The sequence below is a fragment of the Cervus canadensis genome, chromosome 11, assembly GCF_019320065.1.
Source record: "Cervus canadensis isolate Bull #8, Minnesota chromosome 11, ASM1932006v1, whole genome shotgun sequence".
NCBI classification, from domain to species: domain Eukaryota; kingdom Metazoa; phylum Chordata; class Mammalia; order Artiodactyla; family Cervidae; genus Cervus; species Cervus canadensis.
In genome coordinates this window covers 75,686,243-75,758,331 of record NC_057396.1, presented here as the reverse complement: position 1 = coordinate 75,758,331, position 72,089 = coordinate 75,686,243, and the positions used below count along the sequence as shown (strand labels likewise).

General features: G+C 44.4%; 3 protein-coding genes and 1 pseudogene across 3 annotated transcripts in view; 2 read left to right on the top strand and 2 right to left on the bottom strand.

Annotated features, from left to right (window-relative positions):
• The window catches only part of LOC122449379 (olfactory receptor 10Q1-like), a 22,724-nt gene extending 14,892 nt beyond the window's left edge, over positions 1-7,832 (top strand). The window contains exon 2 of the mRNA XM_043480888.1: positions 7,202-7,832. Within this exon, the coding sequence (XP_043336823.1) occupies positions 7,202-7,832 (631 nt within the window). The remainder of the gene's footprint in view (positions 1-7,201) is intronic.
• Positions 7,833-17,000: 9,168 nt separating this feature from the next.
• On the top strand, positions 17,001-19,978 carry LOC122449378 (olfactory receptor 1S1-like). The gene is made up of 2 exons (XM_043480886.1): positions 17,001-17,035; positions 19,010-19,978. Exon 2 carries the CDS (start codon positions 19,022-19,024, stop codon positions 19,976-19,978), a length of 957 nt encoding a protein of 318 aa, XP_043336821.1. The 5' UTR covers positions 17,001-17,035; positions 19,010-19,021.
• Positions 19,979-30,848: 10,870 nt separating this feature from the next.
• On the bottom strand, positions 30,849-33,958 carry LOC122450451 (olfactory receptor 9Q2-like). Its single transcript, XM_043482812.1, has 2 exons — positions 33,820-33,958; positions 30,849-31,947 (listed from the first exon to the last, which is right to left on the bottom strand). The coding sequence occupies exon 2, from the start codon at positions 31,935-31,937 to the stop codon at positions 30,948-30,950; it is 990 nt and encodes a 329-aa protein (XP_043338747.1). The 5' UTR covers positions 31,938-31,947; positions 33,820-33,958; the 3' UTR covers positions 30,849-30,947.
• A 7,783-nt stretch (positions 33,959-41,741) lies between these two features.
• Positions 41,742-42,840, bottom strand: LOC122449377 (annotated as a pseudogene).
• Positions 42,841-72,089: the final 29,249 nt, after the last annotated feature.

Sequence of the window (72,089 nt, the reverse complement as noted above, 5' to 3'; positions counted from 1 at the left end):
TTAGGTGGCCAAAGTATTGGAGTTTCAGCTTCAACATCAGTCCTTCCAATGAACACCCAGGACTGATCTCCTTTAGGATGGACTGGTTGGATCTCCTTGCAGTCCAAGGGACTCTCAAGAGTCTTCTCCAACACCACAGTTCAAAAGCATCAATTCTTCAGCACTCAGCTTTCTTTATAGTCCAACTCTCACATCCATACATGACTACTGGAAAAACCATAGCCTTGACTAGACAGACCTTTGTTGACAAAGTAATGTCTCTACTTTTTGATATGCTATCTAGGTTGGTCATAACTTTCCTTCCAGAGAGCAAGCGTCTTTTAATTTCATGGCTGCAATCACCATCTGCAGTGGTTTTGGAGCCCAAGAAAATAAAGTCTGTCACTGTTTCCAGTGTTTCCCCACCTATTTTGTCATGAAGTGATGGAACCAGATGCCATGATCTTAGTTTTCTGAATGTTGAGCTTTAGGCCAACTTTTTCACTCTCTTCTTTCACTTTCATCAAGAGGCTCTTTAGTTCTTCACTTTCTGCCATAAGGATGGTGTCATTTGCATATCTGAGGTTATTGATATTTCTCCTGGCAATCTTGATTCCAGCTTGTGCTTCTTCCAGCCCAGCATTTCTCACGATGTACTCTGCATATAAGTTAAATAAGCAGGGTGACAATATACAGCCTTGACGTACTCCTTTCCCAGTTTAGAACCAGTCTGTTGTTCCATGTCCAGTTCTAACTGTTGTTTCCTGTCCTGCATACAGGTTTCTCAGGAAGTAGATCAGGTGGTCTGGTATTCCCATCTCTTTCAGAATTTTCCACAGTTTATTGTAATCCACACAGTGAAAGGCTTTGGCATAGTCAATAAAGCAGAAATAGATGTTTTTCTGGAACTCTCTCATTTTTTCAATGATTCAATGGATGTTGGCAATTTGATCTCTGGTTCCTCTACCTTGACCACTTCCAATTTGCCTTGATTCATGGACCTAACATTCCAGGGTCCTATGCAATATCGCTCTTTATAGCATCAAATTTTACTTCCATCACCACTCACATCCACAACTGGGTGTTGTTTTTGCTTTGGCTCCATCCTTTCATTCTTTCTGGATGTATTTCTCCACTGATCTCCAGGAGCATATTGGACACCTACCAACCTGGGGAGTTTATCTTTCAGTGTCCTATCTTTTTGCCTTTTCACACAGTTCATGGGGTTCTCAAGGCAAGAATACTGAAACGGTTTGCCATTCCCTTCTCCAGTGGACCACATTTTGTCAGACCTCTCCACCATGACCCATCTGTCTTGGGTGGCCCCACAGGGCATGGCTTATAGTTTCACTGAGTTAGACAAGGCTGTGGTCTGTGTGATCAGTTTGGTTAGTTTTCTGTGATTGTGGTTTCCATTCTGTCTGCCCTCTGATGGAGAAGAATAAGAGGCTGATGGGAGCTTCCTGATAGGAGAGACTGACCGGGCAGTCAGTCAGTCTGCCTGACTGACTGGGGCAAACTGGGTCTTGCTCTGATGGGACGGGCCATGCTCAATAAATCTTTAATCCAATTTTCTGTTGATGGGCAGGGCTGTGTTACCTCCCTGTTATTTGACCTGAGGCCAAACTACTGTGGAGGTAATGAAGATAATGCTGACCTCCTTCAAAAGGTCCCATGCATTGTGAAGTAATTAGCCTCCAACTAATAAAAAAATTAAAAAATTAAAAAAAAAAAAGGTCCCATGCATACACTGCTACACTCAGGGCCCCCAACCCTGGAGCAGGCCACCGCCGACCCACGCCTCTGCCAGATACTCCTGGACACTCCCGGGCAAGTCTGGGTCAGTCTCTTGTGGGGTCACGGCTCCTTTCTCCTGGGTCCTGGTGCACGAGGTTTTGTTTGTGCCCTCCAAGAGTCCATTTCTGGCAGTCTGTAAGTTCTGGCAGCTCTGTGGTGGGGTTAATGGTGACCTCCTCCACGAGGGCTCATGGCACACCCAGGTCTGCTGCACCCAGAGCCCCTGCCCCGCGGCAGGCCACTGCTGACCCGGACCTCTGCAGGAGACACTCAAACACAGTTCTGGCTCAATCTCTGTGGGGTCTCTGGGTCCTGGTGCACAGAAGATTTGTTTGAACTCTCTGAGTGTCTCTGGCCGGTATGGGGTTTGGTTCTAAATGTGATGTCACCCCTCCTACCATCCTGCTGGAGCTTCTCCTTTGCCCTTGGATGTGGGGTATCTTTTTTTGGCGGGATCCAACAGTCTCCTGTCAATGATTGTTCAGCAGGGAGCTGTAATTTTGGAGTTCTGGCAGGAGAAGATGAGCGCACGCCCTTCTACTCCACCATCTTGGAGTAATATTACATTTTAATTGTATTTAAATTGAATGGCATGCAAGTGTCAACTTAAAAAATATTCACAACAAAGTTGAGAGTTATGTTTTATTTGGTGGGAATTTTTAGGACTTCAAGACAGTATCTCAAGTAACCCTGAAAACTGCTCCAAGGAGGTGAGGGGACAAGCCAGGCTATACAGAAGTTTTACAACAAAGGGCAGGTAGTCTGAACGTCAAAGTTAAAGTTTATTATTAATTAAAGAAAACCAGGTAACTCATGCTAAGGAATTTAGCTCCTGTCTATGTATGGGAAAACGCAAGAGTCTGGGTTCACTGAAATCATCCCTTTAACATGCACCTCAGCTATCTGGGGCCAGTTTCCTGTGTTTTCACATCCTGAGCTTCCTTTCCTTGGGGCTCACCTTAGGGAGTGACTGTAGGTCTGCTGGCAGCTAGAAGGCAGGTATTCTCCTTTCTGTGTCCCTCAGGGCTCACCAGCTCACACTGGAAACGCTGATGACTGTGACATCCTTATTTACTGATAAGACAGGAAATATTCCATTTCTCACAAGCATACCTCATTTTATTGCCCTTCACTTTATTGTGCTTCACAGATATTTCTTTTTTTTTTTTCATTTATTTGTATTAGTTGGAGGCTAATCACTTTACAATACCACAGTGGGTCTTGTCATACATTGACATGAATCAGCCATGGATTTACATGTATTCCCCATCCTGATCCCCCCTCCCACCTCCCTCTCTACCTGATCCCTCTGGGTCTTCCCAGTGCACCAGGCCTGAGCACTTGTCTCATGCATCCAACCTGGGCTGGTGATCTGTTTCACTATAGATAATATACATGTTTTGATGCTGTTCTCTCGAGACATCCCACCCTCGCCTTCTCCCACAGAGTCCAAAAGTCTGTTCTGTACATCTGTGTCTCTTTTTCTGTTTTGCATATAGGGTTATCATTACCATCTTTCTAAATTCCATATATATGTGTTAGTATGCTGTAATGTTCTTTATCTTTCTGGCTTGCTTCACAGATATTTCATTGTTTGATGAGTTGTAGGCTTGCCCTGCATCGAGCCAGTCTACTGATGTCATTTTCCAATGGATTTGCTCACTTGTTGTTTCTGTGTCACATTTTGGTAATTTCTTGCAATATTTCAAACATTTTCATTATTGCTCTATTTTTTATGGTGATCTGTTTTCTGTGATCTTTGTATTACTCTTGCAAAAAAATTATGAGTGGCAGAAGCTCAAATGATGGTTAACACTTTTAAGCAATAAACCACTTTTTAATTAAGGTGTTTATATTTTTATAGTCAATGGGGCCCCTAAGAGTTGGACACGACAGAGTGACCAAGACTTTCACATTTTTAGACATAATGCTATTATTGCACATTTAATAGACTATAGTATGGTGTAAACATAACTTTTAAATGCACTGGGAAACCAAAAAAAATTGTGACTTGGTTTATCATGATAATTGCTTTATTTCTATGGTCTGGAATTGAACTCACAGTATCTCCAAGGTATGCCCATGTTTCCTAAGCCCAGGTAAATTTGAGAAAGTCTTTCTGTTGCTTTTGAACATAAAGCTTTAAAGCCTGGGTATAGCATTCTTTCACAAAAATTTGTTTTTCTTTAAACTCTGTAGACATTGCTCTATTGTCTCTTGGGGTTTTGCATCAAAAATAAAAGTGTAGCCCACTCTAATATAAAAGTGCTTAGTTGACAGGTATTTTCCCCTTCCCTCATAAAACTGATTCACCTGATGGTTTTAATGCCTATTTGAATTCTGCTATTGCATCTTTAGTTTTCTTATTTTCTTTTCTTACCTCAGGCAACTCCACTTCATTATTACCTGATTTCCTTACATGTTCCTTTCATCTGAATTTGTCCAAGTCTTAAAAGTTTAGGTTCATGGTTGAAAAAAATTTTTTTAATATTCAAATGAGAGGAAATACACAAAGAGTATATATCAGAAAGGGTTGTAATAAAAGACGTTTGCCTAGTTTCATATGGAGTCAAAATTGGATAAAAAGTGAAAAACTCATGAATAAATTATAGTATAGCCATAAAAAAAAAATGGGATACTACAGCACAGTGGAAAGGACAAAGTCTTGCTATACAAAACAGCAAGACTAACTCTGCAGACATAATGTTGAAGCCAGGTACAATAAAGCACACACTTTATTATTACATATATAAATTGAAGCACAGTTTAACTAATCTTCAGTGATAAGGCCAAAAGAATAGTTATCTTTGTGAAGCATAAAGACTGAGAGAAGACATAAAGAATGTTTGTAGGTTACTAGAATTTTTCCATTTCTTAATTTTGATAGAGTTTATGCTGGCACATTTACTGTGTAAAAAACAGATCAAACTGTACATTTAGAATTTGTGAAGTTCTTTCTGTGTATGCTATATTTCAAAAAGAATGTTTACCAAAAATGTAAACAATACATCCATTTACCTAACTTTGAAAATATCTACAATTTATTAATAGAGTCAGTCCTCCCTAACCACATGTTCTGCACCCATCAGTTCAGTTCAGTTCAGTCGCTCAGTCGTGTCTGACTCTTTGCGACCCCATGGACTGCAGCAAGCCAGGCTTCCCTGTTCATCACCAACTCACTCCCAGAGCCTACTCAAACTCATGTCCATTGAGTCGGTGATGCCATCCAAACATCTGATCCTCTGTCATCCCCTTCTCCTCCTGCTTTCAATCTTTCCCAGCATCAGGGACTTTTCAAATGAATCAGTTCTTCGCATCAGGTGGCCAAAGTTGGAGTTTCAGCTTCAGCATCAGTCCTTCCAATGAATATTCAGGACTGATTTCCTTTAGGATGGACTGGTTGGATCTCCTTGCAGTCCAAGGGACTCTCAAGTCTTCTCCAACACCACAGTTCAAAAGCATCAATTCTTTGGCACTCAGCTTTCTTTATAGTCCAACTCTCACATCCATACATGACTACTGGAAAAACCATAGCTTTGACTAGACGGACCTTTATTGGCAAAGTAATGTCTTTTTTATATGCTGTCTAGGTTGGTCATAACTTTTCTTCCAGAGAGTAAGCGTTTTTTTTAATTTCATGGCTGCAGTCACCATCTGCAGTGATTTTGGAGCCCCCCAAAATAAAGTCTGTCACTGTTTGTACTATTTCCCCATCTATTTGCCATGAAGTGATGGGATCAGATGCCATGATCTTAGTTTTCTGAATGTTGAGCTTTAAGCCAACTTTTTCACTGTCCTTTTATACTTTCATCAAGAGGCTCTTTAGTTCTTCTTCACTTTCTGCCATAAGGATGGTGTCATCTGTATATCTGAGGTTACTGATATTTCTCCCCGCAATCTTGATTCCAGCTTGTGCTTCATCCCGCCCAGCATTTCTCATGATGTACTCTGCATATAAGTTAAATAAGCAGGGTGACAGTATACAGCCTCCACCATACTCCTTTCCTGACTTGTAATCAGTTTGTTGTCTCATGTTCAGTTCTAACTGTTGTTTCTTGACCTGCAAACAGGTTTCTCAGGAGGCAGGTCAGGTGGTCTGGTAGTCCCATCTCTTTAAGAATTTTCCACAGTTTGTTGCGATCCACGCAGTTGATGGCTTTGGCGTACTCAATGAAGCAGAAGTCGATGTTTTTGTGGAACTCTCTTGCTTTTACAATGATCCAATGAATGTTGGATCTGCACCCATGGGTTTGACCAATCAGCAATAGAGAATTTTTTTTTTTAATTTCCAGAAAATTCCCCAAAGCAAAACTTGAATTTTCAGGGCACCAGCAACTATTTACAAAGCATTTGCATTATATTAGGTATTATAAGTAATCTAGAGAGGATATAACGGAGAAGGCAATAGTACCCCACTCCAGTATCCTTCCCTGGAAAATCCCATGGACGGAGGAGCCTGGTAGGCTGCAGTCCATGGGGTGGTGAAGAGTCGGACATGACTGAGCGACTTTACTTTCACTTTTCACTTTTATGCATTGGAGAAGGAAATGGCAACCCACTCCAGTGTTCTTGCCTGGAGAATCCCAGGGATGGGGTCGCACAGAGTGGGACATGACTGAAGTAACTTAGCAGTAGCAGTAGCAGAGAAGATATAAAGTATATGGGAGGATGTGTGTAGGTTATAGGCAAACACTATCCTATTTTATGAAAGGAACTTAAGCCTTCATGGACTTTGGTATCAATCTCCCACAGATAACAAAGTACAACTGTATATAACTCTTTAGCTAAATACAAGCAAAGAATTAGCCCTTGTCAATTGGATTTTAAATACCAGAGTTTAAAAGAAAAAAAAAAAAAGACATCTCTCATCAGAAACTTCTGCAGATTAGAATCTAGCCCATTCATGAAGATTTCCAAGGGAGAATGTACCATGCCCTCTATTGTGAATTCATTTCCAAACATTGAGATTGGAAACTGGATACTAAATAGGCAATTCCAAATCAAAAGCAACGTTTTAAGTCCGTGATTCTACTCACACAATTAAGTAATTCAGGAAAGGAAGTCTGAGCGCCTTCTGGTCTTCTTCCGCAGGAGACATGTTTGCTAGGAGCCCTGTCCTCAACCAGTCCGGCCCCACGGAGTTTGTGTTCCGGGTCTTCACCAGCGCCCCAGAACTCCAGGCCCTCCTCTTCGCCCTCTTCCTCGTCCTCTACTTGATGATCCTCTGCGGCAACGCGGCCATCATCTGGGTGGTGTGCACACACAGCCCCCTCCACACGCCCATGTACTTCTTCCTGTGCAACCTGTCTTTCTTGGAAATCTGCTACACCACCGTGGTGGTACCCTTGCTGCTTTCCAACATTTTGGGGGCCCAGAAGCCCATCCCACTGGCTGGTTGTGGGGCCCAAATGTTCTTCTTCGTCACCCTGGGCAGCACTGACTGCTTCCTCTTGGCGGTCATGGCCTATGACCGCTACGTGGCCATCCGCCACCCGCTGCGTTACACGCTCATCGTGACCCGGAAGCTCTGCGTGCGGATGGTGGGCTGTGCCGCGGGCCTGGCCCTCCTCCTGTCCCTGCCGCTTACCACCCTCATCTTCACCCTGCCCTTCTGCGGGCACCGCCGCGAAATCAACCACTTCCTGTGTGACGTGCCCCCGGTCCTGCGGCTGGCCTGCGCGGACACCCGCGTGCCCCAGGCCGCGCTCTACGCCGTGGGCAGCCTCGTGCTGACCGTGCCCTTCCTCCTCATCTCCGCCTCCTACGTGCTCATCGGCTCGGCCCTCCTGCGCATCCGCTCCGCGGCGGGCCGCCGCCGGGCCGTCTCCACCTGCTCCTCCCACCTGGCCGTGGTCCTGCTGCAGTACGGCTGCTGCAGCCTGGTCTACCTGCGCCCCCGGTCCAGCACCTCGGAGGATGAGGACCGCCAAATCGCCCTGATCTACACCTTCGTCACCCCCTTGCTCAACCCCCTGATTTACACTCTGCGCAACAAGGATGTCAAAGGCGCTCTGAAGAATGCCTTCATCAGTAAAGCAGCCTCAGACACCACTTGAAGGCTTAGGGGGCTGGGGTGGGTGTCACCATCGTGACAAAGATAGCACTTTATGCTTTCCCACCCTGTGCCATTGGTTTGACTTTTTTGCCCTATTTGCCCCAGGTGCACAACCTGTACTCCTAATAGCAGAGTCCAAGACGAAAGACTCACTCTTCCCCCTGATAATGAGGCATGCTGGGACCTGGGGCTCTTGCTTGCAGTGCTGAGTGCTTGCTCCTGGCTCGCAGAAGTGGCAGTGGGGGGGTTTGGTCCGATAATGAGACAGCACTTGCAGCATTACCCTCCAATTAAAAATAAATTTTAAAAAATAAATTGGTATAACCTTTTGTAACAGAAAATTCGGTCCCTGCCCACAATGCTGAGTAAGAGTAATGAGGACAACCTGGATATGTTCCAGTGTCTCCTACTTTATGGTCTATGGAAACTTGAATAGAATTTGTATCCTACTGTGTGTGAACATCGTATAAATCTTTATTATGTTGAATTGGTTCATAGTGCTTTTCATGTCTACTATATCCTTCAACTGAAATGGCAACCCACTCCAGTATACTTGCCTGGAGAATTCCTTGGACAGACAGGCCTGGCAGGCTGCAGTCCATGGGGTCGCAAAAAGTCAGACACAACTGAGCAACTAAACATCAACAATACCCTTCTACTTTTCTGTGTATCCATTCTATTAATTTTTGAGTGTTTGATATTGAAACTCTAACTAAAAATCTTAATTTATCTTCTTAAAAAGATAATTGTAATATATAGTGGAACTAAATGTAACTTTGTTCTGTGTTTTCCAAGTCTCTTATAAATGTGTTATCAATACCTTCACAATTTAAAAAATAACAACAAAAAAAAAAGAATAATGAGGATAAGGTTGTGAGGACAAAGGAAAGAGAAATTCATTAATTTGCCGGCAAACAAGGAGGGTTGCAGACCAGTATCTTGAAAACTACCCTCCTGCTCTCTGAAAGAGGGTAGGTCAATTTAAGGAGAACTATGAGGGTGGGGGTGGCAGGACTATGTGACCAAGGCTTCGCTGAGCATTCCCGTGATTCATGGCCATTGTGGTTGTCTGCCTTCAGTCAAGACACTCCGAAAGTTTTTCTGCCCACCACTTGGCCCTAAGCACCTGTGACTCAAGATTAGAACAACTAGCAAAACAGGAAAGAATTTATCAGCATAGTCAGCAGAAAAATCAGCGTATGCACATTATTTGATTTAATGCATGAGTTAAAAGAGAAGGCTAGTTATTAAATTTTTAACTCTCTAGTCAGATACACCTTCTGAATGCCGTGTGACTAGGTACACCAAAGGCCTAGAAAACTTTCTATTCTTTGATTCAATAATTCTTATTCTAAAAGTGTAACCTCAAATAACTGAGTCAAACAAAAATGAAAATACAAGGCAGTTTCTTATCTTATTTAAAAAAGCTATTAAAATATAATTTCAAATACTGGATACAAAAATAGAGTGTACTTTGAATTATATTTAATATTTTATAATAAAGGCACTTATAAGTGATAAAAAAACAAGGCACAAATCTTTATTTATAATTGGAACCCAATTTTGTAAAAATGCATATGCATAATGATGAATAGAAATACACCAAAAAGTTAACAGTTGTTATATGTGATTTATAGAATTATGGATAATGTTTTTCTTCTATATCCATTTAGGCGTTTTTCATTATTTTTAATATAAGATTCTGTTACTCTTATAACTGGGAAAATAGTCATTTATAAGAGGAATCTGAGGCTCCTATAAATTTATTTGACAAGTAAACTTTCCATAATCGCACTGATGATGTTTTCATGTTTTTCCTAAATTCTTAATGTTTTTCCTAGATTAACACTTTTTGTTTTGGTTACTTCCTCGATTCAAAACTAGATTTAATGCTTTAAAATGTTTTAGATAATTTCAATGGTGATAAGGAGAACTAAACACGTGTTACTTATTCCAGGAACAGCTATAGATTTAACAATATTAAAAATGCCTTTGCTTTCAACTAAACATTGAAGAAGAGAAAGAAAGTTCTCTGGTGGGCAGGTTGCTTATGAACAAACCCAGGTCAAGTCACATCAGAACATAATGAATCAATTAAATGTATATACTGAGCTTGGCATTGCTAACTTGGAACTCCAAAGGAAGGGACTTCCCTGGTGGCTCAGTGGTAAAGAATCTGCCTGTCAATGCAGGAGACACAAGAGACTCGGGTTCAATCCCCGAGCCAGGAAGATGCCCTGGAGGAAGAAATGGCAACCCACTCCAGTATTCTTGCCTGAAAAATCCCATGGACAGAGGAGCCTGGTGGGCTACAGTCCATATAGGGTTGTGAAAGAGTCAGACATGACTGAGCACTGTGCAAAAGGAAGAGTGTTGAAATGTTACCCCGTTGGGAAGAAGGCTCTGAGGTGCTAATCGGTCCTTTCCATTGAATGACGGAGTTCCCCCAGTTACCTTCCTGAATATATTTTAGCTGAATGTAATGAGCTCCTCCTTCTTATTAACAAATTATTCCCTTAAAATTAGACTCTTTGCATGAAGATACTAGATTCTGGAATTAGAACATTGAGTGGAATATCAGTGCATCATGAGTCATATCATGGGACTGACATGTCAATCAATGATGTTTTCCTTGAGAAAATGATGGTTCCCCCTCCCCCACACATCCCGCCCCATCCCCCAGCCCCTGTTAACAAGGCAGACTCATGGTATCGTAAGTGGAAGTCAGAACTTGTGAGATTATTTTAGGTTTCTGGACAGGGGTGGTAAGTCCCAGATAGATGCAACCGGCCTGGAGCATCAGGGCGGGACTAAAGTTCGGTTTTGTTTTCTCCGAAGTTAGATGATTCAGCAAGGGCCTTTGAGACTGTTGTTTTCTTTCCTAGGCCCAAAGACTCCTTCAGTTATCAGGGAAATGCAAATCAAAGCCTTCAATGAGCTAGCACCTTACAGCTGTCAGAATGGCTCTCATCAAAAAGTCTGCAGAAATTCTACAGAGAAGAAACTAGAGGTTGCCAGCAGGGAGAGGAGAGAGGAAGGGCAGGACAGGGAAAGAGGAGCAAGAGCTACAAAATATGCACCTTTTATGTATAAAATAAATCAGATGCGAGGATACATTGTACCGCACAGAGAAAATAGCCAAAATGCTATAATAACTTTAAATGAAATACAGTCTACAACAATAATTGAATCACTATGGTGTATGCCTAAAACAAATATAATGCTGCAGATAAACTACACAATAATTTAAAAAATAAATAAAATATAATTTAATTTAAAAATAAATAAAGCGTAATGATCAATGTAGAGAGGTTACTGGTTCAGAGGGATCCACTCAGGTCAGGAAGAAAGTGGGGACCAACCGGGAAGTGTGACGTGCAGAGTCAGAGGTTACGCCTGCATTTCTGACACCAGAACCTTAAGCACTGGGAGAAACACAGTCACGGTCTGATCGGTCCGTCTTGATGGGAGCTGTCCCCGCGTGTGTGTTCATGGCCCCCTTTGCTGTTAACACTGAGTCATTCTTCCAAGTAAAGGAAGCAGTCATTAGTTTATATGTGTAAGATACTTTATACAAATCCTGTGAGAGATGTTCCAGGAAATAATAAATTATAGAAACAAACAAGTCCTTAACCTGGAGGTTTTGACACGACTCTGCCTAATGCCTCTAATCGTACTGGGAGACCCGAATGCTCACTTATCCCACTACCGCCCAGTCGTGTCCCTGGGGCGTTTTCCAGTGTCTGGCTGTTCTCTGCAGTCGACAATGGTGGTGGTTTAGTTGCTCAGTCGTGTCTAACTCTTACTACCCAAGGGACTGTAGCCTGCCAGGCTTCTCTGTCCATGAGTCTTTCCAGGCAAGAAAACTGGAGGGGGTTGCAATCTCCTTCTCCAGGGAATCTTCTTGACCTGGGGATCGAGCCCAGGTCTCCCGCATAGTGGGCGGTCCTGGGCATCGCGGGTGGATTCCTTACTGACTCAGCCACCAGGTCACCCCTATAGTCTACAGTACTTAGTATACACTAAAATACCTAACATTTGTAATTAGTAAGCCAATTTTAGATACCTGAACTAATGAGTAAACAGTACTAAGAATGCTGAAAATATTTTAAGAATGACTTATAATCTTATACTTTTCCTAAAAATTCCCAGGAATTTCAATTTCCCATTCCCGTGTGTTGAAGACCAAGGAAACCATACAGGGAGTGTTTGCCCAAGCACGTCTGTGTTATCCAGTTACAACTGCTGCAAGGGGAGGGGGAGACGGCTGGAGAAGGAAGTCACTGAACGCAAGAGATTATCAGACAGCAATACACCTTGGCAGTTTGGTTTATGGGTGTTGGGTGGGTTAGAAATAACCTGGAGTACACCCTCAAGAATCAACACAGGAGGTATTTTTATAACAATTATCTCTTTCTCTCAGCAGTGACTTTGAAAACCACATAAAATCACAGATTCTGCCAAAGAATGTTCAAACTACCGTATAATTACACTCGTTTCACATGCTACTAGGGTTATGTTCAATATCCTTCAAGTTAGGCTTCAGCAGTGTGTGAACTGAGTCATTCCAGATGTACTAGCTGGGTTTAGAGAAGGCAGAGGAACCAGAGATCAAATTGCCAACATCTGTTGGATCATAGAGAAACCAAGGGAATTCCAGGAAAAAAAAACATCTACTTCTGCTTCATTGACTATGCCAAAGCCTTTGACTGTGGATCACAACAAACTGTGGAAAATACTTAAGGAGATGGGAATACCAGACCAACTTACCGGTCTCCTGAGAAACGTGTATGTGGATCAAGAAGCAACAGTTAGAATCTTACATGTAACAATGGACTGGTTCAAAACTGGGAAAGAAGTTAAACAAGGCTGTATATTGTCACCCTGCTTATTTAACTTATAGGCAGAGTGCTGTGTGCTTAGTCATTCAGTCGTGTCCAGCTCTTTGTGACCCCATGGACTGTAGCCCTCCAGGCTCCTCTGTCCATGAGGATTCTCCAGGCAGGAATACTGGAGGGGGTTGCCATGCCCTCCTCCAGGGGACCTTCCCGACCCAGGGATGGAAGTCAGGTCTCCCGCATCGCAGGCAGATTCTTTCCTGTCTGAGCCACAGGGGAGCCCTATGTGCAGAGAACATCATGCAAAACCCTGGCCTGAATGAAGCGCAAGCTGGAACCAAGATTGCCAGGAGAAACATCAACAAACTCAGATATACAAATAAACCACCCTTATGGCAGAAAGTGAAGAGGAACTAAAGAGCCTCTTGATGAGGGTGAAAGAACAGAGTGGAAAAGCTGGCTTGAAACTCAACATTCAAAAAACTAAAATCATGGCATCCAGTCCCATCACTTCATGGCAAATAAAAGGGGGAAAAGTGGAAGCAATGACAGATTTTATTTTCTTGGGCTCCAAAGTCCAAAGTCCAAATTCCAGATGGTGACTGCAGCCATGAAATTAAAACACACCTCCTCCTTGGGAGGAAAACTATGACAAACCTAGACAGTGTATTAAAAAGCAGGGACATCACTTTGCCAGAAAATGCCCATATAGTCAAAGCTGTGGTCTTTCCAGTAGTCATGTACAGATGTGAGAGTTGGACCATAAAGAATGCTGAGCACTGAAGAATTGATGTTTTTGAACTGTGGTGTTGGAGAAGACTCTCGAGAGTCCTTGGACCGCAAGGAGATCAAACCAGTCAATCCTAAAAGAAATTAACCTTGGGTATCCATTGGAACGACTGATGCTGAAGCTCCAATACTTTGGCCACCTAATGTGAAGGGCCAACTCATTGAAAAGACCCTGATTCTTGGAAAGACTGAAGGCAGGAGGAGAAGCGGGCAGCAGAGGATGAGATGGTTGGATAACATCACTCAGTGGACGTGAATTTGAGCCAACGCCAGCGGGTAGTGAAGGACAAGGGAACCTGGCGTGCTGCAGTCCGTGGGGTCACAGAGAGTCGGACACAACTTAGTGACTAGACAACAGCAACGGGAAATAGTACGTGTTTTAAGTGTGATGGTGATCATTGCTTGGCCTTCTCTCTGTCCACTGGCTCCAACTTGTGAATTGCCCTAGTTTCCTTTTTTTGGTTTTAATCCAGTCCTCATGAGAAGGAAAGGTATGGCCCTCACAGCGTTGAGCAAAGGAGGCTATTCAGCAGAGATGGGTACAATCTTCAGAGACACAGACCACACACTTGGCGGATCTTTATGAAGCAACTTTAGAAACACCATGTTATGCCAGCACACAGTTCCATCATTTAGGATTTAGAGACGGCGGAGGGCAAGGAAGACTATTAATCAGAGTCTCAGCATCAGCTACAGACTTGAGGACTGTGATGACATTCTTGTCTTGGTTTTTCCCTGAGGTGACTCTGTCCACCACCTTGAAGCGGGGGAGGTCTCAACCATGGTGATACTGCCCCCAAGTGGTCAAAAGTTAGTACTTCAGGAGTGATAAAGAGAAACCTTTTAACTGTGCCTCTCCAAAGCTCAAAGCTGACTCATTGGAAAAGCCCCTGATGCTGGGAAAGACTGAAGGTGGGAGGAGAAGGGGACGACAGAGGATGAGATGGCTGGATGGCATCACCCACTCGATGGACATGAGTTTGAGTAAACTCCGGGAGCTGGTGATGGACAGGGAGGCCTGGGGTCCTACGGTCCATGGGGTCGCAGAGAGTCGGACACGACTGAGTGACTGAACGACAAAAAGCTCAGGGCAGTCTGACAAAAAGCTTATTTCATAGTATTTGATTACATGGGAGCAGAGAGAATTGAGAATAAAACATCTATCAGTTCAGTTCAGTTCAGTCGCTCAGTCGTGTCCGACTCCTTGCGACCCCATGGACCGCAGCACCCCAGGCCTCCCTGTCCATCACCAACTCCCGGAGTTTACTCAAACTCATGTCCATGCAGCCGGTGATGCCATCCAGCCAGCTCATCCTCTGCCGTCCCCTTAAAGGCTCCTTACAGGGACCCCTGGGCGATGACGAATAACAGGACGAGGATCACTGCTCTCGACAGACTGGACTTACACTTCCCCTATCAGTATTTTCATCGTTTTACAAAAAACGTTCCATAGAATCCAGAGCTATCGCGTCTAGAGACATATATTGAGAGGGCACGAACAGATGTGAGCAGCACAAGAGGTGGATCGTATTGGACACAAGCCTTATGTCACCCTCTTCTTTCTGACGACACAGTTCTCCTTCCAAACGCTGCTGCCTCTTTCCAAGCTCACCAGCTGACCAGCGCCCACATTGAACCTGGGCCACACGTGACCACGCCAATTCCCCTCAGCTTCTGGACTCAGATCAACAGTCGTACTGAGGAATATAGTTCCTGACTTTCTCTGTGGCCACCGAGGGGCCAGACGATGCAGCTTGCAAGTTCAAGACAGTGAGGTCTGCATGGGGCAAGCCTTGGCCGACGGGAAGCAAGAGACGAAAAGAAACAGGATATGCAGGTGTCCCTCTCTGCTCTCCCTGGACTGATCCTAGCTGAGGTTTCTCCTCACAGAGGAGTCTAACATAATAAAATATATCTGATGAGGAATTTTCTCCAGCTCTTGCCCCTCGTCGTGAACACTCACCCTTGCAGTAATTCATTTCACTGCATTATACCGCATCTAGCCCAGGCTCCGTTCCTTCTCTTGTCCTCTTCTTTACATCGTGGGATTTCATCTTCCAAATAAAATTTCAAGACTTATATTCTTCCTTCAGGCTCTAGAAACAAGAAGACCCATGCTAAGATAGAAGTTATCATCGTCCCTTCAGGCTGCTGTAACAAAATGCCATAAATCGGGTGCCTTATAAACAACAGAAATGCATTGCTTACAGTCCTGGAGGCTAGAAGTCCATGACCAAGGCTCTGGCAATTCAGTGTCTGGCGAGAGCCTGCCTCCTGGTTCATGGACTGCCATTTCTTCATTGCATTGTCATGAAGTAGACGGGGCAAGGGAGCTCCTTCAGACCTCATTTATAAGGATGCTAATCCCATTCCTGAGGGCTCTGTCCCATGACCTAATCAGCTTCTAAGACCCTATCTCCTAATGCCATCACCTGGAGTCATGCTTCAAACTGTGAATTTTAAGAGGACACGGACTTTGAGACCATAACAGTACTGGAGAAGGAACTCAAAAATATGCCTCACGGACAAGTTGTAGAAAAAAGGATTCTGGTTCCACACACATTTCTTTCCTAGTCATAACCAGACAGATGATAGATAGGTAGATAAAATAACTTGCCTTTGCTTTTTTCTCCATCACCCAGTTATTTTGAATATTAGTCATGAATTCAATCAGTCTATAGGTTAAGTCATTTCCTGTTAAGGGGGAGTGAGTGTTCCTGCTTAGGGTGAGAAATCACTGAATTATATTATGAAGCAGATGCAGTCATTAGAAGTAGGAGTCTATGAATTTTGGTTGTGTCTCTGGTTATATACCCTCCCTTTCTCCTGTCTATCTCAGGGTCTGTATTTCCAGCCTTCCCAGTGTATCTGTGAACAACTGAATATCACTGCAGTCTGTTTCTTCCAATCCTAAAAACCCAGAGTTTATTTCTTTAGTTTGCACCTGAGAGCCCCGAGTGCTGAATCCCTTTGTCCCCAGATTCCCTTCCAACACCGACCTTCACTCAAGTGGGAAGGAAACTGTAGTCTACCCCCTTCCGCGAGAGATGGTGTCTCTTTGAAGTCATAATCCCTAGTGCAGGAATTACCCTCAGTTCTCAAGGTATTTACTGTTTCCCCTCGATTAGGCACTAGAGAGGAAACAGAGAAGGAAATCTCAAAATGCTTGCCAGTTCACTGGGAACATAAGACACGCAGCAAACAGTTCAGTTGCTACAAAGAGCAATAAGCACCTAAGTCACAAACAGGAAATCACAGGTGGGAAGAGGCGCCTGAAGACAAAGAAGAAAACAGAGCGGCCGGTCTATCCCCTGCACCTCACCGAGCCTGGGATGCAAAAACAGCCCTCTGTCCAGAGGAAAACCCTCAGGGACACTGTCCCCAAGGACCTAGGAGGAGCTCCCTGTCCCGTGTGAGCCCGGCGCCGTGACTGCATCAGCGCTGCGCTTGGGGAAAGAGCCTGGTTCTGGGAAGAACACGGGACCTGCTGTCTGTCTCCCCCGCAGCCCTGCCCCCAACAAGCTAAGCTGCTGGTCTAGAGCCCAGTGGCGTCCTGAGGTCCGAGCCTCTTCCAGAGGTGAGCCCGGTTAGACTGCAGCATTGCTGCTCTCAGCTAGCTAGGCAGGGGCCCCAGGGACTCGGGGCGGGTTTTGCAGGACTTCGGGTGGCAGGACAGGTAGGGCAGGAAGGGGAGGTTAGAGATCGTCGCTCAAAATACACACTTGCTCATGCTAGTCAAGTGCAAACCAGCCCAGGGCTTCACCCTCCCGGGCCCCTCGAAGGCGGCTCCGTGTCTGGCCCTGAGGTTGGGTAGAGATGCCTGCTGCTCCTCTGTCTCTCTTTAGTTTGGCCTCGGCTCCTCTCTCCTACATCGAAGGCTCGGTCTCTCTCTCCCTCCATCCCCTCCCTCTCTCATCTCTAAGTCACGCTTCTCAGGGCCAGAGAGGCCTCGAGACCCTCTGCAGTCCCTGCCCCCTTTCAGTCTTCCCGGGCCCTGGGGTGGAGGCTTCTTTCTTTCTTTCTTTGTTTTCCAGCCTCTTCATGGAAAGAAAAGCTCGTGGAGACTTTGCTGTCTCTCTAATCTTTTAAGGACAAGAATTTCGGGAATGAGTGGAGAAGAGCGAGAAGTGAGAAGGAGAAATCAGGAAAGACAGGGGCAGCGCGGCTTGGCTCTGCAGGCAGTATTCTTCCCAGTAAGCCGTAAAGAAAGCCACGTTGGGTCCAACCTCCCTTCCCTGACCTGGGGTGGGATCTCGGGAGGTCTCAATGTCTTTCTGCTTGCTTCTAGTTTTTAAAAATAAGTTTTACCTTGGTACTAAAGGCCTACTTCACCAGGGATCCAAAAGCCCAGCCCAATTAGAAACTTCAGTCTCTGGGAACTTCACTGGGAACTTCGCAGTCCTTCGCAGCCTGCATCCTCCCTTCTGAGACGAGTCAGCTCTGCGGCGTGGGGTGTGGCGCCGGGAGCCGTAAGGAGAAGACAGGCAGCGGAAAGGGGGCGTCTTCTCTCTGCTGCCGTGGAGTACTCGGGGGTGGCGAGTTGTGGGTGGCAGGCCGGCTCCATCGTGAGAACACTTGGGATTCTTCAGAGGCCTTTCAGGGACTGCTCCACGAAGCATTTCCTTGACAAGGACAATGAGTTTTCTCCCTGATCTCTCTATGATTGCCGTTTCCTAAGACAGCCCCTCCCTGACCCCTTATTCTATAACCTCCTCTACTCCAAAAGGCTCCTTCCTGGTTGGAGTCCCAACAAGGAGGCTTGAGCTCAATGATTTCCTGCAGCCACCACTTGGCCTGTGGGCAAGTCACGCTGTGTCCCGTGTGAGGATAGATGCAGGATGGTCCTGCCATATAAGCAGTGAGCAGATCCACTGTGCTTCCCATCTTCCGACAGAGAGGAAAACACAAGTCTTTAGGTTCTTACGTGTCCCCTGAACATCTCCATCCACCTAACATCTAAGCACGAATGAAGTAAAATTCTGGTCTCCCCTTCGTGTACACATTCTCCAAGAACAGTTCTTTTGGGGGAGAGTCCCCCTAACTTGAATGGGAAGGAGCACCCGCATGACAGTATATTCCCATAAGGGTTCCTAACACTTAGCTGTTTCTACTTTTCCAAACTCGTCACTTTAATGACTCTTCAAAAGGATGCAGGTGAATGGTGGGAAAGGTCTTAGGACCATTAGTTCATTTTTAAGTAATTCCTTCAGGGCTAATCTAGCATCTTCAGAAAACAGAGCATACATCACTTATTGTCTCCAATTCAGGGCATCTAACCACATTTGGAGCCAACTGTAAAAATCACACTCAGAACCATGTTAGAGTTTAAAACATATTCATCGAGAAGTATCTATCATGTCCCCAACTTTTCTTTCCAAGTCATTTTCTGAATCTCTGCACTGCTGATGGAGTTCCTTATTAAATAACCTTTCTCCACCCTTCATTCCCCTTCAGCCTAGAGGGAGCGCCCACCTCCCTGCCACGACCCCAGTTGAATGGCCCCACACTGGGTTTTCGTGTGGGGGTGAAGACTTTGTGGTCCTTTCTCCAGATCAGCAGAAATATGCATGAAGGAAAGCAAACGAGCTTCTCCGAATTTCTCCTCCTGGGACTCTCCAGCCAACCTGGGCAGCAGGAGCTCCTCTTTGCACTTTTCCTGGCTATGTACCTGGTCACCGTGGTGGGGAACGCGCTCATCGTTACGGCCATCGGCTTGGACCCTTACCTTCACACCCCCATGTACCTCTTCCTCGCCAACCTATCCTTGGCTGACATTTCCTCCATTTCCACCTCAGTCCCCAAAATGCTGATGGATATTCAGACCAAGAGTCCATCCATCTCCTATGAGAGCTGCATCACACAGATGTATTTCTCCATTGTCTTTGTTGTCACTGACAACTTCCTCTTGGGGGTCATGGCCTGCGACCGCTTTGTGGCCATCTGCCACCCTCTGAACTACACGACCATCATGGGACCCAGGCTCTGCCTTTGGCTGACCGCCACCCCCTGGGCCCTCAGTAATGCCGTCGCCCTAACACACGCCCTTCTGCTCCTCCGGTCGGTCTTCTGTGACGGCCACGCTCTCCCGCACTTCTTCTGTGACTTGGCCCCGCTGCTCAGGCTGTCCTGCTCAGACACGGCGGTCAACGAGCTCATGCTCTTTGTCGTGGGCTCATCGGTCATCACCCTGCCCTTCGCCCTCATCCTCGTCTCCTACGCCTGCATCACCAGGGCTGTCCTGAGACTCTCACGCCCCGAGGGGCGCTGGAAAGCCTTCTCCACCTGTGGCTCTCACCTGACAGTCGTGTTCCTCTTCTACGGGACCATCGTAGGGGTCTACTTCTTCCCCTCGTCCCCTGACCGTGACAACAGAGACAAGATCGGGGCGCTGCTGTTCACCGTGGTGACCCCCATGATGAACCCCTTCATCTACAGCCTGAGGAACAAGGACATGAAAGGGGCCCTGAGGAGACTCCTCTGTGGGATAAAGGGTTCTCCCTGTGATGCCCTGAGCATCTGAATTCCTTTTGTCCCCATTGCAAAATGGATGATTCTGCTCAGAGTCCATAGCATAGACAGGATGGTTTAACTTTTGATGAGCTTTCAGAAATCTATCTCCTATTCCAAACTCTGAGGGTTTGGGGCTTTTCCACACAGCACTGACTTTTCTAAACAAGACCCTTAATCCCCATGGTAACTCACAAGAGTTCTACACATCTTGATTATAGTCTGTGTTACTACTAACTTTGGTGCAAACTATTTATAAATTAAAAAACTGATTTGTAATTTTTTAATAACAAGCACATGGAGTACCTACAATCTAGTTGTTGCATCTTTGAGGACTGTTATCATTAATTCCTTTATTCAATCTAGCTTTCTCAGTGCCAGCTTTCCTCATAGTTTGTTTCACCAAATTTGCTATTCACACAAGATGTTTAATAGTTATAAAAATGAAGAGGCCCATGTTCAAATAATTTGGGGCATCTTTGAGGTAAATGGAGCAAAATTTCTTAACTAGATGATTTCTCAGAGCCTTTAGTACAGTATAAATCTCCAGGAGCTTAGGTATGCAGCATTTCTCCAAACTAAACTCATTCTGTCATAAAGAACACGGTTCATCACAGAGATAGATGGGACTGGTGTTGTGCAAACCACATTTTGGGGAGTGCATGCCGATAGAAAACCAGAGAGCGTGTGTACAGAAGACCTAATTCTAGTCTTGACTCTGGCCACAAGCAGATGTGAGACTTTAGGCGTGTCAGCTCACCTTCTTGACCCTAGTTTCTCATCTGCAAACTGAGGCCACTGATCACAGTTGCTTCCAACTGAGGGTGCCTACAGGGATTTTCCAAAATTCACACCATCAGATGCTGCAATGCCTTCTCTACTTGATCGCCTGCAGTGGTCTTGGATTCAGATTGCCGATCAACCTCACAAGATGCACCAAGAGTTAAGCTTTAAGCAACCATCAAGACAGCATGCAGGACAGCCATGCAACACAAAGTGACAGCCAGGTGGAGATCTCATGAGGCACAGACCTGCCTTCTACATACCTCACTCACTCCACGCTTGGAACGATGATCATGAGAGAGAAGGCAGTGGGTATGGACCATCGTGAGAAAGAGCTGGAAGTCGAGGAAACTTCATTTATTTGTTTATCGCATAAAGGGCTCAGGGGTGTGCAACTAGGCCCCATTTTCTAGCATACAGCTGCATCTCATCAAATAAGGTTACTCATCGATTACAGACCCCCCCCCCATGACCAATTTAAACAGATGCAAGTGCCCTTGTCACCTCAAAGCCATTTCAGCAGGACTTTCGAGTGTCTTGGATCCAATACACACTTTTACAATTCTTGAGTTAGTTGCAAGAGGGATTTGATGGCGCGTCAAAGCTCAGACTTCTCCAAGGCTGAGAAGAGGCTGCAAATCATCTTTGACGGCTTTCCCTCTGAACCCTTGCCTGGATCTATTAGCCCAGACTCCCGTGAAGGAACCTCAGTTCCCTTGTGTTCCGAAAATGCCTAAGTTGCACTCCAGCTCCAGGATTTTATGAATGTAGATGCCTACTGCCTAACAGACATGTCCTTCAGACATCCACCTTAAAAACACCCTGTGGCCAAGGAGGAGAGTTAACAAAACATTAACAGCGGCCGTGGCAGGCTATGTTTTCCAAGAATGGACGCGACAACATTTCCGTCCCACGTGCTCTTGAAGGACTGGCCACTTCCTCATCAAGAGGTGGAGTCTGAGGCCCTCCCCTGAACCCGCAGGACTGTGGGGGTCGCTTTGACCAATAGAGGATCCCAGAGGGGTGCTGTGTGATCCCCGAGGCTCTTAGAAAACCCAGTACATGTTCCTGAAGCACTCCCTCAAGAATGCACTCTGGGGCCTGAATTAGCTTGGAGGAAGTCCCTCTATTCTGAGGTCACCCTGCTGGAGAGACCAGAGAGTCAGAGAGAGAGATGCGCAGGGTGGACCAGGTGTTCCAACCAACAAGGCTTTGAGCCTTCCTGCCAGGCACCCGCCATGTGAGGGAGTGAAACTCCTGCTGATCCCAGCCTCAGCTCTGATGGCAGGTACCTGAGTGAAAACTGCCTGGCTGCACTGTCAACTCTGAGAACTCTGAGTGATAACAATAAAACGACTATTATTAAGTCCCTTACTTTTGGGGTTTGTTCTACAGCAGCATGTAACCAAAATGCTGGTTTTATTTCATGGGATAGAGTGATTAATATCACATCCTATATCGTTCTGGGGTTTCCCCAGTGGCATTGGTGGTAAAGAACTCGCCTGCCCTTTCAGGAGATGTAAGAGACGTGGGCTCAATCTCTGGATCAGGAAGTTCCCCTGGAATAGGAAATGGAAACCTATTCCAGTATTATTGCCTGGAAAATTCCCTGGACAGAGAGCCTGGCAGGATACAGTGTGTGGGGTCACAAAGAGTTGGACGTGACTGGGTACACACATACCACACCCCCGCCACACACGCACACACACACACACACACATACACACACACACACACATTATTTCATTTTAACATTTTACTGTAGCCACCATTTTAGGAACAAAAAGTGCTTTTTTTATATTAAGGAAGATAAGCTGTCTTGCCTATTAAGTCATCATGGATACCATGGTACCAGAATCTTCTCAGCTACATAAACATCAATAAGGCAGAGCTATAACTTTGTCTCTTTATTCTGGTTTCATCGAGCCCATGTTTGATGGAATAAGTACCATGATGGTCAGACCTCCGTCATTTGGTTTGAACTGCCTCATCCCCATGGGCCTGTCCTGGACCTATATTACCTCTGTCTTATAGGTCCTACAGAAGGTGCATTCATTCTAAGATATTGCTCCATCTGCCGTGAGTAATGGAGAAGCTGAGTTGGCTAGAAATAGGCTTGAATGCAGGTTGGAAGCTTGCCTGAAAAATTAAATGAAGATTAAGTTTGGGACACAAAAGATAGTTGATTAAGGAAATAAGGAATCACAAACTTTTATGAAAACCTTCACAGGTTTTCACAGAAGAAAGGCATAAATCTGTGCCTAAATTCTTGTATTTCCCTGAATCACTCCTCTATTCGTCATTTTCAACAAACATCTATTATAAACCTTCTGTTCACCAGGCTCTGAGTCTGGCCCTGGGACAAAAGAATGAATAATTCAGTCTATACCCTTAATACACTCACAAACTAAAGAGAGAAACTGACAAAAAATTTAAATGATTTTTAAGATTTGATAAACAGAGACAATATTTAGGCAACAATTCATGTCGTTAGATTTAGAAAGCATATAGATTTTGTTCAAAGCACAGACAAACTGAATTTTATGCCATAATTGTTCTTTTGTGTTAGTCTTACTTGAGAAAAGCTGACTTGTGGTTCTATGAATAAATTAATAAAAACCTCTGCTATTTAACTGTAGGTAACATAAATGCCTCAGAAATGTGTAGGAAAAAATTCATATATCGAGTAAGAATAATTTGTAGAACCTACTGTATAAAGTGTCAGTAAATGTCCATATATTTATTCACTTGACAAATAATTTTAGTATTTAGTGAGAGTCAAAATAAGGCAGCACCATTGCTTTCCCAGCTCTTACTTATAATGCATGAGACGGACAATGAACATATAAATAAATGTTGGCCACACTATGAGGGAACTAGAAGGCCTGTGATAAGAAGTGAAGTGGGATCAGGGGACAGACAGTGTCACAAGCTGGAATAGCTGTTTTAGGGAGGGAAGTTCAGGGGTGGAGGAAGGCTTGTCTTAGGTGTTTGAGCTGAGACCTGAATAAACTTAAGGAGTAAGCCATGAGTCGTCTTGAGGAATAACATTCCAAGAAAAAGGAAGAGCAGATCCTTTAATAAATAAAAAAAGATCCTAATATGAGAACATGTCTGACGTCCTGAAGGAACAGTAAGTGCATTGGACTAGGGGGAAAGGGAGGGTACATAGATACAGTCCTGGAGGTAGTTAGGTACCCAAGCTGGTTGGATCTAGGAGATCATAGCAAAGAATTTGCATTTTATTTAAATACTTCAAGTACTTAAATCCATAAGATGGGATGAAATTACCCAAGGAGTGACCTCAGAGGGAGAGGAAGACCTGCGACTAAGTCCTGGATGACTCTGATAGTCAGAAGTAAGGAGCCAGCAAAGGAGGCTGAGCAGCAGCGGCCCAGGAGGCAGGGAAACAGAGCAGAGTCAGGACGATGGAGGAAGGAGGTGAAAGCTCTTCCGGAGAAGGGGGTCACCTGTCTCAGACCCGCAGGGGCCACCGTCACTCCCGAAACCACACGTCCCCGTCTGCGCTCCCCAGTCCACGCTGCTCTCATCCTTAGCCATCTCCCCACCAGATCTACATCCTCAGGGCTGAATTCAGATTGGGAATGCCTCCTTCAGAACACATTCCTCAGAAGATGGCCACGCTGCTCTCATCCTTAGCCATCTCCCCACCAGATCTACATCCTCAGGGCTGAATTCAGATTGGGAATGCCTCCTTCAGAACACATTCCTCAGAAGATGGAAACATCTCAGATTTCTCATTTGCCTCTGTCTTCCTTCCACGGCTTATGCCTCTCTCTGTACTCTCTTTTTAACAGAGGAATTTAGATGACTCAGAATGACGAATCCCATTTAAAACTGGCCTATGACTTTAGGCAATACCCTTGGTGACCTTTTTAATGAGCTAAGAATACTCGGGAACATCTTCTACTTTCTTTGGTAATCAAAGGATTTCTCACTGTGATCAAGTACAGTTTCTCTTAGAAACACAAGAATTGTTTAACATTTCAAAAGCAATCAATGTAGCTCACCATATTAAAAAACAAAAAATAAAACTGTGTGATCATGCTAATGGATGCAGAAATTGATTATGGGCAAAATCCATTATTCATCCTTGATTTTAGGGGGGGAAAAATCTCTCAATAAACTAGGAATCAAAGGGAGCTCCCTTAACCTGGTAAAGTCATCTGTGAAAAATCTGCATAATGAAAAGTGAGAGACTAAAAGTGAAAGTGAAGTCACTCATTCGTGCCCAACTCTTCACGACCCCATGGACTGTAGCCTACCAAGAATATTGGAGTGGGTTGCCATTGCCTTTTCCAGTATGGATGTGAGAGTTGGACTATAAAGAAAGCTGAGCACCAAAGAATTGATGCTTTTGAACTGTAGTGTTGAAGAAGATTCTTGAGAGTCCCTTGGACTGCAAGGAAATCCAACCAGTTCATCCTAAATGAAATCAGTCCTGAGTGTTCATTGGAAGGACTGATGTTGAAGCTGAAACTCCAATACTTTGGCCACCTGATGTGAAGACCTGACTCACTGGAAAAGATCCTGATGCTGGGAAAGATTGAAGGCGGGAGGAGAAGGGGATGACAGAGGATGAGATGGTTGGATGGCATCACCGACTCAATGCACATGAGTTTGGGAAAATTCCGGGAGTTGGTGATGGACAGGGAGGCCTAGAGTGCTGTGATTCATGGGGTCGCAAAGAGTCGGACATGACTGAGAGACTGAACTGAACTGAACTGAGGTGATGGATGTTAACTAATTGTAGTAATCATTTCAATATATATAATCGAATCATTATTTTGTACACTTTAAACATATACTATATGTCAGTTACATCTCAATAAAGCTGGAAAAATTAAAGAAATAAAAATAACAAAAATATATAAAATAAAATAATATGCCACAGGCTCAGAAAACAGTGCCCAAGGAGAACTTATGGTAGCAAATTTGGAGTTAAAACACAGAGAAACATTGTATCAAAGGTTCTAGCCAATACAGTAAGGCAAGAAAAAGAAAGTCACTTAAATTAGAAAGGAAAAAAACATTATTTATATGATTTTCTAAGTAGAAAATTCATTGGAATCTGCAAAAAACTACTAGATTTAATAAGTAAGTTTAGCAGTGTTGTCAGAGCAATATAAAAAAATCAATAGCATTTCCACAAGCATGGAACAGTTGAAACTGAAATTTAAAAATCAATACCATTACAATTGCATCAAAAGTAATAGAATATTTAGGGATAAATCTGACAAATGAATTAAAAAGTCTATACACTATAAAGTACAAAACACAGAAATTAAAGAAGGCTAAAATAAAAGGAGATGCATCAGTCTCATGGGTCAGAAGAATCAGTATTGGTATTATATCAATTGTCCCCAAACTGATCAATCAGATTCAATAAAATCTCAATCAAATTGCAAAAGACATCTTTGCATAAATTGAAAAATTGGATTTTAAAAACAATATGGAAATTCAGAGGGCCTAAAATAGTTGAAATGATTATGAGAATGGCTGAAGTTGAAGGAGAAGCACTGCCTCATTTCTGATGTTAGTGTTCAAGTTAGTGTGGTCCTGGAGTAAAAGCATACAAATACATCACCGGAACAGAAGAGCCCAAACATGGGCCCACATACGCGGACAACTGATCCTGGACAAAGGCGCAGAGGGAATTCAGTGGAGAAAAGACAGTCTTTTCAACAAATGATGCTGGAACATCTAAGTGTCCATATGCAGAACTGTTCATTTCAACCTAAGCCTTGTTTCATATACAAAACTCAACTCAAAATGGGTCCTGCACATAAACGTAAAACCTAAACTATAAACTTCTAGAAGACAAAGGAGGAAATCTTTGCGACCATGGAGACAGGCAAATGTTTCTTAAATATGATACCAAAAGCACAATCTATAAATGACAAAATTGATATGTGGGACTTCATCAAAATGAAAAGCATTTACTCTCTGAAGGACACTGTTAAGAATAACACAAACAATGATGTAGAAAATGGGAGAAAATATTTGCAAATCATATATCTGATAAAGGACTTGTATCTAGAAGTATAAAGAGCTCTTACATATTAATTATAAGAAAACAGAAAGCCCACTTAAAACAGGCAAAAGATTTGAACAGACTCTTCACCAAAGACTTACTAAAGTCAAGTGACCACATTTAAAAATTAAATATCGATGTAATTACTCATCAGGGAAATGCAAACTAAAATCACAGTGAAGTACCATATAAACCCACTAGAAGGCTAACATTAAAAAAGGATGGCCATACCAAGCGTTAAAGAGGATGTGGAAGGTGTGGAAATGCGAAGTGATACAACCACTTTAGAAAACAGTTTGGCAGTTTCTTAAAAAGTTAATCATACATCTCCCATATGATCCAACAATTCTTGCCCTAGATAGTTACCTGAGAGAAATGAAAGTGTGTATCCATAAAAGGACTTTTCAGGAGAGTTCACAGCAGCTTTTTTTAAAAGAGCCAAAAACCAGGAACAACCAAAATGCCGATCAATAGGTGAAGGAATAAACTAACCATGGTATACTCATGCAATGAAAGAGCAATAACAAGGGATGAACTGCTATACTCACAACAACACTAATGCATCTGAAAATAATCATGCTAAGTGAAAAAAGTCAAGCATTTCATTTATATAAAATTTACATAAATTCTAAGACACTCTAACTAATGGATAGTGAAAAAAGCAGATGAGTGGTTGCCTGGGTTTATGAAGGGGTGGGTGGTGGGAAGGGGCACATTCAAGAAAGTAGGATGAGGCAAAAGAAACTTTGAGGAGTGATGATATGTCCATTATCTTCATTGTGGAGACAGTTTCCTGAGTGTATTCACATGTCAAAACTTACCAAATTGTACACTTAATATGCAATTTATTGTTTGTCAATTCTGCCTCAGTGAAGCTGTTTTTAAAAAGTTTTTGTAAATCAGAAGGGATTTCAGGCACATCCTTTGAGTCATATCTGATGAAATGATAGATAAATAGGTAGATAGATATAGAAAATATATATAGATAGATGGATATAATAGATAGATGATAAATAGATAATGAATAGATGATGATGAAGATAGATAGATAGATGATAAATACAAGAAAATAATAAATTACATGTTTTAATGCTATTAAACGGTGGGAAATAGCAATGATCCGTGTTTGGAAAGGAATCTTGACTTCTTAGACAGTCACTAAAGATTGGAAAAGAAGATATGGAGATAAGTTTGACGACTGTTTGGAGACCTCATGAAAGGGAAAGTGTTAGTTGCTCAGCGTGTCTGACTCTCTGTGACCCCCTGGCTGCAGCCCACCAGGCTCCCCTGTCCATGCAGTTCTCCAGGCAAGAATACTGAAGTGGTGCCATCGTTCCCTTCTCCAGGGGATCTTCCCTACCCAGGGGTCGAACCCAGGTCTCCTGAATTGCAAGCAGATTCCTTAGTGTCTGAGCCATCAGGAAGATAGTTCGGAGACCCCATGCTAATGAACTACTTATTGGAGGACGCTTTGACTCCAGAGGTGCTCTAGAAGGTCTTTAGAAGTCAATAGTTCATCTGAGTCAATCCTGCTCTTTCTGAGGGAGCTGCAAATTCTCCGATTCACATCACTGCCCTACAAGAAGGCAAACATCAGTTCCATGAATTTCATATCTATGTCAGTCCATTAGACGCATCCACGCCAGCCCAGACCCACCAAACATTGAGACCAAGAAAGCAACTGAAGTTCAGATGCCTCTGAAGCAAACTGCAACTGAGTACTATGGCCTGAAGAAAGAGAGGGAAAAATACAGAAGTGTGGATATCATTTAAGAGGACATACTTTGGACACTTGAGATCACATCTTCCCTGGTCTGTCAGTTTCTTGATACTTGGGCAAGTTACACAATCTCTTTGGGTCTTAATTTCTTCCTTTTGGAAATGAGGTCAGTAATAATTACTTTCCATTAAATTTGTTGGGAGGACTAAAATAAATGATTCATGTAAAGCTTTTAGCCTAGTGTCTTCTGTTAGCTTAAGTGTGCATTTAAATTTATGCCAGCTTGATGGCTAGTTTAAAATCTACTAGTGAACTCTTTACTTCAGAAGGTGTCTGGATCCAAGGCTAATCCTGGCCCAGGAAATACTGTTCCAGATGGTTCTGAAATGAAGATGTCCACTGATCAGCTGTGGGTCCCTCCACCCATCGGTACATGTGCACTGTGAGGTCTGGGACAATCACCATGAAAGTGCTGTTTATGAATTCACGTTTATGCTTATGAACGCCACCCAGCACTTTCCCACCCTCTACATGCGCCAAGCTGTGAGGACAAATGAGATGCACGTGAAACCTGGCCCACAGTAAATGCTCAGTAAGTCTTACTTCACAGCTGAGAAAGCAGGCTGATAAGCCTTAACGAATCTGAAGCCATAATGGGCTAAGAAGTGACAGACTAGACACTTTGGTACCAAATTCTGAGCTCTTTCCACAATACAAAAATGCCTCTTATCACCTATGACAAAAGCTGATGGGTCAGGGAACAACACATGGCAGCTAATATTTGAAAAATGACCAAGATGCCCTCCATGGAGTTGCATCACCCCAAGTGAAGTGATTTGCACAAAAACACGAGCAGAGGCTGATGTGTGAATCCAAATCTCTTGGCCACAGCTGCAATTTTCTCCCAGTATCTTCTGAAACATGTCCACCCAACTCTTTTCTAAAATTTTTGTTATTATGTCCTTAAAATGAAAGGTCCTAGAGTTCAGAAGTCACCACCTGTTTAATCTGTGCACTTCATTTTCTCATACACAACTGCATGCGTACACACACACCCCACACTGACACACACTTCCATATTACAAAGTACCAGCACATCAGGGCTATAAAATAAATGTTGCTGACTGCCTCCTACCTCTACAGACTAGCCTTTTATCTTTTCTTCACCAGGTAAGAGGGAAAAGAAAATGGCAATAACAATAAATTCCAGACTGAGTAATTACAGAGGGTGGGAAATAGATCATAGTAGGAGACTGTGTGCGTGGCAGTAATGGGCTCAGGTTTTCGGTGGGGTGTGAGGGAACCTCACTCTAGCCTTTGCTCACCGACTTTGGCACCATTACTCAACTCTAAGTCCCCAGGGGCCTCCTACACCTATAAAGAAGGAATAATAACAAAACATGCTTCACAGTGTTTTGGAAAGAATTAAATCAAATAATTCCTGGAGCAGACATCACAATTCCTGGAAGGTGATAAATGCCTAATAAATCTTGATCATTGCTATCTATCCATCATTATCATCACTAATATTCATATTATTATCATTCAAAACCCACAGAAGCAATAAGAAGAGAAATAGTGAAAACATAAATGATGGGGTTTGGAAAATCCCTTTGGATCAAAACATAGTTGCATTGGTACACAGGTTTTTTAATTTGTTTCATTCATCAGCTGTGCCAGGCAATGCATTACAGTCAACAGATGCTAGGGAATAAGATCGACATGGTTCTTACCCATTCATGCATTGAATCCTCAAAATTATGGTCCTTTACATTAGGTAAACTCACTTGGCAGATAAGAAAACTCCGACGGAAGAACTTGGAACTTAAAGGTTGACACTGGAACCTTAGATAAATTCATACACTCAACAAATATTTACTGAGAGCTTTTTGTGTGGTCGGTGCTTTGCTAAGCCCTGGGGGCATACAGAAATGAATCTCACAGATAAAAGTGCTTCCTCTCACGTGGTTCACTTTCTAGTTGTGAGGACTAGACAATATCAAATATTTATAACATAGCGCATCAGATCCAGACAAGTATTATGTGCATGTGTCTTACTCTTGTCCACTCTTTTGGACCCTAGGACTGTAGCCCACCAGGCCCCTCTGCCCATGGGGTTCTCCAGGCACAAATACTGGAGTGGGACAACACCATGCGCTCCTCCAGGGGATTCTCCTGACCAAGGAGTTGAGCCAGCATCTCCTGCATCCTTACAACATCACAGGCCGACATTTTTTTTACCACTGAGCCACCAGGAAAGCCCAGACAAGTGTTGCATGACACAGTAAATCAGAAAATGGAGATGGAATGTTAGGTGCAATTTTAATAAGGTTATCTGGGGAAAATCTTCCCAAGTAGGTGATACTTGAGGGAAGACGGGAAAGGTGGAGCAACTAAGGAGTGACATAGCTGATGAAGGCCCATCTAGAACCTTCCAGAAACCTTCGATCGGCCCAAGGATTTCAGGACCGCCTCCTTGACCTCTTTGTTCCGCAGGCTGTAAATGAGAGGATTCAGCATCGGGCTCACCGCCGTGTAGAGCACGGACACCACCTGGTCGGCCTCCGAGGACTGGCCCGCATTGTCCCGCAGGTACATGAAGATGAGCGTCCCAAAGAAGAGCGCCACAGCGGCGAGGTGGGAGGCGCAGGTGGAGAAGGTCTTGGCCCGGCCCCTGGGGGAGCGCATCCGCACGACGGCCAGGACGATGAACAGATAGGAAACCGAGATGACCAGGATACAAGCGGGCATAACCAAAACGGCGAACACAATGATCACCACCTCCTGAGTGTAGCTGTCCCCACACGAGAGCTTTAGCAGAGGCGGGAGGTCGCAGAAAATAAAGTCGATCTGGTTGCTCCCGCAGAAGGAGAGCGTGAAGGCGGTGACCGTGCGAATCAAGGCGCTGGAGAAGCCCGCCGCGTACGCCGCCGCGACCAGAGCCCAGCGGGCCTTCTCGGTCACGATGGCCGCATAGAGCAGGGGGCGGCACACGGCCACGCAGCGGTCGTAGGCCATGATCGCCAGGAGGTAGCAGTCCATGGACGCGAAGAAGGTGAAGAGGAAGAACTGGGCGGCGCAGCGCGCCCTGCAGAGGACCACGCCGCGTTCCAGCAGGACCACCAGCGCCTGGGGGACGACGGTGGACGAGTAGCAGATGTCCACGAGGGCGAGGTGGCCGAGGAAGAAGTACATGGGGGTGTGCAGCCGGCGGTCCTGGCGGATCAGGAGGATCATTCCACAGTTCCCCAGCAGAGTGAGCAGGTAGAAACCCAGAAAGACCGCGAAGAGCGGAAGCCCCCAGGCGGGATGGTCAGCGAACACCGTCAAGAGGAATTCCGTCACTACCGTGGAATTCCTCCCAGGCATCCACTCAGCGGTTTGCGGGTGAAGGCGGAGACCCCAGCGCCCCATCAGGGGATCCCTGAAGAGACGTTCAAGCCATTTTAAAGAAAGAGATTTAAGCTGAGTGTCCGATAGGTAAAGCTCTGGACATCAACAAACTTGGCAGCCTACTGTGGAAGCGGACAAATACAGGGCTCACTACCGTATAGGATAAAAAGTCACGAAAGCTTCCATCACATATATTGACCACAACTTATCTGTCCTTTCATCAGCCCATGGACACCTAGGTTGCTCCCACGACCTGGCTATTGGAAACAGTGCTGCCGTGAATACTGGGGTACATATCTCTTTTTGATTATGGTTCTCTCAGGGAATATGCCCAGGAGTGGGTTTGCTGGGTCATATGGTAGATCTGTTCCTAGATTTTTAAGGAGCAAAAATCAACACAACAGTGTAAAAAATTTTTTAATTTAAATTTAAACACTATTGAATGCTTCCTTTATACTCAGAATGAAGACCAAGTAATTAACCTATGTCAGCTCTTTTTTTTAATTAATTTTGATTGCAGCATAGTCGCTTTACAAAGTTGTGTTAGCTTCTGCCTTACACAAAGTGAATCAGCTATATGTATGCATATATCCCCCCTACAAGCGGGCTTCTGTTTGTTTTTAATTGGAGGATAATTGCTTTACAATGTTGCGTTGGTTTCTGACTTGCAGCAAGGTGAATCGGCCATAAGTACGCATTTGCTCCCTCCCTCCTGAACCTCCCCTCCACCCCTCACCCGATCGGCCCCCTAGGTCGTCACAGAGCACCTGATTAAGCTGTGTTATACAGCAACCTCCCACAAACTATCTACTTTATTCCATACGATCATGTATATGTTTCAGTGCTGCTCTCTCAACTCACCCCTCCCTCTCCTTCCCCACCCCTGCAAGGCAGCTTTTGTGTTTGCAACTCTGTCCCCAATTAGCTGTTTGATCTTTCACAAGGCACTTAACCTCTCTGAACCTCAATTTCCTCTTCTCGCAAAAGGGGATCAATGTATCAGCCCTGCTTATGAGATAATATTAATGCAAAGATTAAAATAGATGCAGAAGCACTGTACGTATATATGGTGGCTATTTAAAATTTTAAATGAACATTTTAAGGAAAGGCAATTTATATTCTATGAACAAAAAAAAACACAAACAACAACAAAAAAATCCATTAGCAATCAGCAGTGAGCTGTGCTTATAGGAATATTCCTATTTTCAGTCTGACAACATGCGTCTTTAACTAATAGCTGTTATCCTAATTAGAGCTGGCTGGCTTATCAAGGGTTTCCTGTTTGGTGTTTTTTTTTTGTTTGTTTGTTTGTTTTGGTTTTTGCAAGTACTTGCATTAACCTTTGACTCCAAAGAGCAAACATAAGCTCCTTTTAGCGCCTCACAAAGCTCCATAAGCATTGTTGGTTGTTCTCACAGTCGCTGGTAAAAGCAGCAGTGATAATAAGTGAGTGAAAGTCACTCAGTCCTATCTGACTCTTTGCAACTCCATGGACTGTGCAGTCCATGGAATTCTCCAGGCCAGAATATTGGAGTGGGTAGCCTTTCCCTTCTCCAGGGGATCTTCCCAACTCAGGGATCGAACCCAGGTCTCCCGCATTGCAGGCGGATTCTTTACCTGCTGAGCCACCGGGGAAGCCCTTGATAATAAGCAGCATCCAACTCTGAAAGCAGAACTATTTCTGCAGCCTGGCGTTGCCCAAGCACTGGTAGAGGAATCTGGGTTAACGAATTTGAGGGCTCTTAATGGAGTTCTAGAATCGGGCTGTAAAGGAGGGTGTCAGTCATGTTTGCCTACCTGATGTACCAGCAGCCAGGCCAAAACTAAGCTGACCCATTAGACATAATAACAAAGAATAGAAATTAGATTTTGAAGCACAAGCAGAGGCATGAACCAAGCTTACCTGATTTCCACTTCACTGGTGTCTTCTTTCTTTGTTTAGTGTTTCCTCTGTCAATGACGGGCTGATCTAGAGGAGACCTGAGTTCTAGCTCACTCACATTAGATGTATGACCCAGGGCAAGTCACTTTTCTTCTTTGGACTTCAGGTATTTTGTCTTCGTTCTCTTTAAATGGACAAAAATGCAGCGTGAGCCCATAATCCCAGCAACTTGGTTCATGGGGGGTTGCTTCCAGAATCACTATGTCTTATTCTAACTTCATGGAATTCCTCTCACCCTCGACAAAACAATACATCCCTGACATTAGAGTTACCCGGGATGTTTTTTAGACTTAGCCCAGGATATCAGGGCCTGGGGACCAGCCTCTGTTTCTGAGCTTCTGATCCTGCACTAGACCTTTCTGGTGTTGCTTTTTGTACTTGCTGCCCTAGCATCATGCCATAATTGGTCCCCGGGGTAAGTCTCCAGGGAAAGACAATTTATCTTCCCACCAAAATGTCTAATATCTTTGACGTTTTCTCTTTAATTTCAAACTCCCAAAGCCCCATCCTACATCTTGCCACCAGGGTCTGATGCAGCTGATTCCTTGTCTCATTTCTACCTTGTACCAAAAGAAAATATTTCTCTGAAGGTTTTCTGTATGTCAGTTGAGAATTTCATCAGACATTCTGCATGGTGACACCCTAGCCAACTATATGCTGTGCTTAGTCGCTCAGTCATGTCCGACTCTTTGCCACCCCATGGATGGTAGCCCTCCAGGCTCCTCTGTCCTTGGGATTCTCCAGGCCAGAATACTGGAGTGGGTAGCCTTTCCCTTCTCCAGGGGGTCTTCCCAACCCAGGGCTCGAACCCAGGTCTCCTGCATTGCAGGCAGATTCTTAACCATCTGAGGACCTGATCCCCAAAGGAGGCTGTTTTGGAAACATACGCTTTTCCCCGCCATGGCCAAGAAATGCTGTAATTGGTGACTCTGATAGTTCACCATTTGACAGGAAGAGAATCTTCAGAGTGGAAGGGTCAAGATGATAATTGCAAAGGCAGATGTGAGCGGGTCCTGAGCAGACTTCCCCCAGGCAAACTGAGCACACTCTTAACGGTGACCTGCCTCTGCTCCAGGGCACTGCTTCTCAAACTCAGCATGCAGAAGCTTTACACAGGGAATTGATTTAACATGTGAATACTATTGTTCCACATCCATAGATTCTGGTGCAGTGTCTATGCCAGAGGGCACAGGCATCTGCATTGCTAACAGGCACTGCAGGGGGTTCTGATCAATTAATCTTCAAAAATTAGATCTAGACATGGTGCCTTGGGAAGCATTCTCAGGCACTCTAGTCCTGCTAGATCCGCTGTGCTGTGTGTGTGTACTTGGGCGTGATCAGTCATGTCCGACTCTTTTCAACCCTATAGACTGTAACCCACCAGGCTCTTCTGTCCATTTTCCAGGCAAGAATACTGGAGTGGGTTGCCATTTCCTCCTCTAAGGATCTTCCCACCCCAAGGATCAAACCCATGTCTCCTGAGTCTCCTGCCTTGACAGGCAGATTTTTTACCTCTTGAGCCACCTGGGAAGCCCATACAATGTACTGTAAAGTAAAATAACAAAGGCATATCCTTGAAGAGCATCATTTTTCTGAAGCCCCATCAGTACTTTCCTTCCTTTTAGGAGGTCTAAGACCATCAGGGTGGGTTTATGTTTTGTTGTTTGTTTTGTTTTTTGTTTTTTGTTTTTTTTGGTCACATAAATCTTAAAAACATAGCTACAGAGAAGGCTATGCAGCTACTTGGTGGCAAAACAATGATGTGAGCCAAGTCAGTGCTCTGCTGACTAAGCCCCTTTGGAAGATGGCACAAGAGAAGAGGATCTGGGGTAATGATTCTCAACTTTACTGCATAATGGAATCACCTAGGAAGTTTTTAAAACCTGAGGCCCAGAGTGTATCCCTAAACAATTAATCCAGAATATTTGAGTGTACAAGCCAGACATCCATATTTTTTAAATCCCCAGTTGATTACATTGGGCAGCAAAGTTAGAGCCACTGCCAAAGGGTTCTCCTACTTTATAAAGACTTATGTTTACCCAGATGTCTTAGTAAACACGTCAGGGAAGAAAATAGGCTTACCATTCTCATAAGTTTGGAAATCACTGCATACTACATTCTCCTAATGGAAAATCTTATGGCATATCAGCATGTTAATGGATCTATATGGTCCAGTTACTAAGAAACCTTGTCAACTTCCTTTAACCCACTATTTCCCGAAAGTATTTGACCACAGAACTTTTTCACTGAAAGCAGATTAACACCCTGCAGAACTAGAGTTCCTAGGGAAAGGATATCCTTAGGCAGGGCATCTCTTGAAAAGCTCAGCAATTGATCAGATGCCAAATAGCAGAGCAGTAATCATTCCAAGAAAGGCATCTCTTGATGACTCATCTCAGACTATGGCTTCTTTAAGTCTCAGTCAGACTGGCTGCCCCTGAAGCAATCACTCCAACTGGGAAAGGAATTTGGAGGGCAACAGGAGAGTCACGTCCTTCTAGATGGATGTCTCAAGAGCTATGGAAGAGGAAACCTTTCTTAAAGAAAGACTATTCCTTCAGTTATTAGGTGTGTCCAACTGCTGAGCCTCTGCGGGTTTTCGTGAAAGCAGGACACATCATCAGCTTGTTACCATGTCCACACTCACTCTGCTCACTGCACAAGGGGCCAGTGAATTCGAGGGATAAGGTGTTGAGGCAAGGAATCCCATCTTATTTAGAAAACTGCTGATTGTGAAGATGGCAGACTAATGTCTCAAAATAACCATCTTTTCGGGGTCCAGATGCCAGGTTCTTTTATGGATCAGAGGTGGGGGGAGATGAAGAAACAAAGTGAAAAGGGTCATTTAATCTTGCATGTATCTCCTAAAATGGCAAGCCTCGGGAAAGAGAATGTGTTAATGTCTTCCTTCCTGCCATCTACAGGTGGATAGGGTTCTGAACAAAAGCACTTTAGCTTAATGGTCAGGCAGAGGGACAGGATTCTCTGAGCCAGGCCATTATATGTGATTATAATAACGGAAGTGGCCAAAGAAACAGATCTAGCCCGAAAGAGTCAATTTTGACTCCTCCCTGTTTCAACCTCTTCCACTGGGATCCGTCTCTACAATCTTCCCCCATCCATACTTGGGTGGATCTCAGGCTAGATCAAGGCTGAGGATAGCCTACATGCATGTGAGCTCAGTTGTGTCTGCCTCTTTGTGACCCCATTGTCTGTAGCCCACCAGACTCCTCCGTCCATGAGATTTTCCAGGCACGAATACTGGAGTGGGTTGCCATTCCTCCTCCAGGGGATCTTCCTGACCCAGGGATGGGACCCCTGTCTCACCTCTTCTGCATTGGTAGGCAGAATCTTTTACCACTAAGCCAACCAGGAAGACAGAGGATAGCCTAGCCCCCATAAGTTTGCTTTGGAAAAACTCATCTTGCTGTAACAGCTTATCTTGGTATCTCTGCCCTCACTTTACATATTCTGGAACTGCAGAATTTTTATACTCTTTTATAAGATGGCTATGTAAAGTATAGAAAGTTTGTCTCAGGCTATTACATCTTCCTTAGTCTTGGCACCCATTTCCATATCTCTCAGTTACCCGGTTCTCAGGGACTCACTTCCCATCCTAATTCATGCTCAGAGACATCTCTGAGATTGTCCTCTTCTGAAGAAAGTGGCTGACAATGCATAATGTGGGTTCTCTGAAGGGTAAAAATCATTTACACTTGAACAGAATTAAAGCCTGACTATATAGAATGTCAGATCATAAAGGGACTCAAAATGCTCTCATTCCAACCTCTCCCCAATTTTGCAGAAGAAGAAATTGAGGTCCAGAATGGGAATTCTCTTATGGAAGAACACACAGTTGATTAGCAGCAGTCACCAGTCAGCATTCTTTCTATTATATCCTACAATCTCCAGAAAAGTTTGCCAACTTAAAAAAATATTCACAACCTAAAAGATGAGTTATGTTTTATTCAGTGGGAATTTTAGTACTTCAAGCCCAGGAGACAGCAACTCATATAAGCCTGAAAGAACTGCTCCTAGGAGGCAAGGTGGGGAACCAGGTTATATAGAAGTTTTGCAACAAAGGGTAGGTACTAAAAACATCAAAAGATTATCATAAATTAAAGAAAACCAGATAGGCCAAGTTAAGGAATTTAGCACTTCTTTATATATGAAAAGATGCAAGAGTCTGGGCTCACAGAAGTCATTCCTTTGATGTGCACCTCAGCTATCTGGGGCCAGTATCCTGTATTTTCACATACTGAGCTTCCACGGGGCTCACCATAGGGAGTGACAGCAGTCTGATGGCTGCTAGTGGAAGGTATTCTTTTCCTTCCTTAGTTTCCTCAGGGCTCACAGGCTCACACTGGAGGGCTGCAATCACTAGGAGACTGTGACATCATTTGTTTACTGATATGGCAAGAAATAGTCCATTTCTCAAAGCTAAGCAGGCTAATTTCAAGCAAAGGAATCAGAAACTAAGAAAGGGGATTTAAGAGGGAATCCAACCACATCTTGGCACCTTGAAAACCATGCAATATTGCTCAGGTCTGCTGCAGCCAATGTAGGTAGTACCTGCTATCTTGTACTGTCCCTGGAAAGGTGGTGGCTTTTCTTCTCCCATCTCTTCTACTAAGCAGTGTGGTCCCCAGGACTCCTCTTTCAGGTCTGGGGCAAAGGATGGTGGGATGCTCTCCTAAGTCACTAGAGATACCATAATACCAACAAGTCCCTTCTTTGACGGTTCCTGAAGGAGCTGGCTTATCATATGAAGTCTCCTTGGAGGAAATCATTTGTCGGGAGGCACCTGAGAAGGGTGATGGGAGAAGTCCTGTTACCAAGTCCAGACTCTCTCAGTTCACCTCATGACATGCCAGTAAGTCTATAGATGAGGTGTTGAGGCAAGAAATATGACTTTATTCAGAAAGCCGCCAGACTAAGAAGATGGCAGACTAATATCTCAAAACAGCCAACTTATCAAGGTCTGGAAGCCAAGAACAGGAAGAAAAAAAGGAGTTTGAATTCCAAGAATGGGGATCACAGGAAAAATGTATAAGACTAATAAGTAGGTGGTGCCTGTTCCTTCCTAGTGCTTTGGAATTGACTCAGGTACCTATAGTCAGACAAGTGAAGAGCAAGACCCAACAGATTCTGCAAGGCTTTGGATACAAGTGGAGCTACTGCAGAGCCCAGTGACCAGTGCAGACAAGGGTTCCCTCCTGCCCACCCAGGCATGGAACACGGCAATGCTCTGCCTCCCCGAGGTCAAAAGCTTTAAGAACAGAGAGTCAACATCTATGATACGGATTCTGCAGATACCATTATGGGCAGTAGAAAAGGAAGAAATCACCAAGTGGATTCCCGGGCAAATGATATGAGGAATGGGAGCTGTAAGAGGGGAAGAAGAAGAAAGAACAGGGCATATTTCCAGTGGTGACAGTAATTGACAAACATGTCATTGGGAGCACACAGAGATGGATGTGAGCATCTGGGAGACTACGACAGAAGTCTGAAGAGTACTAAGAGCAGGGTCCACTCTATTAACTGAACTATCAAGTCACTGCCTTAATTTAATTATTAAGAATAAACATAATCTGGGACTTCCTTGGTGGTCCAGTGGTTAAGATTCCATGCTTCTACTGCAGTGTGTAGGTTTGATCCCTGATTGGGGAACTAAGATCCAGCATACTGCACAATGCAGCCAGAAAAAGAAAAAGAAAAAAAAAAAACAAAAAATAAAACAAAGAACATAATCTGCATTTCTCAAATAATTAGTTGAATTTTGCATCTTTTCACATGCTCATTTGTATATCTTCTTTGAAAAAGTGCCTATTGAGGTCTTCTGCCCTTTTTCATTGGGTTGTTTGGTTTTTTGACATGAAGTTATTTGAGCTGTTTGTATATTTTGGATATTAATCCCTTATCCATCATATTATTTGCAATTATTTTCCCCCATTCACTAGGTTATCTTTTCATTTCTGTCAATGGTATACTTTGCTGTGCCAACATTGTTAAGTTTAGTTGGGTCCCCTTTGTTTATTTTTGCTTTTATTTCTTTTGCTTTAGGAGACTGAGCCAAGAAAATACTGTTATGCTTTATGTCAGTGTTCTGCCTATGTTCTCTTCTTGGAATTTCATGGTTCCCATTCTTATATTTCATCTTTAAACAATTTTGAGCTTATTTCAACAATGAGCTATCACCTCATATCTGTCAGAATGGCTATCATAAAAAAAAAGTCTTACAAATAACAAACATTGCGTAGGATGTACACTATCAGTTGGAATGTAAAGTGGTGAGCCATTATGGAGAACACTATTATGAGTTTCCTTAAAAAGCTAAAAATAGAACTACTGTATGATCCAGGAGTTCCATTCCTGGGTATATATCCAGAAACACTGAAAATTCTGATTCAGAAAGACACATGCACCCCGGTCTTCATAGCAGCACCATTTATAATAGCCAAGACAGGGAAGCAACTCAAGTGCCCATCAACAGATGACTGAATTAAGAACATGTTCTATGGAAACTTCCTGGACAGTGGTTAGGACTCTGTGCTTCCACTGCAGGGCGCTTGGGTTCAATCCCTGCTTGGGGAACTAATATCCCATGAGCTGCACAGCACATCCAAAAAAATGTGCTCTATGTATATAAATGAATATTACTCAGCCATGAAAAAGGAAATACTGCATTTGCGGTAACATGGATAGACCTATTATGCTTAACAAGTCAGAGAAAGACAAATACTATGTGATATCACTTATATGTGGAATCTACAAAGTAATACAAATTAATGTACATGTAAAACAGAACAATCTATGGCTACCAAAGGGGAGTGGGAAATGGGGAGGGACAAATTAGGAGTATGGGATTATCAGATTCAATAATACACCTATTTACTAGGTGTAAAATAGATAAGCAGAGGCTATATACTGTATAGTACAGGGAATTATAGCCATTTCTTGTAATAAACTGTATTGGAGTAAAATCTACAAAAATACTGAATCACTATGCTGTACAACTGATGCTAACAATATTTTTAACCAACTTGGACTGTGAAGAAAGCTGAGCTCTGAAAAATTGATGCTTTTGAACTGTGGTGTTGAAGAAGACTCTTGAGAGTCCCTTGGACTGCAAGGAGATCCAACCAGTCCATCCTAAAGGAGACCAGTCCTGGGTGTTCATTGGAAGGACTGATGCTGAAGCTGAAACTCCAGTACTTTGGCCACCTCATGTGAAGAGTTGACTCATTGGAAAAGACCTGATGCTGGGAGGGATTGGGGGCAGGAGGAGAAGGGGACGACAGAGGATGAGATGGCTGGATGGCATCACCAACACAATGGGCATGAATCTGAGTAAACTCCGGAAGTTGGTGATGGACAGGGGGGGCTGGAATGCTGTGATTCATGGGGTCACAAAGAGTCGGACACAACTGAGCGACTGAACTGAACTGAACTGATAGTTCAATTTTAAGACATTTTTATATAAACATAAGCTACATGTTGAATCCTAACTGATGACATCATTCTTGCCTATATAGGATAGAAGATTATCAATACTGATGTCTCTCACTCACTTTGAAATGCGTCAAAAGAATAAGGTGGATTAATGGATGGACTGATGGATGGATAAACGAACAGATTACACGGGCTTTAATTTCAGATTTTTTTTTGTCACTGTCCTGGGAGTTAGAGCTGTCACTCCAATCTCTTCCTATGTGCCTCTTCCTTTCCTTCTTTTCTTTTCCTGGAACTAAAAGTTCTGGTTCTTTTTTATGCCTTATACCATGACATACTCATTTAAATATCGAGCATGCTATAAATAAATGAGTTCCCAGAATGCTGGCACTGCGCAGAAAACGATTCTCAGGAATTTCCAAGTTGGATGGTTAGGACACCCTGACTCTGTTGAGAATTTTCCTCAGGGCCTCCAGCACGTCCTCGTTCCTCAGGCTGTAGATAAGAGGGTTCAACATGGGGATCACCGTTGTGTAACACGCAGCCACCACCCGGCCCTCCTCCAAGGACCGGCCGGAGTGATCTCTCAGACACGTGAAGGTAAGGGTCCCAAAGAAGAGCGACACCAACGTGAGGTGGGAGGCTCAGGAGGAGAAGGTCTTGGCGCAGCCTCCCACGGAGGGAATCCTCAAAACGGCCATGACGGTAAGCAGGCGGGACACCAGAGTCGCCGCCAGGCAGGCAGGGAGGACGAAAACGGCAAACACAATGACTACCGCTGCCTGGGCAGAGCTGTCCCCACACGTCCTCTCTAAGAGAGGTGGGAGCTCCCAGAAAACCAAGGCGATCTCACTGGGTCCACAAAGGGAGAGCGTGAAGGCCGAGCCGGTCCTCAGCAAGGCGCTGCGGGCGGCCGCCACGCGGGCCTCCCTCACGGCCGCGCCCGGGCCTTCCGCGTCATGGCGGAGACGCCGAGCGGGCGGCGCACGGCCAGGCCGTGAGGTGAGGCCCGGCAAGGGGAGGTCCACGGAGCCCGGGAAGGTGAAGCGGAAGAGCCGGGCGGCGGCGCGCGGGAGGGCGCGGCCCCGCGCTCCAGCAGGGCGGCCGTCGTCTGCCGCACGGTGACCGACGAGCAGCAGCCGGCCGGGAGCGAGCGGTGACTCAGCGGGGAGTACATGGGGCTCTGGAGCCGAGGAGCCACGCGGGCCAGGGTGATGAGGCCCACGGTCCCCGTCAGGGCGACCAGATGGCCGAAGAGGAGCAGGCGGAAGAGAGGCAGGGCCCCTTCAGGACGGGCAGTGAGGGCGGCGAGGAGGACCTCCGTCACAAAGGTGAGCTTTTTCCCTGCCGTGAAGCCAGGGGTACCCGAGAAGGCGAGGGTGAGAAGCAAGTCATGCAGCCTCGCATGGGATTTCAGCCCCTTCCTGGTTTACCGTGCAGAGCATGTGCTGCGGGCAAAATCCAGGTGCTACGTGGGGGCTTCGGAGAGGACTGGTCTGAACTCCTACATCCGAGGGGGTTCTGTGACATGGCGTCATCTTGGTATGTCAAGAAAACCAGTACCGGTGAACCTTTTCAGAAAAGCAGCGCTTGTTCCGCCACCTTTATTCCCTGCTAGCTGTGTGAACCCCTGCATGCCAGACAACCGCTCAACCAGAAGTTCCCTCTCTCTCCAACAGGGGTTGATGCTGGGGCCCTGCCTCCCACCGAAATATCTATCTCAGGACTCCTTCCCTTTTTTTTCCTCTATGACCATAGCTCCTCTCTGATTTCAAACCCTCTTCATTTCTTGCCAGGATCAAAACAAGAGCCTTGTAACTAACAGCTGCCCCTGCCCTCAGGCCTGCTTCTTGCCAATTCTTCCTCAGTGTAGCCAGAGTGACACTTCTAAGACTTTAATATGATCCCACTTCATTCCCCTGTTAAAAAATCCAGACGTGGAACTTCGCTGGTGGTTCAGTGGTTAAGAATCCACTGGCCAATGCAGGAGACATGAGTTCAGTCCCTGGTCTGGGAAGATTCCGCCTGCCACGGAGCAACGGAGCCCATGAACCACAATTACTGAGCCCGCACTCTGGCACAAGAGGAACCACCGCGGTGAGAGACCCGACGCCTGGAGAGCACTGCCCGGCTCGCCACAGTGAGAGGAAGCCCGTGCGTGGCAACAAAGACTCAGTGCAGCCAATAATTGATTTAAGAACTCCAGGCCTGGCGCCCCGTCAGGGACAGGATGTTGTTAGACTCCTGCGTGTGTCGGGGAAAGCCCTCCATGAGGTCCCCTACTTACTCCCGAGTGCCTCTTTCTCACGTCTCACTCCTCGCACCCGCAGCCACGGCCCACCCTCACCCTTTTCTCCAGCCACCTGCTTTACCTGTGGCTTCTCTAATCCCCCACCTTCACTCACACCTCTGCGCTTTCCACAGGCCATCACTTCTGCTGCAACATCTTAACTTCCCCATCCTCAGGGTCCTGCCCAACTCTCACACCACCTTCAGACCCCAGCTCAGAGCCTACTTCCCGCAGGAAGTCTCCTTGAGACTGTCTTCCCTGGTCAGCGTATGTGCCCCGGAGCTCAGCACACAGTAAACCTCCACATGCAAAGTTATCAGTGAGATATAAAGCACACTGCAGGGAGAAAGACGTTGTGCAGATCTTCAAGTGATTATTTTTATGAAAATATTTAAAAATAAAAGCTAAAGTCTTAAGAACCCACTAAAATTGACAAATATTTGCAGAGATCATAAGCCATCCTTGGACTTAGCCTCCCAAGCTCAACATAACAGTGTGCTTACCTGCCAGAAAGCTGTTGTCTTAATTAGATCCTCTTAGCTTACCAAAGATAGATTTTTTTTGCTATTTTTTAATTTTTAATTGGAATATAATTGCTTTACAATGTTGTGTTACTTTCTGCTGTACAATAACATAAATAAGCTACATGTATCCATAAATCCCCTCCCTTTTGAGCCTACCTCCCCCTCCCTCTCCTCTGGGTCATATCAGAGGAGGTGGCAGGAATTGGGAGAGGAGCATCGGCATGTGTACACTACGATGTGTAAAATAGCTATCGAGCAGGAAGCTGCTGTAGGGCACAAAGATAGGTTTTAAAGGGACAGATATTTTCTTTAATAACAGAGTTCACATATATAGACACTATTCTAAGTGATTTATATATTGAGTCACTTATTCCCCACATTCAGTTTATGAGGCAGGAACTTTTATTATCCCCACTTCACAGATGAGGCAGCTGAGACAGAGTTTAAGTAACTCCATCTTGCCTCCAAGATTGCACAGCTAAAATGGAACTGCCATTAGAAACAAAACTGCACACAGAAGCACTATTTTTCTTAAAGCAGGATTTTACACGCATCACAAGTCGATTCCAGCAGCCCAAGAGGACCCAGGAAATGTCTGCCTTTACGCAGACAAGTATGAAAACCAGCTCTACAGTCTCTCTGTATCTGAAGGCTGATGGAGACTCTTGTGCTAATGGACAGAAATTCCTTTGGCAGAATTGCAGTGCAGGGGAGTAGAGAAGGTATTTGATCATCTTTAAAGCATTAGACTTTGGCAGCAAGGCCAGCGTTGCACTGACGTATTGGAGAGAATGATGAATCCAAGAAATCGGATCTGGTGCTCTGATCTGAGCATGAACCAAGGGGACCAGAACAGTTTCCTCACCTGAATTCCACTTCACCTTTTCCTTGCAGTCCTCATCTCTCTTTTTCACTATTTTTCCTTTGTCTCTAAAAAGTCATTTATCTTCCACTGTGTGAGAATCTTTAGGGTCTGGGGAGAGACCGCTGTGCTGGGGTGCAGAGGGTCTGGGTGGATCTTATCCTCCCAAATCTGCTTAGTGATGACCCTGAGCAAATTAGCAAATTACTTTCTCTCTCCAGGCCTCAGTGTCCTTCCCTCTCCTCCTACACTCTACACACACACACACACACACACACACACACACACACACACACACACACACACACACACACACACACACACACAGTGAATCAACTTGGGGACAGTAATGTCATAGCTGCCTGAAAGGTGGTCCCTGCATGTATCACCCTCCAGTTCCTTGCCAGTTCTGGTCATCAAGCACTTTCTTCTCTCTCTTCCCTGAATCTTTCTGTTTCCATGATTGGCTAACCCTGGTTCATTATATATGCCTCATTCCAGTTTTTGTTCAGTTCCAGGCTTGGAGAGGAAAGATTAGAGAAAAGCCTCTTTGTTGGGTTCCCACCTCCAGTGCAAATCAATCTCTCTTGGTTAAGACACCGATAGCCTCTGGAAGTCTGAGTCCCCAGTCAACAGCTGCTGTGGTCTCTAAGGAAAGGCAGTTATTTCTCACGTAGATTCATGGCAAGGCTCCTGGTCCCAGTCCCAGCTCGCAAAGCCCTTCAACACACCCACTCAGTTGAGTCTGAACAGCCCGAATCTCAGTTCTACATGGTCCCTGGAGAAGTGAGATGTCTCTGGCTTTAGCTTCTCTAGTCAAAACAATGTCAGAAACTGTGCCCTCATCGGTGTGGCCACATCCTAGAAGGAATAAGGTGTTTTGTAAACACAAGGCTTTGATCACATTATTCAGAAGGACACCATGGGGACTCAACACAGCGACCTCACCAAGATATATCATGTCTTCTAAGTTGGCCCTGTCTGGAAGCCAGGGGTTTCACTGTCTTCCCCTGACCCTTGCTCCCTTTTTTCCCTTTAAAAACAAATGAAATCACAGGGAAAACAAAAGCCTAGCGTGTTGCCCAGAGGAGAAACTGGCACATCCTTCTTGTTGGCATGGCCTTTGCCAACTCCGCATCTTTAACACTGCAGTGTTTCTTTAGCTCCAAATTCAGAGGCGTTTTGATTTAGTCACTGCATTTCAAGATGTTTCAGTTCAGAAAAGGAAGTAAGGAAGACGGGAAGAACAGAATAATTACAGAATAATTGTTCTCTTGGACAATTATGAGAACCAAGAGAAAATGATACCACCTCTATCATGGATTCATCACTGTGCTAAGCACCCTAAATGAACAGCAGGCGATACATAATGAAACAAATCCCTCTCAATGAGAAAACACAACGGCTGTCTACAAGGACTAGGCAACCTGGTAGGTTACATAACTATTCAGCCTACGGGTAACAAGTACTAAGCTCCTAAGAGAGGCATAAATAAGGTGCCAAGGGGAGTCAGTGTAAGGTAAGGTTGCTCACAGTTGGGGTAGGTCACAGATGGCTTCCCAGTGGAGGTGGACTTCGGCAGGCAGTTTGGATGCAAGTGTTGGTACGAGAATGATGGGCAAGACTCTTCAGGAAGGGGGACAACATGAGCAACTTCACAGGGTCCAGAAAGCCCAGGGACTTCTCCCGGGACAGGGAGCGGCCCCGTGGCAGTAGTACAGGATGGTATTAGGCGAGTCCAGGACTAGTGTGAGGAGTGAGGCACTCACCTCGGATGCCAAAGTTAAGGGGGCACCCAAACCTTTAGCAAACAAGATCGACAATCATAAAATATAGCTAAAAAGTAAATTCCAATGCAAAAATCTATAATGAATATCAAAATTTTAAATAAACATCACCGGTATTACTCACTTTCTTCTTTCTCAGTCTCGAATAGAGTTCAAATTAGCACTGGTGCTAGGATGTGTGCTTGAAAAGGGGGTGAGACCAACGGCTTCCTGGGCACAGGCTTAACAAGGGCCGTCTACTCCCCTAAGGATAGTCCATCATCTTTCTTCCCTGCCCTCCACTTAGGAAAAGAAAGCGTAGGGAAGTCAATTAGATCTAATGCTCGCAGAGCAGCTCTAACGATTTCAAAGCGCTCCCTTCATCGTCCCAAGATCCCTGTGGGACTGAAAGAGGGAGCAAACTGCCCGCTGTCCCTGATGAGGAAACGTGGCAAAGAGAAGCCCACCGTCTTAGAGCTGCCCAGGGAGTGGGCCAGAAATCGAGTCTGCCCTGGGCTCACTAGCTGCTAACGGATTCTGCCTAAGCCATAGTCCCTTCTGCACAAGACAACATATTTTTAGGACCACACACAAGACACGTCCATGCCAGAGCTCGCTGGGTGAAGAGGTGAGTCCTCTGGGTCATGCTGTATTAACAAATTGCCTTAAAATCACAGTGATTTAACAGAATAAATTTATATTTACCCATGGAAAATCCAGTGTGGGTTGAGTCGTTCTCATCTGCCCTGCAGCTAAGCCATTTAGAACAGGCGGACATCAAAATTGCTAGTACAGAGGAAGTCAGGGAAAGATCACCAAGGATGTCACTAAGGACCAGGTCTGGTCTGCCTCCCTCCCACCCACATCCCAGTGGCCAGAATCCGGTCACATGGCTTCAGTGTTCCTGCTTACATAATCTAGAAAATGTAGAGAAGCACACAGGTCTTTGTGCCAACAACTGCTTGGGCTAAAATCTCTGCCACGCCCCTGACCCTTTGTGCATCCTTTGTGCAGCGTAAGGTCCAGAGCTCCCCCCAGAATTTCCAAGGACGAGCAAGGGCTCACGGTTGCATTCGTGAGGCTCTGCTTTCCTGCTTCCGCTCAAGTGTTATTTACACTCTCGCCCACTTCCCGTTGCTTCGCCCCCACATCACACCAGGGTACAGCATGGCCTGTTTTCTTCATCCTGCACTCTCTTAAACAAAATCAACATGGTGTGCTTGTTTGGGTAAGGGATTTTTAATAAAATTTATTGCAAGAAACTTAGGTTCATAGTACTACACAGAAAAGGGAGAAAATTAGAATTAAATAATTGTTGTCATTGTGCTACAAATCCCCCAGTCATGCCCATCGCAAGAAATTAGTCACCAGCTCCTCCCCACCCCCACCTGAAACCTGCCTGCTACTGTATGACCCATATCTTTCTCTACTGAGATCATCTTTTATTTATATCTGTCTTCTTCCAGTTCCCGCATCCTCCAAATCCCCATCCAATCCAATCCACCAAGAGAACACTCAAAATTCTTGGTATATTGTTATGCATGATAATCTAAATCTTTAATACCCAAATACTTTCCACTTAGACCATACATTACAGGTTCTTAAATTCCATAATCCAGATGCCCTTTAAGATGTTTTCCTCAACAAAGGGAAATATCTCTCCTAAATAGAAAAAAATTAGGTCAAATTCCAGCTAGCATTTAATTTTTTTTTTTTTTTTTTTTACTTTTAACATACCAAAAAACGATTTAGTGCTCAAAGATGCCCTGGAAACTGGGTTAAATGACGTAAACTGTCATTACTAAATAATTTCTCGGACACTTTAGTGTGATAATATGCTTTATAAATCTCCAAAATGAAGCATGTTTTGTGCAGCAATTCTCAAAAGTATATGACAATAGAATGTTTACTAAGCTACGCACAAATTCAGTGACACACAGGAATGAGAACTTATTCTCACACTCGTGGGCTTCCCAGGTGGTGCAGTGGTAAAGAATCCATCCGCCAATTCAGCAGACCTGGGTTCCCTCCCTGGGGCGGCAAGATCCCCTGGAGGAGGAAATGACAAGTCACTCCAGTATTCTCGTCTGGAGAATCCCATGTACAGAGGAGCCTGGTAGGCTACAGTCCATGCGGTGGCAAAGAGTCAGACATGACTGAGCCACTAACACTTTTTTTTTTTTTTTTTTTTATTAGTGGGAGGCTAATTACTTCACAACATTTCAGTGGGTTTTGTCATACATTGATACGAATCAGTCATAGAGTTACACGTATTCCCCATCCCGATCCCCCCTCCCACCTCCCTCTCCACCCGATTCCTCTGGGTCTTCCCAGTGCACCAGGCCCGAGCACTTGTCTCATGCATCCAGCCTGGGCTGGTGATCTGTTTCACCATAGATAATATACATGCTGTTCTTTTGAAACATCCCACCCTCACCTTCTCCCGCAGAGTTCAAAAGTCTGTTCTGTATTTCTGTGTCTCTTTTTCTGTTTTGCATATAGGGTTATTGTTACCATCTTTCTAAATTCCATATATATGTGTTAGTATGCTGTAATGTTCTTTATCTTTCTGGCTTACTTCACTCTGTATAATGGGCTCCAGTTTCATCCATCTCATTAGGACTGATTCAAATGAATTCTTTTTAACGGCTGAGTAATATTCCATGGTGTATATGTACCACAGCTTCCTTATCCATTCATCTGCTGATGGGCATCTAGGTTGCTTCCATGTCCTGGCTATTATAAACAGTGCTGCGATGAACATTGGGGTGCACGTGTCTCTTTCAGATCTGGTTTCCTCAGTGTGTATGCCCAGAAGTGGGATTGCTGGGTCATATGGCAGTTCTATTTCCAGTTTTTTAAGAAATCTCCACACTGTTTTCCATAGTGGCTGTACTAGTTTGCATTCCCACCAACAGTGTAAGAGGGTTCCCTTTTCTCCACACCCTCTCCAGCATTTATTGCTTGTAGACTTTTGGATAGCAGCCATCCTGACTGGCGTGTAATGGTACCTCATTGTGGTTTTGATTTGCATTTCTCTAATAATGAGTGATGTTGAGCATCTTTTCATGTGTTTGTTAGCCATCTGTATGTCTTCTTTGGAGAAATGTCTGTTTAGTTCTCTGGCCCATTTTTTGATTGGGTCATTTATTTTTCTGGAATTGAGCTGCAGGAGTTGCTTGTATATTTTTGAGATTAATCCTTTGTCTGTTGCTTCATTTGCTATTATTTTCTCCCAAATCTGAGGGCTGTCTTTTCACCTTACTTATAGTTTCCTTTGTAGTGCAAAAGCTTTTAAGTTTCATTAGGTCCCATTTGTTTATTTTTGCTTTTATTTCCAATATTCTGGGAGGTGGGTCATAGAGGATCGTGCTGTGATTTATGTCGGAGAGTGTTTTGCCTATGTTCTCCTCTAGGAGTTTTATAGTTTCTGGTCTTACAATTAGATCTTTAATCCATTTTGAGTTTATTTTTGTGTATGATGTTAGAAAGTGTTCTAGTTTCATTCTTTTACAAGTGGTTGACCAGTTTTCCCAGCACCACTTGTTAAAGAGGTTGTGTTTTTTCCATTGTATATCCTTGCTTCCTTTGTCAAAGATAAGGTGTCCATAGGTTCGTGGATTTATCTCTTGGCTTTCTATTCTGTTCCATTGATCTATATTTCTGTCTTTGTGCCAGTACCATACTGTCTTGATGACTGTGGCTTTGTAGTAGAGTCTGAAGTCAGGCAGGTTGATTCCTCCAGTTCCATTCTTCTTTTCAAGATTGCTTTGGCTATTCGAGGTTTTTTTTTAAAGAATGTAGAATCCACCAGTAATAACTGATGCCACAGAACAGCCCACATCCCTGAGGGGCCACGAAGGACCAGGCATCAGGCCAAGCACTTTACATGTAACTTCTCACTTAAAAATAAAATTACAAGTTGCTCAGACAAAATGCAACATTCCTAATCACATAAGGAAATACCCTCATAGATGATAAAGCCATCTTTGGTTAGTAGTTCTCATAAATCCACGTGCAATTGTCATCTCCTCATCCCCCTATTCCGTTTTACTCTTCTCTAGCTCAATATTAATGTTACTGCTGATGTCAAGCTTCCCTGTTGCTGCCATTACTCAGTTTAATTTCAAATCTTTATTGGCATTTCTCGCCCCATTAAAATATGGGATTTCATTGTTGGTATTCTGCCTCCGTCTTGCACTGCTTTCCCTGGAGGCAGGCTTCATGGGGAACTCCTTACCGGAAGATACCCGACCTCTGCGGGGCTGATTCCACGTCTCGTGTGGGGCAACCGCTGGCAAATGATAACCGGAGCCCAGACGGCTGGTGCAACAGAGGCGGGTTTTGATGAGCACTTTGCAGATCTGTGAAGATAATTAGTACATCTTGGCTTTATGAAGAGCTTTCCTCAGGGCCTCCTTCACTTCCTTGTTCCTCAGGCTGTAGAATCAGAAAATGCAGCCTGGGGCTCGTGGTTGTGTAGAATATGGTCACAGCCCTTTCCCCTTCTAGGGACTTGCCTATATCATTGCATACGGAGATTAAAGCTCAAGTCACAGAAACCAGCCCTACTGTAGTTACACGGGAGGCGAGGGTAGAGCAGGCCTTTGCCCGGCGACCTGATATGCAGACGTGGAGATGGACTTGCTGATGAACAGGTGAGTGACCAGGATCACAGTTAGTCTGGTCAGAATCATACAGAGAGCAATTCATATATGTAACAGAAATTACGCAGAGAAAAATCATATATATAGCAGCAGCTGCTAGGGGACGCTATCTCTCAGGACTGTGCCAATAACAATGGGAAGTCACAGAAAATAAAACCAGTTTATAAGGGCCATGGAGGGAGACAAAGAAGGTGAAATGCATAGACAGAATTGTATATGTCAAACCCTCTCAAATGTGCTGTCGCCAACTTCTGCCAGACCTCTTGGGAGTCCTGATAGGGCATAAAGCAAGGGCCAACAGTGGCCACAAAATAATCACAAACACGTCTGACAATATAACTAGTATTTCCAAAGATGAGGGCCTAATTTCAGCCGAGTAATGCTTGGGGATTTTAAGCACTGGATTTTCACCACCACCATCAATTCCCATGAAAACACCGAGTGAAGAGAAACCTCAGTTAGAGCTGGGAGACCAGCAGGGGGCGCGCTCGTGCCCTGTGATGAGAGCGGAGGCCGACAGGAGGAAGGAAGCCTCCCCTCTCCTGGAATTTAATACAGTCATTCAAACTCATCGACCTCCTTTCTCTGATTCATATCAGCTAGTCATATGCTTGTCGGGAGGGCCAGGCTCAACACTGGATGAAACCTGCTAATAGGAAAAGCCCTGAAAAGTTTCTAGAATTGCAGCCGGGAGACCAGTCTACTAGCTTTTTATACCCAGAGATGGAACCCGGGTCTCCCGCACTGCAGGCAGATTCTTTATCATCTGAGCCGCTAGAGAAGCTCTTTTATACGAACAGGCGTAGGCAATGGCTAGGGGACTTTATCAAGCAGTTTCTGGGATTTTCCAAATGCTGTTGATTGCAACAAAATTCAGGCTTGCACGCACGAAAGCTCTAATGAACTTATTCATGGTTATTACAAGTGACTTAAAAATTCTGATCTTCCTTCAGATGTTAATTCCACCGGAGCAGCTTTTAACTCCATGTTTATAAATGGGCTGAACCAAGATCTTTCTCTTCCAGTAAAAAGGACCAGGATGGACCAAGAAACTATGTCCACTCCAGATTTAGTTAATCCGGCAAATGAGTCCGCTTGCACTCTAGATGAGTCATCTCAAAAGAAGATTGTTAAAATTCTTAATCTTCGACTCCAGTATATGAAGGCTCCTAAATGGAACCAAAACACCTCTAGTTTCTGCTATTGCCGAATCAGGACACGGCCAGGGAGGCGGGGGAGGGGGAGTGGAATGTCACAAATTTAAGGGCTTTGACACCTTCAACCCTCTAAGCAGCCAGCCTTTCCAATGGTCTCCCAATTCTTAATGACAAAATTCCAAGAACTACAGGCACTCTTCACATTTGCCTTGGAGAACACTTCTCCAGATTGGGGATGAATCTCTTCCAGTCCTAGTTGACACCAGAATCACACTCTCGGTGCTCAAGCCTGCTATTGTAAAGCAGCCCCCGCCTCAAATAGTGGAGATCTCTAATGAGCCTCAGGAGGTTCCTGTCTCTGAATTTTTCCCTTTTTGTTTAAGCCCTTAGAGAGATACCTACCATTCTCCCCTTAGTTCCACTACCTCTATCCACTTATTAGGCCAAGACTTTTCAGAGAAGTATCATGCCAGAATTTCTTTCTCCCAAAGGGGAAAAATGATTCTAGACTTTGACAGTTATCATCAAAGTAACCAACCAGATGAAGTAAATGATGCTTTGACATTTTTATTTGTTCTGTTTCTGACAATATTAGCACTTCCTCTGCTCTAAACACTGAGCATTTATTCTTATTAAGTCAGCGACCACTTTTCTTAGGGGCAAAACCTCCAACTGCTGATGGCAAAATTCACAGGACATCTCCCATCAAAATTCAAATAGACCCCTCAGTATTTCCAGACTTAATCATTTAAAGAGGATGAGATGGTTAGATAGCATCACCAACTCAATGGACATGAATTTGAGCAAAGTCTAGGAGATAGCGGAGAACAGAGGAGCCTGGTGTGCTGCAGTCCAAGGGGTCACAAAGAGTTGGACCTGTCTTAGCAACTGAACAAGAGCAGCAACAAGTAAAGAGGCCCTTCAAGGCGTAAATCCTGTAACAGAAGATTCCAAGTGTCAGGGCCTCATCAGCCCTTGTTCTAGTTTCTGTGACATCCCCATTTTAGGTGAGAAAGCCTAAGGACAGGGTTTGGAGGTTTGTCCGGGACCTTCAAGCAATAAACAACACTACTATCCCTGGACACCCTGCTTTCCTTATCTGCATGCATTATTAGCATTCATTCCCACTGAAAATAAACTTTTTTACTATAAGTGATTTCTGCAATGCCTTCTTTAGTATTCCAGTTCATGAAGCTAGAAAATACCTTTTTCCATTCACTTAAGGAGAGAAACAGTTCACCTGGACAGTCATGCCTCAGGATTGTACTGAGAGTCCTTATTTGTTTTAATCCTGAAGGCTGATCTGGATAATATAAAGTTCCCTAGAGGTTCTACTTTGTTGCAGTATGTGGATGAATTGCTTCTCTGCTCTCCTCACCAGGCCTCTGTAGAGCCCTATACCAAAGTCACAGATGTGGAGCTCTATACCAAGGTCACAGGAAAAAAATATCTGGAACTGAACCGAGCCCCATAGCCACTATTGCTCTGAGCCTCTGGATCTAAATCTGACCATTCCCTGACCCCATATTAGGTAAATACCCACCCTATTATCCACCCTGTAGCGTCCTAGCCATCACCTATGCCACCCTTCCAGTAGGAATTTTCTCCATCTCCAGGTTGTAAAAATTAGCTACTAACCTGGGCTTCCCCATTCGCTTAGCCAGTAAAGAATCCACCTGCCATGCCAGAGACACAGGAGACCTGGGTTTGATCCCTGGGTCAGGAAGATCCCCTGGAGAAGGAAATGGGAACCCACTCCAGTGTTCCTGCCTAGAAAATCCCACAGACAGAGGAGCCTGGTGGACTACTGTCCATGGGGTCGCAAAAGAGTCGGATACCACTGAGCACATCAATTCAGCTTGCGAAAGGGCTCGGCTCTCCCTTGAGCCTGCCCGCAGTCCTAACAGCTTTTCCCCCTCTAATAAACTTCTTCCCTTTTTCATTCTGCCTCATGTTTGAAAATTCTTTTCCAACCTGCACACAGACCATGATGGCCTCCTCACAGGAAGACAGCATGCCCTTCATTTAATTTTATTTTTTTTTATGCCCTTTATTTTAAAGGGGCAGAAGGTCACCGAAGAAAAATTGCCTTTTCCAGATACTTTATCTTCTAAAATTTTAATTGCAATCACATTTTTATTTATCCATTCACAGTTGTTGGACACTTGGATTATTCCTAGTCTGTTCCTATTGTGTCCAACAACTGTGAATGGATAAACAAAATGTGGTGGCAATTAAAATTTTAAAAGATAAAATATCTGGAAAAGGCAAATTTGTAGTGACAGAAAGCAGATTCGTAGTTGTCTGAGGTTAAAGGTGGGAGTAGAGATTGGCTGCAAATGGACATGAGGAAACATTTTGGAAGGATGGAAATGTTCTCAAACTGGTGTGTGGTGATGGTTATACAATTTTGCAAATTTACTAGAAATTATCAAAGTGTACATTTACAGTGAATGAATGTACAGTATGTAAGTTATCCCTCAATAAAGATTTTTTAATCAAAAAAAATTTTTTAAACATTATGTAAACTGGAGGGAAAAACGAAATGAAAAATTGCAGTTTGCCCAATCCAAGTTCAGTGTTTAGAGCATCTGATACCAGAACAAGGACTACATCTAGACCTAAATAGACTTCATGGTACCCCAAGTTTCCCCAAACCCAAAACTAAGCACTAACTATGAGGTTTTCTCAGCTGATCTGTTATTGCCAAAGCTGGATTCCAATTTCTCTTTCATGACCAAACCTCTCCTCCATGTGTTTATTCAATAAAAATAACCTTGACTCAATGTTATGGGAAGAACTGAATGATAGCCATTGATGAACCCACCTGCCCTTGAGCATCCCGATGATCAGATTGCCCTTTCCCTTTCTTTTTTCTTATGAAAAGGGAGGAAGCACCCTTGGGGTGCTCATCCAGAAAAACAGAGACACCACTGATCCATAGTGTAGAATAGTCAGCAACAGGACCGAGGGGCACAAAGGCATGAGGCTTGCCCGGGGCCCCTGAGGCCACGGCCCTCCCAGTGAAGGCCACCGGGAAAACCACTGAGGGCTCTCCCGTAATTGTTTCTGCTCCTCATGCAGGAGAATCTCTCCTGAATTTTCATCATGTCAACATTTTCCAGCCAATCATCTCACCACCTATGAAGTCCTTCCATTAACTGCACCTCCCATAATTCTTTGGCATTTTAATACCCTTAACCTGGCTACTCTTCTCCTCTCCAGCACTGGCAGACCACCTAGGATTCCTCAGCGCTGGTGGACCACCCCCTGACTCCTGATGATGAACTACAGGAGATTCCACCGGGTAATCTGGACCCTGACTTCTCCTGACTCACGAATGGTTCTTGCTGAAAGGGGGACAATAGCAAGTACTGTGCTGGAGGTGCTATTAGAACTCTTTTTGAGGTTGTTGAGCAGCATCTTTATCTATGGCTACTTCGGTCCAACGGACTAAATTATGTGCTCTTACACAGACCTGTACATTAGCCAAGGACAAAACTGCCAATATTTATATTGACAGTAAATATATTTTTAGAGTAGCTCATGATTCTGGAATGTTTTAGAAGCAATATGGCTTCCTTACTTCCAGGGGAAATAAAATTAAAATTGGCCCCTATGTTGAAGAATTATTGAATGCAATACTTTTATCTGCATAAGTAAAAGTATTACTTTACTTAATACTTCTATTAAGATTCTGGGGCATCCTAAACTCAACTTTCGCTGGAAATGTGGGGAAATCACCTTGCTGCTATTCCCGTACCTTCTGCTATTTCCCTTAAAGAGAGCTACAGTAGCCAAACCTCCATCATGGTGCAAAGAGATAGTCTCCTGAATGATAATCTAGAAAAACTGGCCTCAAAAAGGGAAAAGCAAAACTGGAAATTCAACAATTGTTGGTTTGATGAAAAGAGAAAGCTGTTGCTTAGATCAAATAGCAACAAAGTCCTACCGGACACTCTATAAAATCCCCAGTCCTCAATGCTGCACATACATTAAACAAGTGGTCTACTGACAAATGATAGTCTTCATGAGTCAGTATTGGTGGGGAAGTATTAATAAGCCCCCAAAGTGCCTTCCTTACTTGTCCCACTTGTCCGAAGTACAACCCAGGAAGCCTGACCATACTGCCCAAAAGCCTGACCAAAAGCCTTCTGGACTTTTTACCTGCCTAACAGACCTTTCAGGGTCTGGCAAATGGATTTCATGCAATGTCCTCTGAATAATAGATATAAATATGTTTTAGACATAGCCTGTATGTTTCCACACTGGACAGAAGCCTTCCATTGCAGACAAGCTACTATACCTCCTCGATGGCGAAAGATCTTTTGGAAAAGATCATCTCTCCCTGGTGAACTCCCCTTGAACTTCATAGTGATTAAGGAACCCACTGTAGTGGCCAGGTGCCTAAGCCAGTCCATGCTGTTTGGCCAGTTTTCAACATTTCATTTCACCACTCTCAATTCTCTGGTTTAGCCGAACACACCAATGGCATTATTAAGACTCAGTCGGCAAAATTTGTAGAGGCCCTCGAGATTCCTTGGCCAAAAGCATTGGGTTAGTCCTAAATCTTGTATCTACCTCTTTAGAAACTCATAAACTCTCACCTTTGAGATAATCACAGGATGCCCAATGAACTGTGCTCCTAATTCGTTTGACCTACAACTGATAAAAGGAGAGATACTCTAACATTGCAAAGCCCTAATTGCTTCTATTAAAGATCATCATGTTCTGCTCGGGCAATTTTTTACAGGGTGACCTTGGGAGAAAAGGACCTTAAGCATCACACCTTGCAACCTAGAGATTTTGTCTACTGGAAAAGACAATTGCAGGTGAATTCTCTTCAACCTGATTGGAAAGATCAGTAGCATTAGATGGTGCTAACCAATTCTTGTGTCACCAAATGCCAAGGAATAGGTTCATAGATTCGTGTGACATCCCTCAAGAAAGTACCAGATACTGACTGTACCTGCATATCATCTAGTGACCTAAAAGTAAAGATTTTCTGGAATAGAAGCAGCCATCTGATGAGACCGCTTTCCCATGATATCCAGACCAGGCCTGTAGGAAGTTCCTTCCCAAAGCTTTGAGGATGAAATAACACTTCAGATTATTTCTCATGTCTATGATCTTGATAACATGTAAACTTAACAGATAAAAAGTACCTTAGAGTTCTCCTTCCTACCCCTCACAGAGGATGAGATGGTTGGATGGCATCACCCACTCAGTGAACATGAGTTGAGCAAACTCCAGGAGTTGGTGATGGACAGGGAGGCCTGGCGTGCTGCAGTCCATGGGGTTGCAAAGAGTCAGACAGGACTGAGTGACTGAACTGAACTGAACCCCTCCCTGTTGACTTGAATAGATTTCCCATCTGTGCATTTTCCCTCCAACATGAGACACTACACCCAGAAAAGATCTTTCATGGAACTGGGAGGGAAAAGCCTATGAAACTAGAAAACCTGATTCTTGATGAGTAATGTTTTCAGAGAAAGGCCTTGATCAAAAGGGGGAATGGCAAAAACTAATAATAATAATGAGCAGAAACTTCAATTAAATAAAGCTGGGAGCCAAGCAGGGGGAGCTCTCACATCCGGCAACAACAGCAGAGCCCAGCAGGAAGAACTAAAGCTGCTCTTTTCCCTGGCGGCTCAACGGGTAAAGAATCGGCCTGCAATGCCGGAGACCCCAGCTCAATTCCTGGGTCGGGAAGATCTGCTGGAGAAGAGATAGGCCACCCACTCCAGCACTCAGGGGCTTCCCTGGTGGCTCAGCTGGGAAAGAAGCACCTGCAGTGTGGGAGACTTGGGTTCGATCCCTGAATTGGGAAGATCCCCTCGAGAAGGGAACGGCTACCCACTCCAGTATTCTGGCCTGGAGAATTCCGTGCACTGTATAGTCCATGGGGTTGCAAAGAGTCGGACAGGACTGAGCAACTTTCACTTTCCTTCCTGGCAAGGACTCAGCCAATGAAAAGTCATGGACTCTTTGCTTACTGTAACCCTCCCAACTCCCTCTTCCCCTCTATAAAAATATCCTCCTTGTCGTGTGGGAATTTGCACGCGCTCACCGTGGTTGGAGCCCCTGAGTTGCAATTCTCTGCTAGTCCCAAATAAATCCACCTTTGCTGGAGAAATAGCTGGCAGCCTGTGTTTCAGGCCAGCACCACCATTCAATAACTTGTGTTCCTTATAGCTCTGTTTTATCCCCATGATTCAGAAAGCACTGATTATTTGTCAAAATATTCAAAATATTTCCCTTCAGGAGTGGGCCTGATACATCCTGAACTAAAGAAACCAATTAAATGTCTAAATATATTTGTCTAATGCCTTAAAGAAAAATAGTGTTGACGTCAAGCTTTTAATTGCAAGAAAGGCTGTGTTAAAAACAAAGAATTTTCCTTGGAATGCCCCAACATGGATCTTTTACTATGAAGACCTGGAAGACAGGAAGCAAAGGGTTTATATCAAGAAGCTAAAATTCACACTATGAATAGAGAGTCATTTTCTTACCTAAAAGGAAGAAGAGATTGCAATGTAGCCCTGACAGTTGCCTTTTCTTTTTGTAACACAAGTGTCTGACTTGAAGCTTTGGTTGCTGAAGCATCCACCTCAAAGATGCATCTGCTTCAACACATCTAGGAAGGCCATCTCGAATATCTGCTCTGCTCCCTACCCCATAGGTTCCTTTGTTTTCGAGACACTGGTTTATGTGGCCATTTGGGTACTTTTTTCTGTCTTTCTTTTTTTCCCTCTTCCCTTGCTTTAAATTCCCACTCTTATGTTTTTAATTCACTAATAAAGAGCAATCCAGGGAAACCCTAGACCCCGACCCTCAACCTCAATCAAAGCAGATTCCCAGGCCTGTGGTCAACTCTCTCCGTGTGTCTCTACCAGAGGCTTCCTTGTATGCCCCCTGGCGTGCCTGATACACTCTTGGGCTTGTAAGTAATAAACTCTTTCTGTCTTCAAAGTTCCCTAATGGTTATTGCTAGAGGGTATCTTCCCATAATAATAAGAACCACAGGAGTTAGTCTGGTTACAACGTTAGTTTGCAAAGAGCAGATGTCAGTGGGAAGGTCACTGGGCCCCTAGGCATTTCTAGGGATAGCATTACTATCAATAGACTGACACCAGCAAAAAAAAAAAACAAAAGATATGATCAGTAGGCAAGGGAGGACAAACTGAATATACCTGATTGGATTATAGATGCTGTCTGGATCTTAAGAAGGGCCCCAGTACCCCATTAACCTCCAACCCCAAAGTTGAGTCCCAAAGAAGGTCAGTATAGGTGCTAAAAGACCCCCCTCATTTTGTAGAGGAATCTGAAAGAGAAGATACCTGTGCCTCACTTCCTAGGGTCATGTCAAGACTTCTAGGGTTTTTCTGCATCCAACATGGCAGCAAAACAATATGCCAGCAATGGATGATGAAGGCAGAAGGGCCAAGAGTGACTTCACAGAGTCCTGACACCTCAGGAGAAAACACTGATAAGCTACGGGAAAAAAAATATGAAACAAACGTTAGAAAACTGAAGGCCCCTCAGAACTACACAAAGAGAATCCAGAGTATGCATTTCTTTTTTTTTTCCATTTATTTTTATTAGTTGGAGGCTAATTACTTTACAATATTGTAGTGGTTTTTGTCATACATTGACATGAATCAGCCATGGATTTACATGTGTTCCCCATCCTGATCCCCCTCCCACCTCCCTCTCCACCCGATCCCTCTGGTCTTCCATGATACAGAGTGAAGTAAGCCAGAAAGATAAAGACCAATACAGTATACTAACACATATATATGGAATTTAGAAAGATGGTAACAATAACCCTATATGCAAAACAGAAAAAGAGACACAGATGTACAGAACAGACTTTTGGACTCTGTGGGAGAAGGCGAGGGTGGGATGTTTCGAGAGAATAGCATCGAAACATGTATATTATCTCGGGTGAAACAGATCATCAGCCCAGGTTGGATGCATGAGACAAGTGCTCGGGCCTGGTGCACTGAGTATGCATTTCTTAACAGAGACGCCAAGACTTGGCTACGAGCAGCAGCGGTTATGAGCGCATGACAACAGAAACCAGAAGCGCCAGCTCGGTCCGCACAGAGCCGGTAAGAACAGAGGAGCGCCTTGTACTAAACGTCCTCACTTCACAGCGCATCATGCTAAAGGTCCTACCTGCAGTGCCCGGACGACACAGAAACGTCCTGGGGGCTTGGATCCCTCCAGGGGGACGAAGGGAGTAAAAGGGAGAGAGAATTTTGAACTGACTTGAGTTGTTTAAATCCTGAATGGGCCATGTTTACAACTGAAAGTGACTTAGTTGCCTTAGATTGGAAAGAATTCCTTTTTTTTTTTTTGCCCTCAGTGGAAAAAATATTGAGTTCAGTTATAATGAAATATTAAGAAGTTATTTTTGTTTCACACTGGTGTTGAGACTGTAAATTATAAAATTATTAGAAATGCCAGCAGCAGGAACAAGAATCATGAACCAAAGTTAAGAGACACAAGAAATAAAGACCCGTTTAATAAAAGCTCAAGACGAATAAACAAGAGGATAATAAAATCTTTTAAACAATAGAAGGAAATTTCTTTGGGCTTGAAAAAGTATCTTAAGCTTTAATATCCAAATAGCTCACCAAGATCTTGCCAACAACACTGAAAATTAGACATGCTTCTAGCCACAAGGGTAGAATGAATACATCACACATTAATGGAAGATAAAGAAAAATACAAGTGATCTATACGGAACCAAGAAGTAGACTGCCATCAGATTTTGCATCTAAAGAATACCAGAAGTCAAAGGAAAGAAAAATGTCTACCAAGATCAAATTATTTTGAATCTAGAATTCAACTTCCAACCAAACTATCATTCAGATATGAACTAATTATACAAGACACATTCTCTGACAACAATGTAAGGACCACAGAAATTAACGAAAGTCTAGTCAAGAATATCAACCATTCTGGCAGATTGAAATAGCCTGTGTATTTATACTCGAGATAAAGTGAAGCTCATCCTCAAATTTCAAACTATTTAGAAATAACTGATGCTAAGTATGTATCAGGATCTGTGAATGGCAGCAACAGTGGTAAAGGAGAAAAACTATATTTGTAAATGCATGGTTTAGACTATGTGGACAACTAAAGTAAATGAACACTTTGCAAGCAAATACCAACATACACACACACACATACATACATACACACAGCCAAAAGAATCTAGAAAGAAATTAAAGATAAATACAGCAAAAGTAGAAAGTAGTGATGTATAAGACAAATCCTTTAATGGATCTGATAAATAAAACCAGGAACTGGATCTCTAAAATGACCAGTATAATAGAAAACATATTACCAGTCCTTTGGGTAAAAAAGATATAGAAAACAAAACAAATAAACGTCATTGGGACTGAGAAATGAGGGGGGAAAGTTCTTAGAGGTAATTTTAAATTATGAGAAAGAACAGTTAATTTATATCTGATCAAAAAAAATTAAATATGACCAGGAATTCTGTATATCAGTACAGATGAATCTCAGAACCATTATACTGAAAAATTGCCAGAGGTGTGAATGTTATGAACATTAGGACATCCTAGATGCGAAGCTTTAAAATAAATATAAATAAACTATGGGCTATAATGGAGACATAAATATGCAGTAAAAATAGAAAAGCAGATATGGGAATGTTAATGACAAATGTGAGTTCTCTGGAGAGAAAGGAAATGAGATCAGAGATGGGCACACAAAAACTTCAAGAGTATCATTATTGCTTTTTTTAAATATTAAATAAATATAGTCAAATGTTGATAGGTGCTGGGTGAGTGCATATCCATCAGATATTCTCTATGTTCTAGGGAATGATTAAAATATTGTGTAATAAAATTTACAAGAGAGTATCCTATGTAATTTTAAACTTCAAAATCTAAATATCATGCTTTATTTCTCAGGAAAACATACATTATTAAACTAACACACGGGCTTCCCAGGCGGCTCAGTGGTAAAGAATCCTCCAGCAATGCAGGAGACACAGAAGACGAGGTTCAATCCCTGGATGGGCAAGATCCCCTGGAGGAGGAAATGGCAACCCACTCCAGTGTTCTTGCGGGAAAATTCCATGGACAGAGGAGCCTGGTGGGCTGTAGTCCATGTGGTTGCAGAATCAGACACGACTTAGCAATTGAGCGCACACACACACAAGCTAACACAAAAGAAACAGAAAAAAAAGTAAATACATTATCAGAGTTGAAAAGTAGCCTAAGCTCCATCTGCCATGAATGACATCAGAATATGATGGTTTGTATGTTAATGTTCTTTGGAACCTGCCAGGAACTGGTAATTCCTGTGATATTTAAACACTCTTGAGTACACAATGGATATAACACTGATATCAAAGCCAGAATCAGATAGCACATGTACACACACCAAAATAAAATCACAGAAAATTCCATTTAGTCAATTGCAAAAGCTTTTAAATAAAAGATTAGCCAAGTGAGTCTTTTTTATTGGTATAAAAAACTAAAGTTGGAATTCCTTCCAAGGTTAGAATGTCTATCAATATGATTTATCTTATTATATATTAAAAGAGAAAATCATATGATTATCATAACATATGCCCAGAAAGCATTTGGTAAAATATAACACACTTTAGGGACAATGAAAATAACAAGTTTAAAATTAGGAATAAAAGTAGATTTCTTTATGTTGGTAAGGAAAGGTATGTTCCAGAAATTAGCAGTGAACATCATCCTGAATGTGAAATACTAAAGTCATTTCCATTAACATCCCATATGGAGCAAAACAGTTGTCCCTAACAGTAATTATTTAACATTTTTCTGATAATCATAACCACTATGGCAGATTTAAAAAATTAAATAAATTGTTAAATATTTAAGTAGAATAAAAAAGTTACAATTGACAGATTGTTATATTGCAATGTTAAAAAAAAAAAGAGAGAGAGAGAAAACCAACTGAAAAATTATCATGACCTAATACAAGATTTTAGTCTGATGTCCATGGAAGAAAAACATAAAAGATAAATAGCTGTAACTGACCAATGCTGAACTGTCCATTAGGGTAACAGCTAAATACACCTGGCATTTAGCATTTGATATGTGACTAAGTCAGGCTTCTCTGGTGACTCAATGGTAAAGAATCTGCCTGCCAATGCAGGAGCCACAAGAGATGGAGCCTCAATCCCTAGGTTGGGAAGATCCCCTGGAGTAGAAAATGGCAGCCTACTCCAGTATTCTTGCCTGGAAAATCCCATAGACAAAGGAGCTTGGTGGGCTGTTGTCCATGGGGCCGCAAAGAGTCAAACATGAGTGAGTGAGCACAATAGAAAGACATAACAGAATAAATGGATAAATTGGGGGAAATTGCTATGTTGTTAGATGAGAAGGCTCAAAAATGTGAAAATGTCACTTCTCATAGAATTAAATCCATTATTTTAGTGCAAATCCAACCGAGTGGGCTTTCTGCTCATGTTGCTTGGTTGTGTCACGACTGTATCAATGACCCCGATCAAGGGCTTCCCTTTAGCCTACCCTTAGCAATGTGACTGCAGTTCCAGCCTCCCAGAGACTGAATCCGTCTGTCCCCTCTTCCAACATTGTCCTACTTTGTGACTTTGTCCAACAGAACGTGGCTGAAGGCGTGGCACCGTGGACGCTGACACCAAGCTTCAGGAGGCTTTGACTTGGGCTTCTCTGATGGCTCAGGGGTAAGGAGCCCGCTGCCACGGCAGGAGACACGGGTTCAATCCCCGGTCCGGGAAGATCCCACGTGTCGCGGAGCAACTAAGCCCGTGTGCCGCAGCAGCCGCTGAGTCCACGCGCCCTAGAGCCTGCGCCCCGCGGCGAAAGCCTCCACAGTGAGAGCTGTCCCCCCGCAACCGGAGAGGCGCCCCCACCCCCGCAACCGGAGAGGGGCCCCCGCCCCCGCAACCGGAGAGGGGCCCGTGCCCCCGCAACCACAGAAAAGTCCTGTGCAGCAGCAAAGACCCAGCAAAGCCGAAACTAAGTAAATAGATAAAATAACTTTTAAAAAGAGAGAGAGACGCTGGCTCTTAGAGTCGGCCCCTGTCCTGTGCAGAGTCTAGGCTACTCTGTTGGGGTCTGTGGCACTACGTGGAGAACCCAGTCGTCGTGGAGGGCCCAAGGGCTCCCTCTAGCCAGCCAACCCCCGATAAAGAGCTGAGAGACCCCCAAGCTGCGGCCATATCCAGGATTCACTGCAGGTGCATAAGCCTCCCCAGCTAAAGTCAGAAACACCAGCTGGCTGACCCCTAGAGTATGAGCAATAACCAGACTTTTTCGTCTTCATCCATTGAGTTATTATGAAGTAGATACTGATACGGGCTCCGCAGGAGGCACTAGCAGTAAAGAACCTGCCTGTTGATGCAAGAGACGTTCGGAGACGAGGGTTCAATCCCGGGATCAGGCAGATCCCCTGGAGGAGAGCATGGCAATCCATGCCGGGACTTCTTGCCTGAAGAACCCCATGGACAGAGCAGCCTGGAGGGGCCACAGTCCACGGGGCTGCAAGGAGTTGGACACAACTGAAGTGACTTAGCATGCACGCATGCACGTAGATACTGATAAATTTGACAGAACCAGTTGATATTAAAGCTTATCTAGAACTTTAGACACATAATAAAAGCCAGGAAATTTCTGAAGAAGAATAAGATGTTTCACCCTCTCTGATATCAAAGGACAATTCAAAGCTTCAGGAATTGGAATCAAGTTAAAACTATTATAGGGTTAAAATGCATCTGTGGAACAAAAGAGTAAACACTGAAAACAAACTCAAGTAAATTTAGAAACATGATATAAACACAAAGCGTAAAATTAATGAATAAAGAAAATAAGTAACAACGTTTAGGAAATTGGCATACAACATCAAAAATCAATTCGATATGAATTAAGATTGCTCGTTTTTTATTTACAAAAATATGAAAGCATATTTTTATAAGCGTTGGGTAGGCGGCAGCAGGGAAGCTTGTAGACCCTGCACTTGGCCCAGGGGGGAGATGCCCCTGCAGGGACCTGGCAGAGCTGGAGTGGTAAGTGGTTACTGTGGCAACCAGGGAAGCCAGCGTGTAAGCCACACGGTGTGTGCTGCGCTTGGTCACCTCAGGGGGGTCTGACCGTGACCCCAGGGACTGCAGCCCGCCAGGACCCTCTATCCTAGGGATTTCCCAGGCTAGAAGAGTGGAGTGGTTGCCATGCCCTCCTCCAGGGGAGCTTCCCTTTGATCTGGGGGTCATGCGGACGTCTCCTGCATTGCAGGCGGATGTGTTACCACCAAGCCACCGGGGAAGCCCAAGGGACAAGCTACGTGAGCTGTGAGTCTCTCTCCCCAGCCCCTTGGTGCTCTGCACAGCCCCCGAAGCCTAAAGGAATGGGACTTCTCTCATTCACTCCCTTCTACCAAACTCATGCAAAATGACTCCTGTGGCCCACACCGAGCCAAAACTCTGAAAGGAGAGAAACTGGGGAAGGAGGCTCCGGTTTGCGTAACTGACACGGGAGACCCGCCAGCAATTCTGCTTTTACCCCTTTATCATCAGGAGGCTGAGCCAGAGAGCGTAACGGCCCAAGACTGAAGATGCTTGCTCCAGCATCCCCCCGGAAGACATTAGGAGAATAAACAGACAAATAAGACTATCTTCACAGAAAGGACCCTGTACAGCTTTCAAATGGGAAGAAAGCATACTGCAACTTACAGGTTATTAGAATTTCCACAACAAAACTAGCAAGTTGCAGAAAATGGTATAAAACATACCATTTTTGTTTAAGTAAATAAATGCTTATTGAGCTTAAAAAGATTCATACAAAAGTAGCAAGTTACCTCTGGGTGATGAGATTGGGAGGCAGAGGGAAAATAAGGAGCCACTGCCCCCTTTTTATTTTATATATTTATGGATCTTTTCATTTTATTACAGCAAAATGTATTCTTCATGATAAGAAACCCAGGTAAAATCTTTAAAAGAAAGAGAGTACCTTAAAACAAAAATCACGGAAATTGATAAAATGCTAACAAAAATATTTGAGAATCTTAGATTCTGTACCTAATGCCTTTAATCAGATCTTATCTGTTAAGATAAATGAATTAGGTATCTTTATTATTGACTAATGAACTAATGAATAGTAATAAGTTGAATATTTTAGTATTAGCTATTATTATTTGATTAACCCAAGTAGGCTTCTGGGTGACCCACCATCTCTGCCTCTTTCCTGCAAGTTGAGAGACTTCAGAGAAGGATTCTTAAATATAGAGAAATCTAGGCAAGTGATTTGAGATTTTCCCATGCTGAATAAACAGCAAGAATCCCCATGTTCAATCTTGGAACCCTAGGAGGTGCATAATTTTGTAAATGTTGACTCCTTAAATGAAGGAATTTCCCTAAAGATGTCTGTACTGAAGCACTGAGGGGTGGGGATTTCCCTAAAGCATGACTCACGCGGGTGCCTGAGGTCAAGACGCGTATTTTAAGCTCTCCTTGGCGCTGCTGACGATACCTGGCCCCTTCAGTCAACAGACACTCACTTACTGTCTAGCGAGTGTCAGCCGTGCTCTGGAAGCGCAGGAAACAGCAGTGAGCAGGGCTCACATGGGCTCTGCCCTGCGGGAACAGGTAAGGTCCACTGGGGAAAAACAAGACATTAATAAGCGGCTGCTTTATTTCAAAGGGAAGTTGAGAGGGAGCCAAAAGGACAAACGTCCAGCCCCAGCGGTCCCTTCACAAAAGGGATCAAGAGCCACGAAGCCCAGGGAGGTAATAGGAAATGATCAAGATAGCTTTAAATAGAATCCCTGGCAGAAGCAAAGTTTGTTGTCTTTCATTCCATAGACATCAAGCCTGCGCCAGGTGCCTGGAACCGCGATAAATGTGTCCCACGTGAAGAGGTGCACACGCCAACCGGCCATTTAGTCCACAAATATTTACTGGGTACTTACAATAGGCCGGGGACCATTCTAGGCACTGAGGATACAGCAGAGAACCCTGCCCTCACGAACGGACACAGATGTGGAGCGAGAGAAATCAAGAAGAAAAACACGTGTCAGTATTATGTCAAATGTGCATACACGACTGCTGAGTGAGTTAAGTTGCTCAGTCATATGTGACTCTTTGCAACACCGTGGACTGTTGCCCGCCAGCTTCCTCTGTCCATGGGATTCTCCAGGCAAGGATACTGGAGTGGGTAGTTGTTCCCTTCTCCAGAAGATCTTCCCAATCCAGGGATCGAACTTAGACTATATATAAAAGTGATAACTAATGAAAACCTACTGTATCACTCAGGGAACCCTACTCAGTGGTCCAGGGTGACCTGACCAGGAAAGAAATCCAAAGGAGAGGAGCTAATCTGTATATGCATAGCTGACTTATAGCACTTCTCTTATAGCAGAAACTAACAGCATTGCAAAGCAAGTCTACTCCAAAAAAATCAGTTTAAAAAGTTTTATGTAAGATGGTGATAAGTGCTGTGCAGAAGAATACAGCAGAGAAAGGATATTAGGGAGGTTATTTGCAATTTTAAATAGGGTGAGCAGGGAAGGCCTCGTCAGAAGGTGATACGTGAGCAAAGATTTGAAGGAGTCACGGGTGTAAGTTATACAGACGCCAGGTGCAGTTGCATTCTAGCAGAGGGAACAGCAAGTGCAGAGGTCGTGAGGTGAGGCCATCCCTGGGGTGTTCTGTGGTCAGCAGTAAGTTCAGAGTTTAGCAGAAGAAATGAGCATACAAAAGGGAATTTTTTTTTTTTACTCTTAAAAAAATTTTATCATAGTATAGTTGCTTTTCTCCTTCTGCCTTCAATCAAAGGAGAAGAGGGCGGCAGAGAATGAGACGGTTGGATGGCATCACTGAGCCAATGGACACGAATCTGAGCAAACTCTGGGAGATGGTGAGGGACAGGGAAGCCATGTGGTCGCAGAGAGTCGGACACAACTTAGCAACTGAGCAACACAGCTGCTCTACAAGGCCGTGTTAGATCTGCAGCACAACACACTGAGTCAGCTGAACATTCATGCGTAACAGCTAGCATGTATCCCCTCTTGCTTGGATTTCCTTCCCAGTTAGGTCGCCACAGAGCCGGCAATTATTGTTTAATTCAACATGACCCGTGATGATGCTGGGTATCTTTGCTAACCAATCAAGGGGAGTCACGGCAGACTTCTGGTGCCGGGCCCCAGACAGAATGGCTGATACTGCTGGAGGCAGCTGGGCAGCAAGACTATCGTTAAATGGAACCATTATGCACATGACAAGTGAAAAAAAAAAACTGATTCAGCCACACTGGGTGCGGACCAGACCCACCTGATCCGTCTCCTGACCTGAAACCCGCTTCACGTTTCCGGAACAGTCTCCTTCCCTCCTTGTTCCCTGGCCTTTGTTTGCGCAGGACCTTGGGCTCTCTCCCTGGTTACAGGCTCGGGCTGAGGGTGCAGAAACACAGCTCCGCTCCGACCAGGGCACCCAGACGTCTGCTCCATCCCCACCGCCCTTCTCAGCCAGCTGTGTGGCCCCGTGTCTTTCTCTTGCCTTCTCTGAGCTGCCTCCTCCGCGCTTGTTTTCCTGTACCCTTCCCAGCAAAAAACACACGAATCTGGGCTTCCCAGGTGGCTCAGTGGTGAAGGCGGTGCAGGAGACCCGGGTTCAGCCCCTGGGTGGGGAAGACCCCTTGGAGGAGGCCATGGCACCCCACCCCAGGATTCTTGCCTAGGAAACCCCATGGACAGAGGAGCCTGGGGGACTGCAGTCCATGGGGTCACAGAAGAGTGGGACACGACTTAGAAAAAACACAGCGATGGATTGATCATTGATCCATATAGATAGACAGAGAGATAGACAGCCATGACTTTCTGTCTGTGGGTGTCTCTCTCCAGCACAAGACTCTACTAGTAAGTTCTGCCCCAGCCCTGTTGCATTCAATCAACGGCTGACCTGGGTCCCCAGGGAAAAGTTATTGGTCATACTGGGGTTCCAATATGACCATTTACATTCAGTCATAGTGTAAACTACCGTTCCCCATTGACATGATAAACGGACTCCCCCGGTGGTGCTAGTGGTAAAGAACCTGCCTGCCAACGTAGGTGAGACGTTGGTTCGTAAGAGATGTGGGTTCGATCCCTGGGTTGGGAAGATCCCCTGGAGGAGGGCATGACAACCCACTCCAGTGTTCTTGCCTGGAGAGTCCCATGGACGGAGGAGCCTGGCGGCCTGTGGTCCAGAGGACACGACTAAAGCGACTTAGCACACACGCACGTGATAAATGGCACCTTTAATTAACAACAAAAAAGGCTCCTCTTCCATGTATCCCCGTTTCTGGCAGCATTCGCCCTGCTGGGCCATCACTTAACAAGCACTGAGGAAGCCTGAATTCTAGTTCTGACTTGTCCCTTGAGGAGTCACCCATTTTCCAGGGTCTGATTTCCTGGGACCCTGAATAATTATGGCTCAGGTCATATTCGGGTGAAAATAATTATGGGCTCACCCACCCTCCCCAGCTGTGACCTGGGAGAAACACAGTCTGTGAACACTTTCCCCAGCAAGGGTACAAGGGAACCTATTCACCGAGGGAAAGGCAAGGCGCATTGTGGCCACCTCCCAGGGTCAGGAGCCCATCATACTTCCCCCTTTCGTCTTTAACCCCAGAGAAACCTTGGGGAAAAGAGAAGTAGGACGCGCCCATCGCCCGGAGAAGCAGTTGGCACAGGCTGCAGGCTGGCGTGACCTTCGCCAGTTCTCTGCAGCTGAGAAACGGTGGCAATTATTCTTAGCATCTGAGGCACAAGCATTTTTTATGAGTCTCAAAATGTTCAGGCAAAACAGGAAAGCAGCAAGGTCAGGAAAAAGCGCCTTTAATAAAGGCGGAACCAGGAAGGGGACGGATGGGGACGCCCTGCACATCACATCATCTGTCACTTCATGGTGGAAGGTGTTCTAGAGGCCAGAAAGAACCTTACGCACACACCCACAAGCTCACACACGCCAACACACCCCACGTATATATGTGCGTACACACCCACACACAGATACACACTTCCTGCCTTCAGGAATTGCACAGGCCACCGTGAGAAGCAGGTCATATCCGTGATCAATCATTTCCACACCGGGACAGACATTCCAGGGACCTGATTTCCAAGGAAGTGACATTTAAAACGAACCTTGACACTTAAAATTGCAAACTCTTGGTTCCCCTTGCTCTGCCTTATTTTTCTCCAGGGGAATTATGACCTTCTAAAATAACATGAAATTATTCATTATATTTATTGTCTCTCTCCTTCACCTTTACATCAACTCTGACCAAAGCTCTCCTTTCACTTTCTTTCTATCACTTCCCTCCTAATAGAGAAAAAGCAAAGAAAGAAAAACTAATAGGCTCTAACATCTGCTGGGGTTTCCCTGGTGGCTCAGTGGTAAAGAATCCACCTGCGTGCTGGAGAAGACTCTTGAGAGTCCCTTGGACTGCAAGGAGAGCCAACCAGTCCATCCTAAAGGAGATCAGTCCTGGGTGTTCACTGGAGGGACTGATGCTGAAGCTGAACCTCCAATACTTTGGCCACCTGATGTGAAAAGCTGACTCATTGGAAAAGACCCTGATTCTGGGAAAGACTGGAGGCAGGAGAAGGGGACGACAGAGGGTGAGATGGTTGGATGGCATCACCAGCTCGATGGACATGAGTTTGAGTAAACTCTGGGAGTCGGTGATGGACAGGGAGGCCTGGTGTGCTGCAGTCCATGGGGTCACAAAGAGTCAGACACGACTGAACTGAACTGAATGCAGGAGATTTGGATTCGATCATGGGTGGGGAAGATCCCCTGGAGGAGGACATGGTAACCCGTTCCAGTGCTCTTGTCTGGGAAATCCTGTGGACAGAGGAGCCTGGCGGGCCACAGTCCATGGGGTCGCAACAGAGTCAGACACGCCTTAGCGACTAACAGCAATAACAATGTCTGCTGAGCACATTTGACCTTCCAAAGAAATGTTGCATCCATTTTATGCTCAGAAGGACTCTGTGAAATACAGAGGTGGTGGGACTGTCCCTGTTCTCACAAAGCAGCCACACGGCCAGAGGATGGGGCGGGGAGGGTGGCAACCTACACACCATCCTCCCTAACACCCACCAACCTTGTAAAGATGTCATGCAGTCTCCCGTGGTGCATGGAAAGCTCTCAAAGAACAGAAATTATGTTTTCATTTTTCCCTTACCCTATGTTTCAGAAGACACAAATTACCTCTTAGTACTACTAGCTGGCACTGTGAGTACATTTCTGAATCCTTTGCATTTCTTGCCTCCTTCCAGGGACAGTAAACAAGATCAGCCTTCATGTTAATGCCCCAGCTTCCACAAAGACGCAAGAAGTTCTTTTCCCAACTACCAGAGGCTGGCACAGAAAGCTTCCCCAGTGCAAGCTTTCTGCCTATTCCTAACACCTGAAACAATTTTAACAGCATGTGTTCACTAACCACATCCTCAGGACAGTTGCAAGTTACACAGCCTGAGT

Excerpts from the sequence above, each read along its gene's own strand:
- LOC122450451 (XM_043482812.1), bottom strand. The coding sequence starts at position 31,937 with ATGGGGCGCTGGGGTCTCCGCCTTCACCCGCAAACCGCTGAGTGGATG.
- LOC122449378 (XM_043480886.1), top strand. The coding sequence starts at position 19,022 with ATGCATGAAGGAAAGCAAACGAGCTTCTCCGAATTTCTCCTCCTGGGA.